General features: G+C 33.8%; 2 protein-coding genes and 1 long non-coding RNA gene across 5 annotated transcripts in view; 1 reads left to right on the forward strand and 2 right to left on the reverse strand.

The window, feature by feature from the left end:
* The window catches only part of LOC118482228, an 18,846-nt gene extending 13,615 nt beyond the window's left edge, over positions 1–5,231 (reverse strand). The window contains exon 1 of the long non-coding RNA XR_004867809.1: positions 5,163–5,231. This is a non-coding gene — a long non-coding RNA (uncharacterized LOC118482228). The remainder of the gene's footprint in view (positions 1–5,162) is intronic.
* Positions 5,232–39,775: 34,544 nt separating this feature from the next.
* LOC110879546 (heavy metal-associated isoprenylated plant protein 2-like) lies at positions 39,776–40,792 on the forward strand. The gene is made up of 2 exons (XM_022128017.2): positions 39,776–39,909; positions 40,336–40,792. The coding sequence occupies exons 1-2, from the start codon at positions 39,892–39,894 to the stop codon at positions 40,717–40,719; spliced, it is 402 nt and encodes a 133-aa protein (XP_021983709.1). The 5' UTR covers positions 39,776–39,891; the 3' UTR covers positions 40,720–40,792.
* A 5,187-nt stretch (positions 40,793–45,979) lies between these two features.
* Positions 45,980–53,916, reverse strand: LOC110879545 (phosphatidylinositol/phosphatidylcholine transfer protein SFH6). Of its 3 annotated transcripts, none has more exons than XM_035977863.1 (11): positions 53,698–53,916; positions 53,574–53,619; positions 47,773–48,004; positions 47,586–47,685; positions 47,211–47,477; positions 47,053–47,127; positions 46,857–46,958; positions 46,732–46,781; positions 46,548–46,647; positions 46,365–46,457; positions 45,980–46,252 (listed from the first exon to the last, which is right to left on the reverse strand). In XM_035977863.1, exons 1-11 carry the CDS (start codon positions 53,899–53,901, stop codon positions 46,166–46,168), a joined length of 1,356 nt encoding a protein of 451 aa, XP_035833756.1. In that variant the 5' UTR covers positions 53,902–53,916; the 3' UTR covers positions 45,980–46,165. The 3 variants fall into 3 exon arrangements, with proteins under 3 accessions (XP_035833756.1, XP_021983708.2, XP_035833755.1); XM_022128016.2 differs by having other exon boundaries at positions 47,773–48,010; XM_035977862.1 differs by having other exon boundaries at positions 47,773–48,019.
* Between the last annotated feature and the right edge of the window lie 13,762 nt (positions 53,917–67,678).

Consider the following 67,678-nt stretch of genomic DNA (forward strand, 5'->3'; position numbering starts at 1 on the left):
AATTTGAGTACCGCATTCCACCCGCAAACCGACGGGCAGACTGAAAGAACGATACGTACTATTGAAGACATGCTCCGTGCGTGTGTTATCGATTTTGGTGGTAGTTGGAGCAAACACCTACCGTTGGTCGAATTTTCGTACAATAATAGCTATCACTCCAGCATCGAAATGGCACCTTTCGAAGCCTTGTATGGTAGGAGATGTCGCTCGCCTATTGTATGGCACGAGGTCGGTCACTCACAATTGACTGGGCCCGAGATTCTGCAAGAAACGACTGACAAGATGCACCAGATAAGGGAAAACTTGGTAAAGGCCCGGGACAGACAAAAGATGTACGCCGATAAACGACGCAGGCCCCGCGAATTTGCAGTTGGCGACTACGTGCTCCTAAAGGTATCACCTTGGAAGGGAGTAGTCCGATTCGGCAAAAGAGGGAAACTTGCGCCTCGATTTGTTGGACCTTTTAAGATTCTGGAAAGGATCGGTAAAGTTGCCTACAAACTCGAATTACCGGAGGAACTCAGTAATGTCCACCCGACTTTCCATATTTCAAACCTTCGAAAATGCGTAGCCGACCACGACGCAATAATACCACTCGACGATCTTCAGGTCAATGAGACGCTACACTTCGTGGAAAAGCCTGTCGAAATCATGGACCGACAGACCAAGCAACTCAGACGCTCTCGCATTCCTATTGTAAAGGTACGATGGGAAGGCAAACGAGGCGCGGAGTTCACTTGGGAACTCGAAAGTGACATGAAGGCCAAGTACCCGCAGTTATTCAGATAGATCTGAAGCATCAAATTGGTAAAATCACACGGCGATGTACGGTTCTCGGCCTAATTTCGGGACGAAATTCTCTAAAGGAGGGGAGACTGTAACACCCCGTGTTTTCCAAAAGTCAAAGTCAAAGTCAAGTGTTGACTGTTATTGGAATTAAAGATTAATGAAGATTAATTTCATTTTAGTTTCATTTTGATTTTCGTATTATTTGGAGTAAGTGTTGTATAATCAAACTAATCGACCGATAATCGAACTGTGACTCAACGACCGACTGTGAATGATAGGAAGTAACAATGCAATAAAGCTAATCAATCAATAACCAAGGTGAATCGAATCAATCATCGAACTCAAGTGTGGGGATTTTAGTACTTTTATACGTGTGTGTGTGCCTTATGTGTTACTTGTGCATGTTTACTTTTATGTTAAGTGTGTGGTGAACCAATCAAATCAATCAAGACTCAAAGGTGAATCAAACTCAATGGAAATCGAACCCGAAATGGTTGTAAGGATGCTTGTATGTTAGATATAGTAGTTGGAACTAAAAGTAATTTGATTAGGAATTCTATCATTCTCAAATCATCGTTCATCGAACTCGAAATATCAAAAATCGTCGCAAAACACTCAAACCAGGCAAGCCGATCGAACAGGGCAACCTGATCGAACAGGCTAGCCGATCGAACAGGCTGTTCGATCGGACAGCTGCTCGATCAGGGATGCTGTTCGATCAGCTGACCCTTTCCTCTTTTGGAAGCCTATAAATAGGGCTGTCCTTGTCAAGCTTTCCACTTTTGGAAAAGCTCTGACCGACCAGCCCCTTCTTCTCACTAAATCCAAGATTTCTCTCAAACCGGTAAGTATTTCGCTCTAATCCTTGTACGTTTTTGTTCATTAATCGATTCTCCATCTTTCTATCTTTCAAAATCTGAATTTCATCCATGAAATCACCAAGATCTAGGTGTTCTTGAGTGATGTCATCATGGTGTTCTTGGTATTCATCAAGAACTTCATGTTCTTGACTTCATTCAACCATGAATAAGCTAGATCTAACCGATTTCCACATAAATAACCTAAGATCTTTGGAAGATCTTAACATTTCACGGTGGAAAAGGATTGGAAGATGGGTTTTCATCTATCTTTCAACTCTTTTACACTCAAAAAGGTGAAAACGGGACTTGAACCGATTTACAAATCAATCTAAACAAACACATGGTTCAAGATTCGGGTTTTACCAAGAGATTTACCGATCTCGGGTTAAACGTTAAACTTGGGTTCCAAACCGTCTCTGACCGAGTTTGGGTGATTCCTGCTCGAGTCAGTAGGCTAAGTAGGGACTTCAGCTTTGTAGTTCAATTCGTAGTCAAAATATCTCTAAAACATCAACAATTCACGGGAATAATCAAGTGTTAAGTGATAGGTTAACCGAATCGAGGAGCTGGCCGAACGGCTAGGCTGTTCGATCGAACAGCCCAACCGAACGACTATGCCAGCCGATCGACTAGGCTAACCGATCGACTAGCACTTAGACCCACCAACTCACAAAGTGTAGTATTGACGAGGTACTATTCGATCGACTACGCCACTCGATTGTAATCATTACTGCTCGAATCATGAGATACTATACTTCAAACACTTAGACTTTTCGAAACATTGGAATGTCACCCGATCGAACATGACAACCGATCGAGTGACATATTTGAAAACAATGATGTGCTAACCGATCGGTTGGGCTAACCGATCGAACAGCTGTTCGATCGGCCAACTTGAAAGGTAGTACAAACCATCATACACAAACACATCCTTCACATCAAAGGAAGAAACAATCCACTTGAAGGAACCAGCCGATCGAGCCAGCCGGCCGATCGAATGGATGTTCGAACGGACCTTCAAACCGATCGAACAGCCCACTCGATCGAACTGCTGTCCGATCGAATGGTCTATCCGATCCAGTTTCCTCTGTTTACTTTTCCGCGTTACTCATCGTTGTGTTATCAAACTATTCAGGCTAATCTATTCTCAGTGCTCCCTTCAATCCACAACCAACCACTGTGAGTATACTCGATCCCTTTTTGCTTTCAGCACTTTTGGGTGTTACATACGTAATCTATCAAATTCACAAACAACACAAACTATTTGAACGCTAACCTACTTGCATGTATTACTTGTCTAAATGATTGCTGTTTATTATGTTTACACGTGGAGTGCTATCTGCCTGCTTTAGCAACGTAGTACTATAGTTTGGACTCAGCACCCGTTCACACGGGGGTTGCTAAGGACAATTACTTGCATGGATTACGGTGGTAATCATGTATTGCGAACTGTCTCGGACAGTCAACCCGAAGTCGTTGGTATCGATGGTCCCATGTTGGTAATTTACATGCATCGTTTGCCCTTGTGTACGTGCTTGGTTATGCGTAAACTATTCGAACTCTATATGCTATATCAAACTTGTGTACTCACCTTTACATTATATGTATTGACTTTTATTTTAACGTATGTGACAGGTGTTTAAGCTACTAGCTTGCTAGGGAAGCGAAGCAATAATAAGCTTCTAGGAGCCCGTGACCTTAGGACAGTGTCCACGTATCTGCTCCAGGGCCATAATTATCTGTAGATCTTGTACTGGCACCTGTAGTCAGTAAGATTTACGGATATCCGTCTAGAAGTCTTAAAACAATATTTAAATTCGGTCTGTAATAATTAAGAATTTGAGTTGTCGGAACAGTTCCCATATTGTTTAGTTGATTTCTATGATAACTTGTTATTATTTGGGACACGGTATGGGACGTGTTATATAACTGAATTGTATGATAGTTGTTGTGGGAACTTCTGAACAATCTGTTTCGCTCAGTGCCGCGCCCCGATGATTCCGCCATCGGTTGGGGTGTGACACCTACGTCACAATGGGTTCGTTCAAACACTCCTTCAACATCGCTTATCCATCTTTGGCAAATTATCGGGTCGACCTCCCCGTTATAGATTGGCGGTTTACACGCCATGAATTCTTTGTATGAGCACCCTTTACGTTCTCCAGTTTTGTCTTTCATAAGGTTGACCGTATCCTCCAACCTTTTAACTCGTTCTTCTACGAGTGACAACACCGTACCTTGAATCTTGTCTATAAACCCAGATAGACTGCCTTCAATTGCCTTTCCTACTTCCTCGGCAATTATCTCTTTCATTTGTTCGGTGCTTGTCGGCACCGGTTCATTATTGCTTCCTTTCGACATCTTGAAACTGAAATGTTTACATCAAGTGTTAAACATTTCATTTATGACATTGCTTTGTTTGTTTCGGTTTAGCCAAGTTCCTAACTTGCTTTAACCGTTCACATTTTATGCACTTTCCGGGTTTGAGTGTGTTAACACACCCTTCCCATGCATATCAATTCGTTCCTCATTCCTTACATAAGACCTAATCTACTAACATAATAAGTTAATTCTTACCGGACGATCGATCAAGCTTGAACCGAACACTTTGTTGACAACCTTAAGCTCTGATTACCAACTTGTAACACCCTTAAATTTTTTACTTGATTTTAATAATAAAATACGCCAATTATATCAAAATATTATTTTAGTGATATAACATCCGTTAAGAACATCAACCTTAGTCGACTAACGTTTAAGTTAAAACATACCAAAAGTGGTTTAACAAGTAATTACAATTCATACATAATACTAGTAAAGAGTTTAAACATTGCGGAAGCTTTCAAAATGTAGCGTTCGGTTCTTCGTTATTCGCTTGACCGCCATCCGTAAGATCCATTACGTCACCTATGGTCAAAACCATTAAAACATTAGTTTTGACATCAACAAATAATATATAAACACGAGAACTAACTTCTGATTACAAAGAATAAATTTACAGATTTGCAGGTTCCACCGTAATTTACGGTGTCACCGTAAATTACGGTAGGTCCTGTAAATTTTTAGTCTGCCGTAAGACAGGGGCAAACCACCGTAAACAATTGACCTCTACCGTAAATTACGGTACCACCGTAATTTACGGTAGTCCCTGGGCATCCATATTTTTGTTTAAATTGTTCTTTATGCTCAACCCCAATTTCCGGGTTTCGCTTTTCTAGCACATATACATTCTAAATTCTTGTATTTTATGTATGTTATCAATCAACCAATATCAAAGATCAACCCACTATATTTCGAGACATTAACCATGCCTTAATTTGATTATTCGACCCGTTTGGCTCGTCTAAGGAATCCTCCCTTTTTAACGACTACCAACGAGTTCTAACGAACTTTGACCTATTATTCAATGTAGCGTCCTCTTTGCTTTAATTCAAACAACTATTATTCTAAAATTTCTATTACGCATTATATGATTACTAAAATCTACTTAATGTAACGGATCAAGTTACATACCTTCAAAGTAGCCCTTTTTGACGTGGTTCGCCACCCGCTTGCCCGCTTGACGCTCCTGCGCCCGTTCCTATTGAGTTCAATTATCATATGTTTAGAACTCTCTTTTCAAATCATAATTCGCATAATACACTAAACATTGGGATTATGCGTTTAAACTTGGAATTTCAGTTCCAAGCCTTCATAGAGGCATTTCAACGAACACCTCTTGAGCAGATTTTTACATAATTATATATCACATCTTTAGTTTATCAATTAGCCATGATTTCACATAAATTCACCATTTTACATGATTGTAAGCTCCTAATTGCTGAATTCATCTCAAAATTACCAAATTACACTAGATTAACAATCTATTTCCTAGTGTTCATTCCAATTCACATAACCCATTAATCACCTACAATGGTGATCATAGTTTCCATCAAATTCTTCATGATTTCAGCCTCTATTTGTCTAAGGTTTGTCTCTAAACACTATAGTTATGCCTAAATCATCATAAGACGAACATGCAACTAAAATCTCAGATTTTCCCCAATTCATGAGAATTCCAAGCTAAGAGTTTTCATTAAATTTCACATACCTTATAATCCTCTTGCGATGAGAATCACGATTCTAAGCTTGGATTTTCGTTTGGACCAGATTTACTCCTTCAATTGAGAGTTTAAGCAAGATTTAGGGTTTGAGGAGTGGGGATCGCCCCTTCTCTTGTTCCTGGTTGACCAACACCTCCAAATGGGGTGTTTGGTTTTTGTTTTACTAATTTAGTAACCAAAGTTTTAAACTTTGGCAACTTAAGTCCCTCTAATTTGAACAACATTTAATTTAGTGGCTTTTAATTTCTATTATAGATTATTCCTAAACTATTAACGAACTAGGTTAAAATTTCTAGTTGGTGAATTCTCATTTATTTATACTTTATATAATTCTAATATAAAGTTTTATATTTTCGGGGTGTTACATACTGTAGATTATAACAAATGTGTCGTTTTCAGTAAAATGAATGATTCACTCAGTATTTCCCCGCTGACAAAACCTTTTTCAAACATGTTTCAGGTGATCTGGTATGAGCAAAGAAAAGTGCCGTGGAGCACTCCCAGCTTAGAAAAGTGGCTCAATGTAAATAAATAAATGAACATGTTTTGAAAATAAAGATTTCCCTAAGAAATCACATTATTGTAAATTTCGGGAATTTATCCCTAAGTTATGAAACGGGCAGTTTGAATTATTAAAAGATCCTGTTTTAAAAAGACTTCCGCTGTCGCCTAAATTAAATAACATGAGATTCCTGTCCCGCGGCTCCTGAAACGGGTCAAAACGGGTCGAGGGCCGTGACACAGCTCCCTCTCCTTCCACCCCCCTCTTCTTCTTCTCAATTCCCGGACCACCTCCAATGTCCTCATCATCCACCACAGAAAATCATCATCATCATCAGACCGCCGCCGTCGGAGATAGACCGGCGCCGTCCGAGACGGCTCCGGAAACCTCGTCGGAAGAAATACAGACCGCCGCCGTCGGAGACGGCTCCGGCTCTGCCGGTTCTCTCTCTTTCTCTGGTCCTTACGCCGCCGTCGGAGACGGCTCCGGCTCTGCCGATTTCTCTCTCATCAGTCTCTCTCTCTCCTTGTTCTTCACGGTGTCGGAGTGTGGGAGGGTGTTCGTGAGAAGGAGAGTTGTGAGGGTGTGGCCGGCCGATTAACCGGCTCCGATCAGTCATCGAGAGGAAGAAGCAGGGGTTGAGTTGATGTGAGTTGGATCATGGATATGTTGGATGTTGAATGTGTAGACATTATCAGGTTATAAAACAAACACTCTTATATTTTCAGCTTGCAGATCTTCAAACCACATCTTCAGTTGTAGATATAAAAACAGATGAAATCAGCTTGCAGACAATTTATGTCTGCAAAAACAAACAACACCTTAATTTCACTCAATATATTCTAATATTTTAGCTTATGTAACTCATATTTCTTAGAAATCAATCAATGCTTTTTACCTACCTATTATTTATATTTCTTACTTTGCATATCATAATTCGAATAAATGGAACACGCAAACAACTTGACACACATTTCATTAGGGTGGCATATTGTGTCAACCAGAGGCGAACTTAGAGTGTTACTAGGGGTAGCCCACCAGAGGCGAACTTAGAGTGTTACTAGGGGTAAAACGGGCTACCCCTCAACCCCGTCTTCGTAGTGTAAAAATACCCCTTAACTCCATTTCCGTAGTGTAAAAATATCTCCCAACTCCGTTTCTGTTATATAAAGGATACCCCTGATCCTAAAAAAAAATGTTAGGATACCCCTAACTTTTTGGGTTAGTTCTGCCGCTGGTCAACCCAACCTGCTAAAATACAAACCTAAAACAGGTAAACACGAACACGACACGAAATCTTATCATGTCAGATTCTCCAAAAGCGAACACGAACACGAACCCGACACACAAGCCTGATAAAAAACAAGTTGCATGAAATGACCTGTTGAGACACGAAAAAATTACCAGCGTATCATACGACTTATTAAGACACGAACATGACATGTTATGACAAGAGCACAACCTGTTCTTAAATATATAAACTTTACTTCCAGGAATTATTTTATTTAAAAATTAGGAGCCCCACATATTTTTTTATTTAAAACCATGCGCATAATTAACGGGTCTTAATACATTAACATGTATTTAACTTGTTAAGACATGAAATTAAACATGTTGACTTGTTATAGACGCGAAATGTAACGCCTCGCTTTTGTAACTTTTCTTATTTAGAAAGTTCGTCTTGTATTTCTATTTCTAGAAACTTGTATTCTCTTGTAATCGTATTTCGTTTCAAATCGTTGTAATCCGAGGCTTTGATCGTAATAAAACCGATCACTTTATAAGAATTATACATTGATTATTCATACTTGTTTGTCATTCGATTTATATACATACTTGATACATGTTCATCATTCTCGTAAACACATACTTATTTTACGAACAAACTATCATAAGTACATGTTTTTATACACTTTATACATGCAAATACTTAATTATATATTCACAATACTAAATCTATACTTTTATACACATTTACTACTTAATTACATCTTAATAATGCAAACTACACCATAAAATACACTAAGAATCGAACTGAAGGGCCTATTCTTGACAAAAATGAAAGCGTTGGTCCGAGTTACACCTGCCGTGGCACGCGGCAGGAACTTCTTTCACCTCCGCGACGCGCAGAGCCCTTCGATCCGCATCAGATTCATTTCAGCATGCACATTGGTCCATTTCCTACCTTTAACTTCCACCTAACTTCTTTTAAAACCTCATTAACTATTAACCTAACTTCCCCACTATAAATACAACATCCCTAACCCTCATTTTCACTTTTCAAATACCATATTCACTCTCAAATCCTCTCAAGAACACTTAAAAATTCTGATTTTTTGGCAGAAAGTTTCAAGACTTTTAAGTGAGTTCTAGTTCACTTCTTTACTTATTTCTTCATTGTTTCTTCTATCATCTTACTTGGATAACCTCTAGGAAGGTTTTCACAAGTTTGCCATAGCAAACTAAGGTGAAACCTCACCATATTTGAGGTCCAAAGTAAGATTAAATTCTGTTTTGTTCAATGGTCTTATATCTTCTATTTCTTTACTAAACTTGGTGAAATCTTGTACCCACCAAGCTCACAATTTAATCCATAGTTGTGGGTTTGTATTGATGTTGATTTCCATCAAGTTATGAGTTCAAAACTCTTTTTACTTTAAGTTCATACATGTTATATTTCAAGTGTTGAAAACATTCACGATTCACCATCTTTCATATGGTTGAACTTGTGTCTTGTAAAAGTGCGAACCGTGGGAGCTTTAGCTTTCCAACCTAGTTCCACTACCTCACTTGTGAACCTTGTGTATGAAGACTCAAGTAGTTCTAGTCTCTAAAATTAACATAACCCCGTCTAGCCTCCAACACTTAGTTAACTCTTTCCATGTTGTGGTGGTTCACCATTTTAACTAAAATTCACAAGGTGGTTAGGTTAGTCATTCTAGATCGAAACCTTTACGCCTTATGAACCTTTATACTACTTTTCTTACCGAACTCTATCATGGTTGAATTCAAACCGCCTTATAACATAGAGATTAAACAACTAAGTTTGACTGACTCATGTTGGCATTCCGCCATTTACTCGGTAAGCACTATTCTTAGGCCACCATTTTAACTACTCTTTAATCTGAGTTCATGTTTTTATTAACACTAAGTTAACCTAGCTCTCGATTATCAAAGACACTTTATTCTTTCATTACACAAAATCTATGGGTTTTCATCTACAAGTGAAACCCGTTTCATCATGTTATTAGGCATTCCTCCGGATACCTAATCTAATCAAGTTCTACATACAACTGAGTAGACACGCGATTTCACTTAGGCATTTTAACAAACACCTTGTGGGCAATATTTTTATACAACTTTTGCCTAGTTCATGACTAACATTTTAACCAAGTTTCAATCATCAAAATCAAGCCCTTATGTCTAGCATTAAACAATATCAAGAATCATAACATCAGTTTTTCTCAATCTAACATTCAAATTCATGTGTTCATCACATTATTATAAAAACCCTCTTAACACATATATGGGTGTTCATCAAATTCCTAGTTTTCAACACTAATACATCAAGTTTTCAACTAGGGTTTGTTCCTAAACATGGATTCAACCCAATATCACTCATACATACAACATTCATCACATAAATATGATTTATGAGTGTTCATCATAGAATCATAACTTCACTATACATGAAAATTTAACATACCTTGTGATCCCCTAACTTTAGTGATCACTTAATTCAGCTTGCTTTCGATTTTTGTTCCATTCTTCTTCTTGGATTTTGCTAATTTTCGTGAGTTAGGGTTCTTGGAAGGGAACCCCTTTCTTTGGCTCTGCATATGTCGACCAACACACCTTGTGTGTGTGTGTGTGTGTGTTTTGGTTTTTAGAATTTTATTTTATTAAAACATCTTCCTAATTGCCCACTTTTAGTCCCTCAAGGTTTTAGAGGTTTATAATTGGGTCAATTACTACAAGTTTCTTCATTTTTTTATTGTTTTCAAACAATTAACTAACTAGGTTAATTATTCCTAGTTCACTTTGTGGGTTCGGGAAGTTATAATCCGTTTTACTTTAAGTCCCGTTAATTCGGGCCTTTTATAAACTTTGTTTTCCTCAAAGTATTTATTCTCATTTTTAATTAATATTAGGCTTATTTATTACAATCCTAATATTTACCGGGTTAATTTTTACCACTTTTGGTATTTTACCCATTCATTAATATTAATCGTGGTTTGATTACCAAACTCGTTTTTGAGGTGTTACATATAATCGAAAATAGTCTAAGTGGGAGACTATTAGATTTAGGTGTCCAATTATCGATTATTTAACGTTGCTATTAAGGTACGATCCAAAAAGTTACACTTTGGACAATAAACCAAAAATAATATCTAATTGTTGGATATTTATATTCACAAAAGCATATATTAATTGTAGAAAATGAGTATTTGATGAAATACTTAGGATGTTACTTGTTTATGAAACAATTAGTTTACTAGAAATAACTCGTGTCCTTTAAAGAATTAAATATAAAATAAAGTCAAAATGGTTTTGCTTAGTGGTTTAATATTAGCGAAGAATGATTGTTATTCGATGGAAACGATGAATGGTTGTTACTAGAGAGTAACTAAAAAGAGTCGTTTTATTATTATATAATAAAAAGTCACCGGGTTGACCGGTAATTAATAGTTAATCGATGATTAACTACTTGGAGAGTAAGTCAAGAGTTAATAGGTTAAAGTGTAATTAGTGGATTTATAAATAGATCCTTAATCGCAAACCTTAGACATACATTAGAGATTAGGATTAAAACTCTAGCTACAATATTCATCCCTCCCTCTCCCCAATCGCGAGCGGCCACCTCACCGCTGTCGTTGCCACCACTGCTCGCTGGCCACCACCCACATTGTCGCCGTCCATCGCCGCCGCCACACCGTCATCCACCGTCCCATGTTTTGGTGAATCGGATCAGATCAGATCAGATCCATCTCACGTTTGGATTCTCGTGGCGATATTGGACATTTGTGAATCGGCTTAACTTACTTGCGGAGCCGTTCATTTCATCCACTGTGCCAAACTTCGGTTTTCATCAAGGTATAACTCTAAACCCATTATGGCTGTGAATATATATAACTATATGAATAGACTGTAACTAGATCGCTGATGGGAGTTTTATATGTGTTTGTGTTTTACCACGCTTCCGCATCTGAATTAATAATAAATAATTGTTGTTGTTGTGGTTATTATTATTATTATTATAATATTGGATTTTCTAAATTAAAACGGATACCAAGAATCCCGAATAGGTTGGCACTAATGATCGTTACTATTGACAACAGGTTAGTGCTGAATACTTGGATTCCTAATGAAAGAACAAGTTGTTACTCACTTACTCATGGAAACTTGCTACTGTTGAAGATCTTTGGTACTAAAGAACACATTGTTGAAACAAAAATAACTTGTTGCCGATGCAATTATTGCTGAAGATGTAGCCAAATAGGCGAAGAGCAAGATGATGTCAATGCAAGTTGCTACTTATAAAAACTTGTTGAAGGCTTAGTTACTACTGATGGTAACTTAGTGTTGATGAAAACATAAGTTGGTGCAGATGCAACTTTCTACAGATTAAGTTAAGCTACTACCGAGCAACTTACTATTGATGAAGACATAAATTGTTGCCAAAGCCATTTATTACCAATGAAGATATTCTATTGTAAAACATCATGTGTAACCTGGCAGTAGAGTGTAAAACACCACATACAAATTAACACTCATATAATACATCATGTGTAAATTGGCGTCTAGTTGTATAATACCATGTATAAATCGGCGCCCAAAATGCAAAACACAATGTGTAAACTGAAGTATAACCATAAAATATCACGTGTAAAAATTAAAATAAAATCCATGTTCAAGTTGAAATCGTTTTATTGAAATGGATGCTAACCGGTAAAATTCAATGGCTAAACTAAAACACCATGAGACCTCGACATATAAAATACATGTACAAATTCTAAAACGCCATGTACATAACCTATAATACCATGTATAATTCACCTAATTAAGAGTTTTTTTTAATTTCTCTCTTTCTCCCTTTCTCTCTATCTATATTTATATATATACACACACAAACACACTTAAAATATATAAACTGAAAAAAATGCATACTAAAAACACCATGGATAGGACAAACAACACTATGTATAAATTTACCCATTTAAAACTAAACTTTTTTTGAAATTTTTATATAACAATACCATACTTATATTAAAAATAAAAAAACCTTGTTATTATGTTGTAAGTTTTTTTTAGAAAAATAAACATATAAAAACGTTACACACATTAAAAAAAATATTAAAATGCATATGACTTGTATGTGCTAGAAATTCGATAATGACTGCAATTTCCCTGTATACCTTTCATGGCTTTTTCATCCTTTTAAATTCCTCCCTTTGACGTGATACGTCTACAACCTTCCATTTTCAAGATCAATTTAATAAGATCTCTTTCTATCATTCCTATTATTTTTCTCGTTTTTATTCTTGCCCTAACCTTTTAAGATTTTTTTTTATATTACAATATGATTATGACCATTAGAAAACCAAAGAAAAAACTAAAAGAAAAAAATAAACAAAATCCATCAGTTTCTTATTAGAGAACTAAACTATATATAAAAATAAAAAGGTAAAGCATTTCTCCAATCTTAAACATGTACATTAATCAATATAAGTTCCATAAAACATAGATATCATGTATAAGATTACCAAACACATATTGGATAGAATATTAATTTGCACCCGATTTGCCAACACATTGGTTTGGTAGCTAGGGACTTGGTGGCATAAAATTACATGTCAGCCGTTTGCTCTTATCCAATTGTGTGCTAATTTTCCAACAAAAGAAATCCTTTATTAATTAATTAACTAATGTTTTACTTTTAAGAAAAAAAAATTATTCTCATTTTGGTTTTAGTACACTTTTTCCCTAACAAATTGCCAACTATTTCATTAATACTTTAAGTTTTCTATTTAATAAAAATGTATAAGACAACTCCTAACATGAATTGTAACATAAAAATAGTTTTTTAAATAAAGCACATACTAACGAAAAATAAACACCATAGTAGAAAATATATGAAATAGTTAACATGTATACATTTATTTTCATAATTGTTTAACTTGATTCATTTTATATGACGCGCTTAATATATAGTGAACCGAATGATATATATACATAGCACTAATTTGATAGATATAAGTATAGTTAAAAAAGAGCAAGATAAATGATTATATAACTGTCTGATATATTAAAATTAAGAAAATAATATAAATATTTATATGGTTCTTACAACTCTCTCGTTAAAATAACTTTCAAAGGGAAAAGGTTGCTCAAAGCTCTCGCCTTTTGAGTTTTGGGGATGCTTTTTATTTAGGAACCACACACTTTCTTGACTATATATATCCATTGTTAATTACTAATAATTGAAGTTTGGATATAATAGTAGGTTTGCACTAATCATAGGGATGTATATTGTTTATTTATACTATACATGGATAGGAATTTATTAATAACTAGTATTAATCACTCCACGTTACGTTGGGGGCGTAAAAGCATGACAAATAGCACCAAGGCCACAGCACCGCTAGCGACCATCAACATTGAAGTTGCGACGCGTTGATGCGGAGAAATTAGACCGAAACATACAACATAGAAAATAATAATTAAGTCGATTTAGGACCCGTGTGTCACGATGAACCTATCAAACAGGAAAAAATAGACGACCATAAAAACGTTGAACCACACACGCATGTTGCGTAATGTTAACTCACAAAATTTAGAACGAAGCGTAAAACAAAACGCAAAAACGTGAACCACACATGAACGTTACGTCGTGTTAACTCGCAAAATTTAGAACAAAACGTAAAACGAATTTTTGCGAAATATGAAAAGTATAGGGTACCAAAGTTGAAAGTAAAAAAGTTCTTAGGTTAAATTGACAAAGATAAAAAGCTTTGGGGTTTAAAGTAAAAAAACCAAAATAGTTTTAAGTTAAAAGTGTAATTACATCATTTTTTTTTTAAATCTCCCTAGACATAGAGTACAACTACTATGTGCACTAACATATTGATAATTTAAATGATTAAATACATATGCATACAACACACAATACTTATGGTGGAGGTAATGGTGTAAATGGGTGGCTCGAGCTTGAGTTTGAGCTTATTTAACTTATAAATGTTTGAGTTTGAGCTTGGCTCAGTTCGAGCTTTGTATCTAAAGTTCGAGCTCGGATCGTGCGTGGTTTTTCAGTCTACAGCTCGGCTCGTTAACTATTTGTTAATTAATTTATATTAATTTTGATTATTATTTCTTATATATTTATATATAACATAATATATATATATATATACATATATATTTTTATAAATAATATTTAATATTATTAAAATATAAATTAACAAAAATATATATAAATAATGAGCTCGTTTAAGCTCGTGAGCCGACTCGAGCCCGATAAGCGAAACTTAGGCTTGTTTACCAAACAAGTTTATTTTTAGAGTTGGGCTCGGATTCGTTTAAACTCAGCTCGTATCGAACTTTCTTTTGAGCTGATCTCAAGTAGCTTGGCTCGTTTACGCCCTTAGGTGGAGGGTATGGTTTTCCTTCATGCCTCCCATCCTTCAATAATTCTCTTCTCCGCATCAATTCCACTACTTAATTGCTCAGCTTGCCAAATGACCGGAAATAGATTTGCCTCTCTTACTTCTCTTGTCACTACCATTTTTTGTTTTTTGTTTTTTAAATTACTAACTAAAAAAATGATTGGTCTATGTTTAGGACCTACACCAATGTCCATATACACTTAGGCCATGTTTGGCTGAGCTTTTCAAAATAACTTATGACATTTTGGAAAAGTTGATAAGTCACAATGTAGTGACTTTTTGACTTTTCCCATCACATAATAATCTCATGCCAAACACCTTTTAACTTTTTAAAAAGTTAATAAGCTAATAAGTCACTAAAATAAGCAATTTCAAACACCCCCTTAGCAAGAGCAACGAACTCATGAACCCCTTTGCCCAATGAAATGAAGATATCTATGTTGTCACGCCATGCCACCACTTACCGCATGCTTTTGCCGAATCTATACCGTATGGCCTTAATAACCCCAAGAATACATTAACATTTTATGCTTTGGTAAAAGATTTACTAAATTAAATAAAAAGAATTATCCACTTAGACCAATCACATTGATCTTTCAATATTTTAATTTTTTTTTATGACAATCTGCAAAATACTAAAATGCATATCGTATAACATAGAAGCTTATTAAAGAAGTATAACTTACATGAAATTTTAAAAAGAAAAAACATAGATCTTGTCATTTTTGGTCCATAATAGACATCTATGAAGACTTTATGAAAGAGATGCTTCTATGATCATCGAAAAATGTCATGATTTACCTTTTTCGTGATTTATCAAAATTTATTTAAAAAATGGCAAGGTAGATCATGAAAACTGGTCTCGATCAGCCGATTATAGTCATAACTAAAAAAAAGTCAGCCTCACAACCTCAAGAAAATAAAATTTAAAGAAGGTCACACGATAACAAAAGAAAAGTGGCCTAGTAATGTAAAAAAATCTATCGCATCGTAAAATAAGTTAAATCGTAAATTATTTTTATGAATTACGTTTATGATTTTCATGACTATAAAGATATATATATATATATATATATATATATATATATATATATATATATATATATATATATATATATATATATATAATGTAAGTATCTATAGAAAACCCACTTTAATTTAGAAAACCCGGGAAACTCAAAGCTCCCGATGTTTTTTTTTCTTGAAAAAATTTACACATGTTATATACATGTTTTTAAGGTTTTTGGGCAAAAAAAAAAAAAAATCAAAAAAGCGCCGAGTAGTGATTTTTTAAAAAATAAACAAGTTTTGGTGTAACACATGTTACAAATATGTCAGATGAATGTAACATGTGTTACACCAAAACTTGTTTATTTTTTTTAAAAATATCTAATCGGCGCTTTTTTGATTTTTTTTGCCCAAAACCCTTAAAAACATGTATATAACATGTGTAAATTTTTTCAAGAAAAAAAAAAACATCGGGAGCTTTGAGTTTCCCGGGTTTTCTAAATTAAAGTGGGTTTTCTATACATCCTTCCCCTATATATATATATATATATATATATATATATAGGGTAAGGATAGTGTAAAAAGGGCCTAAAGTGTGAGAAGTGTGAGAAGTGTATTATAACACTATATATAATACTATATAACACCATATAAACACCGTATAACAATATGTAACACCATATAATACCATATAACACTATGTAACACTATATAACATTATATAACAAATATAACACTATACATCTATCATAGACATGCTATCAGACAAACTATAGTGTTATATTTGTTATATAATGATATATAGTGTTACATAGTGTTATATGGTATTATATGGTGTTACATATTGTTATACGATGTTTATATGGTGTTATATAGTATTATATGTAGTGTTATAATACACTTCTCACACTTCTTACACTTTGAACACTTTTTACAGGATCCTCTACCTATATATATATATATATATATATATATATATATATATATATATATATATATATATATATATGCGCTAATAATGTACATTTTCTCAAATGATTAATCATCACAAACCTTAACATCGAAGTTCTGGCATGCCATTGAATTTAAAAGTCTTTGAACCATGAGACTAAATATCTCTTAATTAATAACTATTTCCTTTTTCCTAACACAATAAAATATTAAAATAATAGCACTAGATTTTTTTTTAAAAAAAACTTCAAAGAATAAAAGGTCACCGTCAACTACTAGATTATGACTTTATTTCAATTAAATTTTGTGCCCCACTTCTTTTAAATAGTTTGTTATTTTTATTCTACACCTTATTGTATTTATATATGTGTTATTGGTGGAAAGAATACCAGAATTTGTTCCTTCGATCATTACAACAACCACGTATTCATTTTTTGAGAAATAATAATAAAATGAAGATATCTAACTGATAAAAAGTTGTGTTAAGAAAAGAATTATCCAATATAAATTTTTGATAAATAATAATAAAATGAAGATATCTAACTGATAAAAAGTTGTGTCAAGAAAAGAATTATCCAATATAAATTAAAACGGGTACAATGATTGCCCAATAAAGGCTTATGATCGACTAAATGTCTTTTGACCCATCTAGGTGCAATTTTATATATGTGATATACAAGTTGCTTGGACTAAGGCAGGTTAGATGATAGGTTGAATATTGAGTATATTAGGTTATCACTCGGGACTGTTTCCCGGGTAGTTTAATTTTATTAGTTAATAAACATGTTTTTTTATTAAAATGTAACATATTATTTCATTAAACTTTTACACAACATTGAATAATTGTTAATAGAATAACAAATTAAAAAAAGTCTTCATATATATTAACAATAACAACTTAAGTAAATATTGTCATTCATAAATGCATACACGGTCCACTGATTTTATAACATTCAAGGCCCAATTTTCATTACTAATAACATAAGAAACCACATGAATACAAGACATACTTACGAAATAGAAAATAAACGAACATCTCATAAACATACTATAACATCAATAGAACGAAACAAAGTTTGAAGTCAATGGAAACAGATAAAAAAATAAACATCATAAATTTCCAAAAATATCTTTGTAAACGACATTAGCAGTTTCATTGGTTGGTTTTCCTTCGTCAACGAATATTAAAATTTTGACACCATCTCTCGTCTTAACTCTTGATAACGCAACATGCAATTGACCGTGAGTGAAAACAGGGTCTTTAAGATATAGACCAACTCTAGATAATGATTGTCCTTGACTCTTGTTAACGGTCATTGCAAAACATACGGATAACGGAAATTGTATCCGTTGAAATTGAAAAAGTATTCTTTTATCTGAAGGTATCATATTAATCATATTAATCCTCGGAATAAAAACCCTTGTTCCAATATTTCCGCAGGACATTACCTCAGCTTCGATCACTCGTTTACCAAGAAAATTGCGGTAAATGTACCAACCAACATAATCTTCTTCTAATTAAACAAAAATTTAAAAAAATAAAAAATTATTAAAGAAACTTTTTAGAAATAAAATATTAAATATGATAACATAACATATATAGGAATGTATTCATACCTGCGTAATGATACTAAGATAGACGCTGAGCAGAAAATCAGTGTTATTCAAGAATTCATCCTCATCACTTGATATCAAACAGGATCCAATGTTGTCACTTGAAGATGGCGATGATAAAAACTTCTCAATAAAACTATCTTATTTTGAATACGTAAACGTATGAATTAGTTCGTAATTAGGTACGGAAAATTTGTAAGAAATAAATAAATTTAAAGTATGTAATAAATAATACTAATGTTATTTCAAAAGAAGTAAAATATTTATAATACCTCTGCTTAAAAGAAGTAATTTCATCAATGTCAGTGTTGATGAACATTCTACTAATGTCAAATGAGGTTGACAAACCACGTCTACCTAAATTAAAAAAAATGACAAAAAAAGTAATCCGCATATTATTAGTTTTCTATTGGTAAACAATGAAACGAAACGTATGACAATGTTGTATTAAAAAATAATATAACATAGATAATAAAAATGTACCTTTGTAAAGATTCACCATACCAAAATGAACAACCATGACGACATGCTTCTCTCGATTTTTGTCATTAATGTAGGCATGCATTCGAATGGCACCCACAATGTACCAATAAGTTGCTATCCCCTACATATAGAGCAAAAGATAGTATATATCATTTATAAAATAATCTATAGAAATAAGTAATTAAGCAAAGAACTCACTCACTATATGTAAACTACATATCATTTATCATTTATAAAAATACTAGGCTATCACCCGGGAATATCCCGGGTTAGGAAAATTTAGTTTTCAATAATAAAAAAATACATAAACATTTTCAAAGTCATTAGTATCTTCTTTCCCTCCCCACAATAATTTATTTTTCTGTTTCATCAATATCCTAACTTTGTCTCCATGTGTATTCATAGTTTTCGTGTAAAGCTAATAACCTTTTAATTGTGTCCTTGAATCAAATAAAAAGACATGTTTTCAAACGTCATATTGTTTTATTAGCTTAGTTATTTATGCTATAAAATAATAATAACCCATGAATTGAATCTTTTTACGTGCCAACTTCAACGTCCACTTCCCACATACACACGTATATATACTGCATTGGCACTCCAACATTTATGGATAAAAGTGTAAAGGTGAAGCTAATTTGACTCGATGTTTTGTACAATAAAAAGATTTTCTAGTCTATCTTTTGTAAAGGTAATTTAAATTTTAATAGGTATACATTGTGTGCGCGCACACATGGGTGGGGCAGGGGGTTTTAATGGCAAAGGCATTGGAGTTAAGAGTGACAGGACAAAGGTTCAAAGCTTGGTAACTTCGCATTTCAAAAAAAATCTAAACTGAATCTCGAATACAATTTTTCGTTTTTGAAATATTTCAATTAGATATCCGAATTTCATTTAAATATATATACATGTACCTTTAATAAATTTTTAGCGTATTTTTTTAAACCATAACTTAATCATTCGAATCAACCAAAATACGAACACACATTCAAAAAATACAAATAACCCAAGAAACCAATTTGATAAACATAGATCTCGATGATGCATACAACAACTTTTCAGCCCAGAAGCTGGCTATAGTACCATTGACATAAACTCTAAACTCTAATTTTAATTCTCGCAATCGCAAGTGACATAGGAGCCAAAAGTTCACTACAAAGATTTACTTATAGAGAACAAGTTTAACAACTTACAAACCCTCACCAAAATTCCTCACATTAAGCCAATCAACTCTAATAAACAAGCACCCAAAATTTCTAACTTGCTTTGTTCTTTACAACAATCCACCTGTACCAAGAACCACATCAACCAATACATCATTTCAAACGACACGTGTACCGAGCATTTTCGGTACCGGTCATTTTTTGCGATTTTTGAGATCGGTACTTTCCGGTGCGGTATTTACCCACTTTTTATCTTCAAATACCATGCCATACCAAACACTTTCGGTACCGGTACCCATTTTTTTATGTTTTTCAGGATCGGTACTTTCGATACTGATGCAGTACCGAGCTCATCCCTAGGTTGTGGTGATGACATATGGTGTGGTGGATGATATTGGCCCATTTGGTTCTATTCTAATTAGAAGAGTGACACTTTGAGTAAACCCAAATCAACCCATCAAGCTAACAAAAACTGCCCAAATCAGCCCATTCATTGAAAATGGGTCATAAATTGGGTGTAGTATTTTTCCAAAAGTCATTAATTACTTGAAATAATAGATCATATCATAAAGAATGCACATACATATGTAGCATAAGAGATCGATGTTTTATGCATGCATTTCAGTTGGATCGCGTACCTTTAACTTCCCGATAGACGAAGAAACGTTCACAATCGTTGGGGAATCAGATGATTCTAGAACAGGAATGAAACGCTCAACCATCCTTTTCGCCACATAGTAGTTTGTTTGTACACATTGTACAGCCAACTCGTAAGACTCGTTTAATATCTTTCCCCACTCGATTTGGCTTCCTGCAGCCACCTGTATTAAGAGAAAATTAGTTATAATAAAATGAAAATAAGATAAGTTGTGTAAAAACGATTACCTCTTTGGCACTATTACTTGCAGCCCTTAAAGCCACTTCATCTGCCACGACACCACCTATCCCAAAATTGTTCACCTGTACATTTTTTTTCGCAAAAGGGTGGTCAAAATACAAGATTGCTAGATTTGTAGAACATGGTTTTGAAACGTACCAAGATATCAAGCTTTACAGATTGTGTTTTCACAAACTGAGCTAAGGAAACAACACCAACATAAGCCTAGAGAGACAGTACTGTACCCACCCCATGACCAGATATATAAAGCTAGTTTAAATACCCTTGTGTTACACGGGTTACCCAATGTCAAATTTGCCCCCGCGCATTGCGGCAACTACAAAACACATATTTTTTTTATAATTTGACGCTAACTACAATTTTAGCTAATTCATTACAAACCGAATGCATGTTTACATAATGAAAAGCACCTGCAATATCAAAGGTTTGCCATCTCTCAGTCTCTAATTTAACCTATATATAAAAGACCATAAAAAATAAAAGATTCATACCTACAGATGAGTAGAGATGGATATTGTATCAAAGAAAAAAAAATAACATAAGTTTAGGAGTTTACGAAAAAATACTTCATATGGCCAAATGCAGTAATACCAACCTGTCAAGTTCAAACTTAAAGCCCACTACAGAAGAATGAAAATTTCTCCAACCTTTCCTTGTGATTATTTACAAGCTACACTATAAAACATATCTAGACAAAAAAAAAGAAGAATAAGAAAACCAGTTTAGTATTTGTGGAGAACTCCCTAACTTCAAACCTGAAGAATAGTGACCGTAAAAAATGAAGAATCTTTTTTTTTACCTGAAACCTAGATGTTGAATGCTTGATGAATGAGTGGTTGTAGCTTCATTTCGCAATCAACAAAAATATGACTCATAACCCCACGACAACAACCAATAAAGTATAACAAATTACTTGAATAAGTTCAGAACTTAACATATCTCCATGCTTTCAAATAAGCCAAACACTACCATTTCTACATTATTTTAGCATAAAATTTGAATACTTAGTAGCAATGATTACATTTACCACTACATACATTAGATATATAAAAGATCATATGAAAACCTTGAATTCATGAAAGTGTATCTCTAATTTTGGCATCAGATGCATTAAAAATGTTTGTACCAGATATATCTAGAAACCTTCCGATGATGCAAGAGCGACTTCGATGAAGTGTGGATGTTCAAGTTGTCGATTTTTACAGAGACGACAAACAACCGAAACCTTTTGGCTCTTATGCCACCGCTCCGGCTCCATCTCCTGCACCGGCTCTGGCTGCCAATGCTGATACTAAAAGACCTTTCACACAGGCATTTCAGCGAGCACCTTGTATGCAAAATTTTAAATACAATGGAACAATGCAAGTGTGATTCAATTCAGCCCATAATCATAAGTTTATATAACAAATCACTAAATCCCAATATTATACACCTTGTTTATAGATTTCTTTCAAAATGCAAAGCATATACATCGCAAAGATTGAATCCAAATAAAAATAAGAACAATTAAGGAATGATTCGGAAACCCTATTGTTCATAGATTGCTTAAAAAAAATCCAAACCACAGATATTGCAAATCATTAAAAACAAACCCAAAAACAACCAGATCTACACTACATATATCGTCATCAAATCAGTGAAAATGAACAAACATACTAAAACCTAGAAGGAACGAAGCTAACTCGAAACAATTCATCGAATCTAAAGTGTGTCTTTGTAAAACATGGTTGAGATGAATGGATGATCTTGAGATCCAATAATTAAAAAGTTTGCAGGTTCTTAGGGTTTTGCACAGAGATACCACAACTATTGCTTTCAAAATGCGAAGCATGTATATCCCAAATATTGAATTGAAAAAAAAATAACATCTACGGATTTATTCGGAAACCCTAATATACACATATTGCTTTCGAAAACCAAACCAATATCGCAAATCATAAAAAAAGAAACCCACAAAATCCTAAACTGTTCTAATAAAATATCATTTTTATAACTTTGATCACTGTATTTGCAATGAATGTAAAAAAGAAACCCACAAAATCCATCTCATTAAAGTATGCTATGGTTATTACAAAAGTTATTTATGTAACAAAATTGTGAAGAATGGGATGAAAGTGATAACCTTGTGAAGTGCGTGTCCAAGTTCATGTACGGATACAGATATGATAGAAGATACACACATATACCCAATATCAGCTACTGATATGCTATATTTGAAAACCTAAATCATATACGTAAGAGTCAGAAATGAAGGATGTAACTTTAATTTATATCATCTCATTATGTCAGCATTTTGAGATCAGTTCAAAGAACGGAAAGTTTGAGATGCCTACCGAAGAGTAGAATCCCAAGATAGATCCGTCTAGAATATTGTTAAGCCATGGATCCCATTGTATAGATTCAAAGCCTTAGCTGGTTCCAATAACATAATCTGATTAACATTAAATCAACAAAAAAGCATCATATTTCTGGTTGAAAAAGTAAATCTAGTGAGAAAGTGAGTTTCGTACCACTGTAACTCCGATCAAAGTGGTCAAAGCTCCAGACCCCACCAACGTCCCTATGAAAACTCCATTATATTAGTCACATGCCCACCCATCAACAACGCGCCAGAAAACTCCAACACCGCAGCCATTATCACCGCCTGCCGGAGCGTCAAAGCTCTGAACCCCACCAACGTCCCCATGACTTCTCAAATCAAAAGCCCTACAATTGAGATATCGAACGGATCAAACATCAATTAGCCATAAATGAAATAAAAAAGAAACAGTTCAGTTTTAAGAATGGTGACAGGAGAACAACGAAATAGCTCAATAAAGAGCACAATCAGCACTTGATTCATTATCAAATAACTTGATCTTATGTGTTCTTTGTTTGTTGAGTTTCATCCTCAAGGTTGCATAAAAAAAGCAGTAAGATCTTGATTTAGTTTCTTAAATTTCCTTATAAGAACATCTTCCCATTCAGATGGTTGGCTCGCGCGATGCGGCATGGATTTTATATGTACACATTTTTAGTCGGTGTCTTACCTTCAAAAAAACAATTTACAACCTTAAATGTTACCTACGGTATGCAATCTGACCCGCTACTAAAAAAATCACTTGTAACGTGGATGTGGCACTCTAGCTCATATATTGGTAGTTCATAGAGCATAGTACTTACTCATCTTTATTCTAAGCACAAAAAGTGATCCATATATTTGCCGCTGATCTTGCAAATTATATGTCGCCCGGTGCATAAGAACCGACCATTGTTCCGTAAATCAGCATGTATTATTATATTGAGACACTCACCCAAATATGTCCTGTAAATAATTAGCAACCGCATACATTACAAATAGAGGAAGACAACACAACATTTACAAACGATCAATGAGTCATTTTTACCTCAACAATGGAGGAACTCGCTATAGAAAGAAAAATGTTTTGCCTCACCAAGTCTTTATCGCTTGGCAGAATCTTGGATTGTTCATCTACAATAGCAAACAACATTGCAGAGTAAGTCAAACATTTAAGTGTTAGTTTTAAATATCTAAAATAGTAACTGAGCTACATATATTAAAATTAATTATTCTTCAAAACATATGCACCTGGATCAAGAGGTGACCAATTTTATGCAATGAAGTAATATTTGCAGCCTACCTAACAGAAATATCACAATTTTCAACTGGACACCTTCAATTTTTCAACCAAAAACATCAATTCATAAAAATTCATAACAAAAATCGTTAACACAATCAAACTGCATGCGTGTGTGCGTGTGTGTGAGAGAGAAAGAGATAGCTATACATACATATATATTCAGAAATCAAGTAACCATTTCACCACAAAGTAACGAATTTATCGAAAATCATACTGCAAAGTAAAATATATATATACACAGAAATCAAGTAATTCATTCACCTTAAAGTAACGAACTAATAGAAAATCATACAGCAAAGGAAAATTAAGAGAGGAAGAAGTGAAGAACACGAACCTGTAATAAGATTTCAAACATCATATGACTTTGAATCAAGAAAACCAATATCGTAACAATTAAAGAATCTCAAAAGAAACCTGGATGAGATGATTTTTGGGATTAAAGATCCGAAGACTTTCCTAGGGTTTTGTGGTGGTGAAACCCTAGCCGCCGCCCTGTGCCTTGAACCACAACCATCACAAGACCACCGTTGGACAAAACCCTAAATGAACCCATGTCGCCGTCATAGTTCCTCTTCAGGCCATCACCACCGCCACCAACTTCCTCTATCGAAGCACTGCCACCGGATGGGCAGTTGTGACTTCCGAGAACCTCTACCGTCTTCCACCAACAATCAAATATAACAAAACGAGTTGATAACACATTGAATCGATTGAACTTCATAGCCTTGAAGATGAAGAAGAAAGGGAAATCAGGAAGCGTGAAGGAAAAGAGTGATGGATTTAGGGTTCTGTACGTGTGAAATGTGGCGAATGAGTGATTTAGGTTATTTAGATAGTTTATATACCCCGGGTCAAAAGACCGGGTATGGATCAAACACACACAGGATCCGTAGAAAAATAACTCTTTTCTCTCATTTTCCCGCCAAAAACCTAAAATGGTTGCACCACAACATTGACATGTGTCCCACACTTTATTCATATATTATATATATAGAATATATATATAGAACAGATATAGATTATATGAGAAAGATAATTTTTGAAATTTACCAAAAATAAGTATTCGAATATGTTAAAGATTTTCATTTAATTTTAAAGAAATATGTAAATGTATGACATTAATAGAAAGATATAACTTTTGAAATTTGAATTTTGAATCTAATATAAGATAATTCGATTTACCAAAAATAAATGATAATTATAGGAGAAAGATAATTCTTAAATTTACCAAAAATAAGCATTCGAATATTTTAAAGATTTGAATTTAAATTTAAAATTTAAATTAATATTTTGTAAATGTATGACATTACTACAAAGATGTAACTTTTGACAATTGAATATTAAATCTAATATAAGATTATTCAATTGACAAAAAATAAATGATAATTATATGAGAAAGATAATTTAATAAATTTACCAAAAATAAGCATTCAAATATGTTAAAGATTTGAATTTAAATTCTAAAAAAATATTATGTAAATGTATGTTTGAAATTTGAAATTCAAAATTATTTAAAAAAAAACTCAAAATTATTTAAATCAGTATAGTTACTATTTAGCTTACAGTTATAATTATTATTTTATGGTACATATACAACACTTTTTTTGGTTAAATTTATGTAATAAACAAATAAGTTGGAATAATAATAGAAAACAAAAGTGCATTTCTCAGGTGGATTGATACCATTAGGCTTCAAGATTTTCTTTCGCCACTGATTAGCAATATACGTAAAGCCATTTCCATGCTTCTTAGCTCGAAATGAAATAACAGTATCCACACCTTCCAAATTCTACACGATCATCTTCATGGACATGACAATTCGAGAAACCACCGCAAGAGGAGCAGGAAGACGCTTAACAAAAACAAATATCACATAGTTAAAAACGAATCATGAATGTTTGTCAAAAGACTAAAAAATCATGACTACACATGACTTACAAAAGGTTGATCATATTCCCACTCAAACTTAAATGGGTAGTAGTTAGGCTCAGTTTTAAGATTGTCCAAACCTCCATCAGTAACGCTTTCTTCATCATCATTGATTGAGTCAACACTATCAGAACCATGATCTAAAGGCTCAACAATACCAGAAGTACCATCCATGTCATCAACTAAGTCTTTATCATTATCAGACAAATGAATTAAGATAGAATTTGCATTATGTGGTACATCAGACTGAAGTTGACCGACATCATCAGACAGTTGCAATGGGGGAGAAATACAATTCAACTCATCAGCACCCCTAGGTACAATGACACACTTTATAATCCGATGGCGAATAACGTGTAAATAAATGGAAATCAGTACAAAAGACGTAAGGACTCCAAAACGAAGAACATATAAATAAATGGAAATCAGTCAAAAATTTAAAACATTAATCAGACATACATACTCAGGGAAAATCCGATGATATCAAAATTAGTGGTGTAAATGAATTATGAAGAACATCGGAAAAAGGAAAACATTAAAACCAAAAAAAAAAAAAAGATTATCAACAATTACAATCTGTAAATCAGAAAGACAATCAAGAGAAAATAAGAAACCCTAATTTCAACAACGCAAAAACCTTAAGAATCAGAACAGAGGATCAATAACAAACATTAGTAATTGAAGATTTAGACTGTTACCTGTATTCTATCGGATCTTGACTTGTGTCACGGCCCCGACCCGGTTTGACCCGTTTCCGGAGCCGCGGGACAGAAATCCCGTGATATCTATTTAATTGATTTTAGCAGCGGAAGTTTATCATCAGGATCTTTTTAAAGCTAAAAACTTTTCCTGATTATTTTATTTCACAACTCGGGATATAAACCCGGTAATTTACAATAAACTTTATAAAATGATAACATTTTTTATTTTACTTTTTACATTATAAAAAATTGTAAAATTATAACATTTTTATGTTTACAATAGTTTCTTAAAATTTTATTTTTTTTAATCTCTTTATTTATTCAGTTTTTATGCTTAATTTTATGCATTTATAGAATGTTGTTTTTTTAAATTTATTTCATTTTATATCTATTTTGTTTTAAATCAAGTGATGGAAATGTGATAGTGTGATGAGTGGTGCAAAATATTTAATAACTAGAATTACGACCCGCCGCAATGCGGTGGGGATTCTTTAGTTATAACGAAGTCGATTTAGGACCCGCACGTTATGTTGAACCTGTGAAATGGGAAAAATAGACGATGTAAAAACGTTCACCCACACACACACACATTGCGTCGTGTTAACTCGCAAAATTTAGAACGAAACGTAAAAACGTTAAAACAAAGACGCATGTTGCGATGTGTTAAGTCATAAAATTTAGAACGAAGCATAAAGCGAAAAATTTGCGTAAAATGAAAACTATAAAGGACCAAAGTTGAAAGTAAAAAAAGTTGTGAGGATAGATTGTAAAAGATAAAAAAGTTTAGGGTTAAAAGTAAAAAAAAAACAAATAGTTTTGGGTTAAAGTAATTTATGAAATACTTTTGGGTGAAAAGAAAAAAGAATTAATTTTTTTTGAAAAACCCTCAAAGCCAAGGTTACAACAACCATATGCATAACCATTTTTCTTTGAAAAAACCCTGAAAGCCAAGATTACAACACTTCGCGAAAGATTAAAAGTATAAGGGACCAAAGTTGCAACAGATGAAAAGCTTTGAGTTAAAAGTTAAAAAAATCAAAGTGGGTAAATTGTAAAAGATGGAAACTTTTGAATTAGAAGTGAAAAATCAAATTAATCAAAGGGGTTAAATTAACAAAGATTAAAACTTTAAACTTAAATTGTCAAAGATTAAAACTTTAGGGTTAAAAAAGAAAATTCCATTTTTTTTGAAACACTCCCCAAAGCTAAAAGTACAACTAACTTATGCATACTTATGTTGCTTATTTATAGGTTTTTAATGGTGTGGTAGCATTTTATTTAGTTTGTATGTTCAATTTTATGTATTTAAAGAATGTCTTGTTATATATATATATATATATATATATATATATATATATATATATATATATATATATATAAAAACCTAATGATTATTAATTTTATTATTTTATTATTATTATTATTATTATTTTTTCTTAAAAAAACCTAATGAATAGTAATTTTATTATTTTCTTTAGGCAAATTAGATTTAAATAATCTCAACTCACTGTTATTGACCAATAATAATCCAAACTCATTTAATCACCAATAATAATCCGAACTATTCACTTTTGTTTGTAAAATACTCTCAGTTAAAAAAACACTAACTATGTTAAAAAATTGTTGATGTGGCATGCCACGTCACCTGCCACATCAGTTGCCACGTCATCAAAATGCCACGTAGACAGACACATCAGCTGCCACATCATCAAAAAAATGCCACATCAACTGCCACGTCAGCAAATTTGCTGATGTGGCATGCCACGTCACCTGCCACGTCAGCAATTTTTTAACCTAGTTAGTGTTTTTTTAGTTGGGAGTATTTACAAACAAAAGTGAATAGTTTGGATTATTATTGGTGATTAAATGAGTTGGGATTATTATTGGCCAATAACAGTGAATTGGGATTATTTAAATCCAATTTGCCTTTTCTTTATTGTTTTTCTTAACTTTAATGATTTTTTTTATTACGGGTTGGGAACAAATGCTACCCGATACCATTTGCTTATCCCTGATCATGGGTACCATACGAACAACGACGGTATTGTACAATTTTATTGTTAATTTTCTTCAACTTTTAGTGATTTCTTTTTTAGTTTCAGGGGTAGGGATGAGCTCGGTGCCAACCGATACCGAATCGGTACTGGTACTGAAAATACCGGTTACGATACTGGTATATGAAGGTAAAAACCGGTAGTGAACTGGTACCAGGAATGCCAAAAGTCAGTACCGAATTGGTACTTAAGATCTTTCGGTTCGGAAAATTCGGTACCGGTACCCAGTACCATTTGCTCATCTCTGACCATGGGTTTCATACGAACAACATCATTATCATACAACTTTTTTGCTTGATTTTCTTTCGGTTATTTTTTACGCCGCGTTAGATTCACTTAATTAGAGAAGAGAAAATAATTGGAAGGAAAAAATAGGGTAATGGTGTTCGAGAGTTTTTTTATGGGAAGAAAGGGAGAGAAGAGAAGAGATATGGGAGGTCTTTTTAGTGTTCAATTGTTTTCCTCTCAAATCGGGAAGATTGGGAGAGAAAAGAAGAATGAAAGCCACGTTCTTATTTAGGGTTGCAGTTTTACCCTCGTCAAAAAGATGGCGAGTATATCTCCCACAACCCGCCATATCTTCAACCCACCTTCCATCATCTCTCCCATAATCGCATACCTTCAATTATCATCATGATCTTTCCCAAAGCTTCAGATTCAACTTGATAAAGGTTGTTGTTCATCGTCATTGTTGCAACCTACTCTCCATCGGTGATCAGCAATCTATATTTGAGGTAACACACCTACATCCAGTTTATCGCATATTTTAATATTATTATTTTTTCTTAATAAACAAAGCTAATGAATAGTAATTTTCTTATTTTAATATTATTTTCTTTATTGTTTTTCTTAACTTTAATTATTTTTTTTATTACGGGTTGGGAACAAATGCTACCCGGTACCATTTGCTCATCCCTAATCACTGGTACCGTACGAACAACGACGGTATCGTACAAATTTTTTTGTTGATTTTCTTCAACTTTTAGTGATTTCTTTTTTTAGTTTCAGGGGTAGGAATGAGCTTGGTGCCAACCGATACCGAATCGGTACTGGTACTGAAAATACCGCTTAAATTACTGGTATATGAAGGTAAAAACCGGTAGTGAACTGGTTACAGAAACGTCAAAAGTGGGTACTGAATTGGTACTTAAGATCTTTCGGTACCTCTACCCAGTACCATTTGCTCATCTCTGACCATGGGTTTCATACGAACAGTATCGTTATCATACAACTTTTTTGGTTGATTTTCTTTCGGTTATTTTAGTTTTTTTGTCTAGATTTTCTTTTTATTCTTGTCAGTGGTTCCGTGCGCAACGCGTTCGTAGTGATTTCAAAACACATGTAAACACAGACTAAATAACAAAAGTAGTTCGCCGCAACACGACGACGATGATAAACCTAGTTTATTTCATTTAATATCTATTTTGTTTTATATCAAATGATGGAAATGTGATTGTGTGATGAATGATACAAATGATTTAGTAAAGGTGTGATAGAATTGTATTTAGTTTTTATGTTTAATTTTATGTATTTGAAGAATTTTGTTTTTTAATTTATTTCATTTTATATTTATTTTATTTTAAATCAAGTGACATCAGTTGAGTAATAAAGGGTTTAGATTAAATGAATTTAATTGAACAAAAACAACTAGGGGTGTGAGATTTTCTAATGGTATTCTAGTCCATCTAAGTCAATAGTTTATCACTACTCCAATTCCCTCTCGTTTTTAAAACGTTAATAACTTTTTCATAAGACATTATTTTTTTTATAAAAATTGCACCATAAAAACGAGCGTTTTTTATCTTAAAACGAACACACTATTGCTTTACTTTGGAAAAAAAATTTCGATAACCCAGATGCGTAAAACGCAATGGACAAAAAACACAAAAAAATGATTTTTTTTTCTAAAACGCAATGGAGTAAAAACACAAAAGAAAGTGTTTTTTTTTAAATGCAGTGGATAAAAAAACCCAAAACAAATTTTTCTTCCTAAAATGCAGTGGACTAAAACACAAAAGAAATTGTTATTTCTAAAACGCAATGGATTTAAAACATACAAAAAATGTCGTTTCCAATACGCCATGGACTAAAAACACAAAGAAAGTGTTCTTTCTAAAACGTAATAGACTAGAATATAAAAGAAAGTGTTCTTTCTAAAACGCAACAGACTAAAAACACAAAAGAAAGTGTATATTCAAAAATGCAATAGACTAAAAACACAAAAGAATGTGTTTATTCTAAAACGCAATAGACTAAAAACATAGAAGAAAGTGTTTTTTTTTAACGCAATGGACAAAAAACACACACCAAATGTGTTTTTTTTATAAAACGCAATAGGTTAAAAACATAAAAATGTGTTTTTTATTGTGTTATAAAACACAATGGATCAAATAAAAAAAATTATGTATGTTATATCGAATTTTTTTATAGGTAATAAGAAATGATGGATAAAAATCATAAAATATGTATTTTATATCTAGGATATCATATATCTCTAAACGCAATGGATCAAATATAAGATACTAGATTATAATCCCGTGTATTACACGGGTTAAGTAAATAAAAAATCAAATAGTTAATAACGAAGATTTAACAATTATAAAACGATATTTTTAAGACGCTTTTCTGACATCCAAACAAAATTTTGTGTCATGTATGATCAAAACTTGTGATGTTTGTCAAGTTTATAAATATGAAAGCATTTGAACCATCGATTAGAAGACAGGCTGTATCATCGACTTTCTCACGAGTTTTAACAGTCATGTGAACATGCATTTCCCAAGTTTTATTTAAATAATAGTGGTCTTAATTTATTAGTTCTAAAAAAATGTTGAAATGTCCAGATAAGGCATATAGCAATTATCCAATTAGATAAATATATTTTTACGACGCTTTTCTGACATCCAAACAAAATTTTGTGTCATGTATGATCAAAACTTGTGATGTTTGTCAAGTTTACAAATATGAAAGCATTTGAACCGTTGATTAAAAGACATATTGTATCATCGATTTTCTCACGAGTTTTAACAGTCATGTGAACATGCATTTAATAACCCAAGTTTTATTTAAATAATAGTGGTCTTAATTTATTGTTCTAAAAAATGTTGAAATGTCCAGATAAGGCATATAGCAATTATCCAATTAGATAAACATATTTTAAATTTAAGAGTAAAATGCACGGATAGTCCATGTGGTTTTGTAAAATAACACATATAGTCCCCAACTTTTGCAAAATGCACGAAGAAGGCGTGTGTCGATGAGGGAGTTACAAGTGGTGAGGGTGAGGGTGGGGTGGGGATACTTGAGTTAACTTTATCTTTTAATATTTTTTAATATAATAAAGGCATTAAGGTCATTTCATACCCACTTAACTAAGAAAACTAACCCCCATCCACTTCAGGGACTATCCGAGTATCGATGAGGGAGTTGCAAGTGGTGAGGGTGAGGGTGGGGTGGGGATACTTGAGTTAACTTTATCTTTTAATATTTATTAATATAATAAGGGCATTAAGGTCATTTCATACCCACTTAACTGAGAAAAATAACCCCCATCCACTTCAGGGACTATCCGAGTAACAAACTGTCAAACCACAAGGAGCACCGGTGTAATATCCAAAAGTTGGGAACTATATGTGTTATTTTACAAAACCGCAGGGACTATTCGTACATTTTACTATAAATTTAATAATTTAAATTAAATAATAATTATCTACGGTTAAGGAATTAAGATATAATTTCTAACCTAGTAATTAATATAAATAAATAATAAGATGTTTTATGGAACTTTATCCGTAATTTATTAAATGTTTGAAACATATTAATTTAATAATTTAAATTAAATAATTATTATATATAATTAATGATGGTTTAGAATAATGACAAGTGTCCATTTATTAGTTTCTTTTATTATATAGTATAGATAGATATAGATATAGATATAGATTATGGATAAAAACAGAATGCAGAAAATAATTCAACAATAATATAAAAAAGGCAAATGGATAAATAATGGGTCATTATCATAAAACGCAATGTCTTGCTCTTGAGTTTGTTGACTTTATTCCAAACAGATTTAAGCCCACTGTTGAAATTATAAAATAATGGATCAATATAAAAAGGAAATGGATAAATAATGAATCAATACTATAAAATGTAATGGACTTGCCTTGAGATTGTGGACTTTGTTCCAAGCATATTCAAGGCCACTGACCAAACAATTATGTCCTAATAATAACTCTACCTCTTCCATAAAACACAATTCATTCAACCTCTTCCGTAAAACGCAATCCATTTAATCTCGAATCAAAAAAGCATCCAATTGATACCACAAAATAATAAGATATTGTAGTGGGCAGAGTTTGACGAACCGTCATAAAAATGGCTTCGATTTTGCAACCAAATACTGCTTACGGTGGCGTGTTCGTGGGTTGTGGTGGTTGGACGGAGGTCAGCTATGGTGAGTTATGGTGGAAGGAGATAATTCTCGCCTAGCTTTCGCCATTCCCGCCATCTTCGTCATCTGACTCTTGCTCACCCTCGTTTGGAATATAACGAACTGACCACACGTGTTCGACCAAATCAAGCGCTAACTCATAATGTGCCTCTTGAGACCGCAATTCATGTGCATTATTCACTTCTTCTTTCATTGTTTCTTGTGGATATTCCTGAACGTCTTCCTGTACATAGTTCTGGCATATTGCTTTTCCTTCATCTTCTAAAATCATATTATGCATTATTTTACAAGCATACATCGGATCTCTCATTTTTTCTTTGCTCCATGCACGACAAGGATTTCTTAAATAATATCACCGTTGTTGAAGAACCCCAAAGCATCTCTCAATATCCTTTCGTGAAGATTCTTGAACCTTTTTACAGTGAGCTATTTTTTCATTGTACGGGTCCCTGAACGTCTTCACGACAATTGAATACTTCGGATAAATTCCATCGCGTAAATAGTATTCATGCGAGTAGTAGTTCCCGTTTGCATAAAAAGATGCTTTGGCAGCTCGACCAAATATGTAGTCTTCTACCAATGGAGACTGCTCGAAAACGTTTAAATCATTGCATGACCCTGCAACATCAAAGTAAGTCGAACATACCCAAAGGTCCTGTGAGGCAACCGCTTGAAGAATAAAAGTTGGTCCGTCCTGATCACCTCGTGTGTGTTGACCTGCCATGCGGTCGGACAATTATACCACTGCCAATGTCGACAATCCAAGCTTCCGATCATGCCCGGTAAACCATGGAGCTCAGCATGGACCTCGTAAATTTTTTGAAGGTCGGACCAAGTGGGCATTCTCAGATAACGGGGACCATGAAACTCTATAACACCTTTCAAAAACTATAACGTTAACCCAAGTTAAAAAATATGAATGCATGTAAATAATAAAAAAATAAAAAAATATGAATGCATGTAAATAAATAATAAAATAGTAATGTTCTTTAACAAAAATGCTCCAAGGTATTTCGCGTTGTTTTCTCGACCATTTTTAAATATTCGCCGTTGATGTCAGTTGTGTTTCCGTACCCAAGGACCCGTAGAGCTGAAGTACACTTTTGAATACCGGTGAATCCAAGTACCTTTTTTCGCATCAGCCTTTTGTTTAAAATAATCATACGTGTTTTCCAAGTCTTCAACGATGCGTAGAAATAAACGTTTACTCATCCGAAAACGACGCCTAAAAAATTCGGGGTTTGGGTAAGTAGGCGCTTCAGCAAAGTAATCTTTTATGAACCGGTCGTTTGCCGCTTGTTGGTCTCGTTGAATATATTCTCTTGGTAAACTCTCACGGTGAGGCTCGCTACAATGTTTAGAATAACGAGCCGCTAGTTCACACGCACTCGTAACCGCCTCTTGCTCGAGCTCCTCATCGGTCGAGTCATCCTCATCCGCTAAGAAATTTTTGTAGTAATAATTTGCAATGAACGAAGAGGAAGTGGGGGAATCCATTTTTTTATAAAATGAGTGAAGGTTGAATAAAATTTTGTGGGTGAAAGAGTTATTTGGTTATGGTATGTATAAAATGAATAAGGGATGAGGGTATTTATATAAAAAATGGATGAATAAAAAAAATAAATGAACTAGCCGTTTTTTTTACCGTTGCAACGTTTCAATTGGTCAAGATCTTCCCCCTTCCGGCGTGGAATATTGGACGCCCTTTGACTTTTTTCTATCAAAAACGCCCACCGGGGCCGTTCAGCGCGTGTGTAGGGAGTGTTTGGCTTTGAAAATCACAACGACTACAGGTCTTATAATCAAAGCAGTTCCCACAAACCCACTTGACAAAGCAACTTCGATAATATGCATTAACCGAAAGTTTTAATATTTAAAATAAGTACCAAAATATTTTTTATATTCTGAAATCCAATACAAAGGTGTAGATGAACCATTTAAATCAATATGATGAAAAGGATTAGTAATTTATATAACTAAAAAAATATACAAGTATCTTTAATTTCACCCCATAAGGTATTACAGATAAATGATTTTAACACATTTAGTTTTTATTTAATTTGATTTTCACCTAATACTTGTGTTGTTAGCCTTTAAAAAAAGGCTACATACAATTGTTTTATTTTTTTACTCGACCCGATATAAATTTTGTTGAAAAAGAAGTTGGCTATACAAGGGCTGATAAAGCAACGAACCAAACGGATTCCAACCGAACAATATCGGTAACGGTACCAGTATTAGGTTTTATGGTTTCCATCAATGTAAAAATATATGGTGATATCATTTTGGGCAAATAACAACTTTATTTTTTGGGTTTTCTCTTTTTGATGTAATAATGAGTGTCGGTACCATAACGAACCAAACCGCGGTATTGACCTAATTCCTGTCGCGTAGGACGGGGGAATCCCACTATAATATTTTAATTCTTAGTACCTTTTTTAATATGTTAGTTGGAGGTACTGTTGCGTTTGTGTTTCTATTTAAATTTTGTTAAAATCGGGAATTGATAAGCTAACAGAAAACGAGGACACGTTGTAAACTGTCCCCACCGCTGCATCGCATGACTTTCCTACTAGTGTAAATATACAGAAATGATAAATATTGGGGAAACATATAGAGCCCACTTAGACATGTCAATGGATCATAGCTAGTATAATCTAATCCAAGACTAACTAAATGGATCTAGGGCTGTTTAAAAAGCCCGTGGCTCGATGCTTGTTCGAAGTTCGTTTGAAGAAAGTTCGAAAAAAGCTCGGCTCAAAGTCAGCTTGGTTTTAAATGAGCTGGCTCGGTTTGTAAATGAGCTGGCTCGGTTTGTAAATGAGCCGAACCCGAGCCAAAGTAGGTTAGGTTCGTGGCTCGCTCATTAGTAGGCCCGTTGGCTCGCTCGTTTAGCACGTTTAAATTAAACCCCAAATTATGTGTGTGAGTGTGTGTTTATATACATATATTCTTATATATCTAAGCAACGTTGTTTAATTAGTAATATGGTTACTTTTTTATCGAAAGAAATAGATTATTAAGCTATAGTTTTAATTATTAATATTGATTTAAAAGATATGGATTAAGGTCAGTATCCATTATGGACCGTATACATACGTTGGATTTTATCAACCTGTTTGGTTCCTTGGTGCATATGCTTTGTAGAAAATTTTGAGAACCCATACGTGACAGTGGTGCTTGAACCGTTAAAAGTTTGCTAATTTCTTATCTAAACTATACCTTTGATAATTTGTTGATTCATTATTGTGAAAAATTAGGAATACATCAGCTTTGGTTGGCTTTCTATTTCATACATTACAGTTATTGAGCTTGTACACAGAAACATCACTAATGTTGCGTCATCTTAATTTTTTTTGGTACTCATAACTTACAGTTAATTTCTTTCTTTTGTTTTGTATTTTAGAAAAGATTGGGAGCTTGCTGCCTTCACTTTTTTTTGGCTTTGAATTAGATTTAGACTTTATTCTTGGATCTTGCCTGAAGGTGTTTTTTTTTTTTTTTTATGTATTTTTATGTTTTGAATATTTTGCACACTAATATCATCTATCGCGCCTATATGCAGGCGCAATACTGGTGACATGTGCGTTAAGCGAGCAGGAACATTTAGACAACATCATTACTGTCCAATCATGCTACAATATATACATCGTCAACGAATACATGCCACTGCCTCAAAAACATACGTAGATCAGCCTAGGCGTAGGCCAGCAACAACAAAACCAAACACTGGTGTGAAATACTAGAAGAAAAATACTAAGACCCGCAGCGTAACGCGGGCTAAACAACTAGTTGATGTATAATTTGAATGTACGTGTTGAAATTGAATAATTAAAACATGCTGAATGAAATGTGCATGCATAAGCTAGAAATTAGGGATGATTACTAATCAAACTTTTAACCAGCTTTATACCACTATTTTGTAAAATACATTTTTAATTTGCGAATTTCAATCCTCAATATTATATTTTAGGAGTGTGTGTCACACCCAGGTGAAGAAAGTTTTTTTCGACATGCCATTATTATTTTCTTCAATTTCAATCCCCATTATTTAAACATTTTCACTTCAGTCACACCTAAACCCCCTTGAGATATAGGAAGTATACTCGCACCCCATTCCAAACAAGAAGCAGTAGTCTCTATCGAGTAGAAAACTTATCCTGACATGGTCACCAACATAGAAGAAGAGTGGTTTTAATTTCTACATAACCGATGTAATAACAGGATCGGCTCGATCCATGAATATTCGTGTTCTATGCAATAGGTAACAAAAATGTTTTGCGAATTCTATATATATGCTACCATCACCATGGAATTAAGAAATGTCATTATGGCACATCCCGATCATTCAACAACCCATATTGATGGGTGTTTGGACCGGAAAAAGCTCAATTGGATATTGATTTGACCTCATATTAAACAAAAATGAATTTTACCAAATTAGATTGATCTAAGTTGCATTGTGATCCGGAAAAAGCTCAATTGGATATTGATTTGACCTCATATCATGCTAAGTTGCATGAGTTCCGCCTTGGTTTCTACATTGTGATCAATCAAAGACGAATCTTATAATAAATTCTAGCAGAGCCGTCCCGAGAATTTTCAAAAAAAATTAGGCTTTGGGTGACCAAAAAAAATTGGGCCCAAAATTGTGTTTATTAAATGAATTGAAAAAATAAAACCTTCGTAATGGAGCCAAGACTTGAACTTGAGACATTTACATTATCTTGAGATGGTTTTTCCACTCCACCACAAACACTCTTTGGCATAATAACTGGATGCATATATTAAATATATCATTTAATATATATTTAAAAGCTTAAAGAAACCTTTTGGGCCCTTTAAAAATTTGGGACTTGAGCGACGGCATGGGTTGGCCGGCCAAGAGCCGCCCCTGAATTCTAGTTATAATAAGGAAAATTACAATGGATCTTATCTATATAATAAACTAGTGGGTTACCCCCGCGCTCTACGGCGGGGGCGACTCAATTTTAACAAAATTTAAATGGAAATGTAGTGTGTTGAAACGTAAAGTACCTCAAATTTATATCGTTTAATGAAAACGTATTATATTTGACCCGACTGGTTTTCAGAAAAATTTATATCAAAATGTAGACCGACTATAAACGTACATAAAAAGAAGCATAAACACGTATCATATTTGACCCGACACATTTCCGAAGAAAATTTACGTCGAAGCGTAAACCAACTTGAATTATACCGACACGTGCATAAATATAAGTACGCAAGAAAATAGTGTTTTCTTTAAGTTAAAGAATGACACAACACGTTGTAGCAGTGTCGAAACGTAAAATGACTCGAATTTATATCGTCTAATGAAAACGTATTATATTTGACCCGACTCGTTTCCGAACAAAATTTACGTCAAAACGTAAACCAATTGAAAACGTACATAAAAATAAGCACGAAAACGTATTATATTTGACACAACTCATTTCCAGAAAAAAAAATTTACGTTGAAACGTAAATCAAGTTCAATTTATACCGACACGTATATAAAAATATTTAGAAAGTTAAGGGATTATAAGTGTAAATGCTATAAGTTGAGGGGTAAAAGCATAAAAAATACAAAAACACAAAAATAACATAAAAAAGGAAAAGTCAAAGTCCCAATCAGAAAGTTGATAATTGTCAATTGTGATGTTGTTAATTCTAACTAAGATAATTCATGTGACCCTAACATATATATTCTATTCAAGAACTATGGCTTGTTTGCCTATGATCATCCCCATATGACTTCTTAGGTTGGTAAACCATCTGAACGCGAGTTCTGAAATAATTTAGTATTTATAGAGATTTTGGCGGTATTAACTGGCTGTGGATGTGACAATATGCAATATATCATAGTAAATGTTAACCAACCAATACATAATTAAATGTGTACCGGACTTAATAGGTGAACCATTTAATACTCACTAACTGGCATAACTATATCCATACATTCGTTCCTCTCTCTATTGCATATACATGTAGGAAGACAATTTGTTCATATCATTATTGGAATCAAATCCAAGAGTATATAGCAATAATATACATATATATTTTGCAGTTATTAACCATGTCTGTTACGGCAAAGGTTCATTCATCTTCTCAATTTCAACACAATTTGCCTCAGCCTGTGTATTGTGTTTTACATACTAGCGTATTTTACTCACCACTTTATGTCATCACTCATCGGAGTTTACTATGTTTAGGTGGTTTGGAGTAAGTTTGAAATATGTTTGGCTTCTAGGTGATTCGCTAGTTGAATTACCGAATGTGAATACTCTTAATACATGTTTGCCAACTCATCATAGACTCTGTCAAAACGTACTAGATCCTCCTAAACACTATTTGCATCCGTTAGTACCAATCACTTAGAAGCCAAACACATTTCGAGACTTCACGAAAAAAAATCGCCATTATACATTTTTTTGCTTTCAAGTCTTGTTTATTACTATGGTGGGTCATTGAACATGGTGTCAGTGAGAAGATGAGTTAAGTTAACCATTTGTGTTTGCAGAAAACAGTTTTGTCAGTGGATCTACTTTGTTTAAAGTGCAGGAAGAAAGTAATGATGTTGATATCATCCATTAAGGGAATAGACTCGATAGTTCTTGATGTTTCAAAAAACACAGCAACCGTAATTGGTGAAGCTGATCCTGTATCCATCATCAGAAAGGTGAGAAAGTGTAGAAAATCTGCACACATAGTAAGCGTTGGACCTGCTAAAGAAGAAAAGAAAAAAGATGACAAAAAAGATGAGAAGAAAGACGAAAAGAAAGATGAAAAGAAAGATGAGAAGAAAGTTGATGTTGTTGTTCCTTCAACTCCAAGAACATGCCACAGATGCGATGTTTGGTATGTCGTTGATCAAGATTACATTAATCCTTGTAACATTTTATAAGTACATCGTTCACAATAATCATAGGTTGTTCTTTGATGTTCATAATATTGTATATAACAATGGCATTTACGGATCGACAGTCCAATGTGCAACTCTTGATAAATAGTTTTTTTTTTTTGCCCATTATTAGACCTAAACGACCTTCTAACTATGACCATTTAGAAATAATTGGCTTTCTACAGAAGCTAATTAGAAACTTGACATGTGTTGAAAAAAATCACCTTTTAAAAGGACTTTGAAGTAAAATAACGATTTAATGACACTTCATTGTGAAATTTATGCTGCACGATTGATTGAACCAACAAAAATGTCACATATCCATGGAATTTGATTTACGGCGCTCATCGAGCTTTTTTATTACATTTTGAGTGTTGTAAGGTTTTGCTTATTCCCACACCCACTCCAAGTGGTGTGAGTTCTTATACCGTACTAGACATTGATGTAATTGTCTAGAAGTAGATTTAGCGGGTGTTTAAGTTTGCCGTTTAATAATAATAATAATAATAATAATAATAATAATAATAATAATAATAATAATAATAATAATAATAATAAAAATAATATAATTATGTTGATGTGACCCGATGTTTTGACAATCGCATTTACTACTCAACATTAACAAGACATTTCCTTAAAATAGATGTCTACGACAATTTAATGAGTCGTTCTCATATTAGGTCATGGGATGTACTCTAATAGTTAAATTTTAAGGTGTTAATAATGACATGACATATTAACTGATATTGCAAACCATTTCCTCCTGATATTAAAAGGTATTAAAGGGGTTATATGTTAATATGTTAACCGAATGTTAAGAGATTGGATAAATTATTCTTTTCTTTTTTCCAACCAAAAACCACTAAAAGGTTCGGTTAGATAAAGTTAATGGCGTAAAACCATTTTTTTTTGAAGTGAGGCAGAGTGAAATGGGGAAGAAATGTTGATTGACACTTAGGTGAAGTTAAGATAGGTTAAAGTACACCCACTTGATAAATGCACTTGCCTTTTAGAGAGGAGGTCTCAGGTTCAAACCTGACAACATGAATAATTTAGAATAATTGGTGTAATAGAGTAGTAATTGTCATTTGCCGTTCAAAAAAAAATTAGTGGTGTGACTCGACCTAACCTGATCTAATAAAAGAATTTGAGTACATCCGGATCAGTACATCTTATGTACCTGTTTTGCATATAAATTACTTAATAAATATGTTAATATAACTACGAAATATATAATCACGATAGGTTTTGTATTTTGTAGGTTATAGAGAGAATAAACTAAAAACAAAACAACTAAAAAATGAATTGAGACAAATAGATGATAATTTATCAAACTTCAAACTGTTTTAGTTTCACCTCCTAAAGTACAGGCTACAACATACGTATGTGATGAAAACTGCTTATCGGACTTGGGCTATACTAGCTTTAATAACTGGACTTCAATATTGGGCCTAATAACTAATCTATAGGCTTATATAAAAGGATAGTTTGGGCTGGTGGGGGATTAGCCCTTGGACGTTGTGGAACAGGAACCGAGGAGAGATCAACATATATTATTTTAGTTCTTGTATGTACAAAACCTTAAACACGAAATTCAGTCTTTTACAATGTTTGTATCTTTTGTATTTCATGGGGGTGTAGGATGATTCTCGTCATCATAAGGGGAGGCGGGGTGGTCCGTTATGGACCATCATAACGCGTTGAACCATCACGAAACACCGCCGCCGGACTTAATATAACGCGTTAAAAACAAAACGCGTTATTTGTATAACGCGTTGAAAGAGAAAGGAAGGCATCTGCATGTTGCATGTGGGCATGACACGTGTGTTTCATGAAAGAGAAAGGAAGGCATCTGCATATGCTCTGGACACGTGGACACTTGTTGTTTGTGATTTGAGAGTAAATATTTTTAAATTTGGGAGTGGTAGAATTCCATCACTAGTGATATCACCCCCCTACATTTCAATCACTAGTGATAGAAATTTGGTTGATGACATGGCACGATTTTATTGGACAGTGTGAGTGATAGAAAGTGTCACTAGTGAACCACCCCTCCCCCTAAGCAAGACAGGTTTTGTTTTGTTTTGTTCCTTTTTTTTTTCGCTTAAGTTCGACATATGAATTTATTTTGATTTTTGACTCTCTTGACTGTAATTATTTCTAACGCCCCAAATTGACTATTTAAAATGTTGTTTTGGATTAATGTCCTAAATCACAATCTGTGGATGAGAAAGATGAGAAAGTGTGCATAGTGTTGAAGGTCATTTTTTATAAGGACACACGGGGTGGTCCGTTATACCACCCCGGTCACGTGTGGAACGAACACGGAACACCGCCGCCGGTATGTTTATAACGCGTTATTTTTGTAACGCGTGGAGTGTATAACGCGTTGAAAAGTTTGAAAATTTCGAATGTTTGGCTTCTTTATTGCTTGACGAACCTTTCACATTTGACGAACCTTTCACATTTGACGAACCTTCATGTTGGGCTTTTGGGTTCGTTTAAATTTGGGCTTTTGGGTTTAATTGAAATTTATAATTTTGGCTTGGTCATGAAAATTAAAATTAAAAAAATTAAAAAATCTGGGATGAAAAATTTGGGTTTAATTGAAATTAATTGTTAATTTCTAATTTTAAAATGAAAATTTAAAAAATTTGGGAGTGATAGAATTCCATCATTAGTGATACCACCCCCTACATTTATATCACTAGTGATAGAATATTGGGTGATGACATGGCATGATTTGATTGGATAGTGGGAGTGAAGAAACTATCACTAGTGAACCACCCCTCCTCCCCTAATCAAGGTTTGAAGTTTATAAAGCAAGGGTGTGGAACTTACCTGGCACACAATTATTGATGCTAAAGTTAAAACAAAAAATATGAAAGATGTACTCGTAGTGCATGACTTTCCAGAGCGAGAACTTACTTGTAGAGTTTCAAATTTATTTGTTGCTTGGGGCGACTCATCCTGTCGCTAAAGCACTTTTTGCATTTGTCTCCATAGGGAATGAAAGAGTTGATGACCCAATAACAAGACCTTCTCGATAAGATTTCACAGGCCGAGTATTTCGCCTTGGGGAGCTCTTGTGATGTTCGTCAAGAAGAAAGATGATAGTGTGAAGATGTGTGTAGGTTAGCGAGAGTTGAATACGTTCAGTGTAAAGAACAAGTACACGTTGCTCAATCTACTTGTATATCTCGTACATCAAGATGTTCATTTTAATTAAATATCATACTTTTGTCATGGCTTAAGTTCAAGTATCCCACTATGCCCAAGGTTGTATCCATGTGACCATAGATATATTAGCTTATCTACTAGCATTTGTACAAACAATGTCTCATGAATGGTACCAGTAGCGTGGCTAAAAGTATCCACCGAGAGGGTTATCTGGATCATCACAGTAGTGATCAAGATGGACCAGCACACTTTGTCTACTCCATCCTTGATCAGATTTGTCAAACGTAACAAAGAAACTCGTTGATAAGGGGTAGAGATTGGGGTCTCAGGACCAACCCCGAAGCTTAAGCAAGTATAGGGTTCACTCTAATCACTATGAAAATTAATACACACATACACACACATATATATATATATATATATGAGAGTGTTGAGAATAATCAAGGTGAGAGATGATGTTGAGAATAATAAAGAGTGTCTCCTCCTCGTAAGATTCATTAGTCAGGGATCTTCTCTTGTGTATTGAGTCCCCTTTATTTAAGAGATGGGCTAAACTTGTGGATCCATATGTGCCGGGCCCAAATCCATGAGGATGGCACTACTCAGGGGTTTTTTCAACAAATATTATTATCCGCTATTAACTTTAGTCTTACCAATGGGGTGGTGGTCCATTGGCAAAGGCAAAGCCTTTAAAACACCAAGGTTGAGAAGGGGGAGGTCTTGGGTTCAAGTCCCACAGACGACAGGCTAATTAAAGAAATTAGCCGTTCAAAAAAAAAAAAAAACACTTTAGTCTTAATCTTGTTTTGAAGTTCACAACTCATTATCTCCAAAGCAAACGTTGGTTTGCAATAAGAAACTAGGGGTGTTTAACAAGTGCTGAAACCGACCGAACTGGTCAAACCACATCAAGTCGTCGAGTTTGGCTGGTTTAAGGTCAAAACGATTTGGTCCGAGGTTCTGTTTTTGCCGTTTAACAGTTTAAATGTTTTGTTTTAAAACTTGGAACACGACCGTGTAAACTGCATTGACCCTCTATTATTTATATATGTTTTTTTTTTCATTTTTGGAATATGTAGTTATGTATATGTATTACAATTCCGATCTGTATCATCATTTTAAGTTTTTTTATTCAAATTTACGATATTGAAAAAAAAAAGATAAAACAGGCTCAAATCATCAAACCGTCAAAGCCGAACTTTTAAAGCGTCAAACTGGTTGGTCTGACTGACCAACACAATCTGGCGTGGTTGGTTTCGTTTCCCGGAAGCGTAGTTAGTAGTTTGATGCAAAATTTTTATAAAAACTGGTCGAACCAAACTATGAACATCCATAACAGAAACCATGTTTCGCTGGTGGGTCCAAAATGAATTTCAGTATAAGGATAAAGTAGGTCGAAAATGAATTTCATTATAAGGATAAATACTCTTGATGGGATGTATTATTTCAATATTTCATTAATAACTTTGTATTTTGTCATCAAACTTTGTCATTTATCATCAAACTTTGTCATTTATCATCAAACTTTTATCTACATTCGCTAACTTTATCTAGCTTTATGGTTACTTATCAAGAACGTGTGTAACACTAAACCCAACTCAACAAATGTTTCACCAAGCACATATAATTATCAATACATAACAGTGATACTTTGATTATTTTCACAGCAACTTTTCTACTTCAAATTTATTTCAAATAATTTCAACTTTCTGAAATCCCATTTTTTATATGTAGCCCGTTTCATACACTATTTACTCAACTCAAATTAAGCAAGCTACAACATCTTCGGTTCAACTTTGTGTACTATATGTATATACTTTATGGCTGGGCCTGGGTTGATCTTGACTTAAAACCGAACCTTAACCAAGAAGTTCGTTATTTGAATGTGTAAACCAAGCAACTTCCTTAACTTGGTTTGTTTTGTAATTTCTTTCGGCTATGAGTTGGCTAACCGTTTTCTATTGTTATAAACTTGGGCCAAATTGGCCCAACAGAGAACAAAATTAACAAAACTGGCCCAACAACATGCAAAAATTCTTAAATATATAAAATGTGGCCTACTTGCAAAACAAAAACAGAAGCATTGGTTTTCTAATAAAGAAAGTAGTAATGAGATATCTTGAATTCTTGATTTCCAGTTATAGAACCAAATACAGAGAATACATACATAGCTGGACGAAATATATACTTTTAATGACATACAATGGTTAAGTGGTAATTTTAACCATCAAAAGCTTATTAATACCCAGATTGTATATATTTACAATTTCTAATACTTACATTCAACCGGACCAAGGTGATCGCTTACCAAAGTAGTCGATTTGGATAAATGATTTCTGTGTACAAATGCACCATCCTGTAGTGTATGAAGATCAGCAAAAATATATAACTGTTTATTTCGACTATTTAATCATTCTTTTTATAACTTCGTTTTAATTTTAATGTAAAATAAGGGCATAAGATGGTACCGATGAGGAACATCGTCCAGTCTCATGTATCATTCCTTCCCTGTTTAACTCTAGTCTTGAAATGCAGTCTTTTGTTTTGCCACTTGAAATAACCTGAATTCAAGACGATATCATATGAGGTTTGCAAACATAAACAAGATCATGAATTTACTTTTAAATAAAATGAATCTTTATTCCGTTTACCTTCACAATACGAGGGTCGTTCCAAGGTCCTTTATTAGATCGCATACAACCTCCTTTTTCTGCACACTTGCAACAACCACCTAGAAATTCTGGCAACTCGCTATGACATTAAAAAGACGTATCAGCATCAAGTTTAATGCATAACCTTTAACCACTCAATCTTGCATATCTTACAAAGGTTTACCTGGCATCAATTACTTCAAGCAATGTGCTTTTATATTTGGTTCCGAGGACCTAATAAGGATGTAAATTATCAGAGGAAAAAACCACAGTGACATGAACATGCAAAAAAACATATTGTCAACTTACATGAATCTTGGATTTTGCTTTGGGTTCAAGAAATGATTGAATCATGTTCCATAGCATCTTAAACCCCTGACCAGCATTTATGATGAACATCTGGCAAAGTGTCTGCATAGTTCATGTCCCAAATTATAGTATGTATGTAAACAACATACTTTACGTTGAAAAAGCGATAAACTTCGTCATTATGTAAACAACATACATCGGGATAGTTGGTGTTAATTTGTTGCAGCCTCCTAATGAGTTCAATCACTGGTTTTGTTAAGTTCCATACGCCCTAAAGATAAACATATTACAGTTACAAAAACAGTTTTAGCTCCAAAGATTAAACTTACATCACTCAACTAATTCATGTCATACCACGCCTTGAACATCTATAATTGTCGTATTGGAATCAACACGTCTTCCTGTAGCAATTGAACAAGCTGGAAACCGTATAGATAAAGTTCTCTCATACTCCTGGACATAGTATTTCTCATACCGTTCAATAGTTGTTACTCTCAGAAGCTTCTTTGGGTCCACTTGTCCCAATATTTCTATGTAAACAGGTCTTCCTTCTTTGTCAATACCATGAAAACCTTGGGGAACATACCGTAGGACTTCATTCAACTCATGGAATTTGTAATCCTGCCAAAAGCAAAGTTTTATTTTTTTTTTATTTTTTATTTTTTTATTTTTTTTACAAGATTTAAGTAAGAGGAATTTGCAAATAGGTGAAGTTTGTTAGTGAATTACCTCCAAAATGGTGTCGGCTCCAAAGTCTTTCCTCCACTCAAGCATGTTGATCCACATGTTCTTGGTGTCTTCAATGTTAAAGTTCATGGCTTTCAAGTATCTACAAGAATGCGACGCGAAACTTATCAACAAGGCTATAAAGAATAACATTCCATTGTAACAATGTGGTTGAGATAATAATAATTACTTTAAGATCATATGATAGTCATCTAGTATTGATGGTAACAAGTTTTCGGTAATTAGTGTTTGTCGAAGAGCATTGACTACTTCAGTCTCTTCAGGGTCTTGAGCTTCCCTTAATGTGCAAGAATTCGGATAAATGGTTGTCTTTCTGATTTTCTTATCTCGAGAATATTGGCTGATTTTGGAAGAGGTATTTCCTACGTTCTTTTTACATGTTCCGCGTGTGCGTTCTTCATCTGAGACTACAAGATCTTTAACCCATATAGAGGTGAAAAGAATAACAAGGTTTATATATTAGAAGAGTTTTTAACCTGAATATTATACCATCTTAAAAAAGTTCTCATGATTGTAAAGCATGTATACAAAAATGTCCAACTGTCATAGTGCCAAGTTATTTGGATACAAGAGACAAAGATTGATAACCATAACCTTATGTTTGTTTATTCACAAATTTTATTTTGTGGGTCCCACTACCCACAACATGATGCAATTTTCTTGTTTTTCACCATGTTTTTGTACCCTTTCTATTTTATGTTTTTTGGTTCTCATTTCTTATCACATCAGTTCAAATAATTGAGGACCAATAATGTCATCTGTATTTCGTTTAAACCATATAATAAGACCATATAATGGGGGGGTGGGGCGCGTTGGGTGACATGACGGACTTTGGTTGACTGGTTGAATGTAGCCTTTGGGGGTAGCCATTGGGGGTAGCGGGTATGGTAAATCAAATTTAAAAAAAAATACATTTTTTTACCTATAAATTGTTGGTATCATCGTCATCGGAAACCCAGGACCAATCGGAACGAATGGTATTGTGACCACATACACAATCCGTTTTGAACAACCCATAACATTCACAAGTGTTCATGATGAATTGAAACGAAAAACAGATTTGCAAAACAAACTAACCGAATTGAACTTTGAATGATACTAGAACTTGAATATGATAACCGAATGTAAACACACGTTCTTGATTACAAAACTAACTGACTAACCGAACAAGGATGATGGCAGCGGTTTTATAGGAATGAAAGGGTATGTCTCCAAAAGTCACGTTGTTTCAAATTGAAAAGAGATGACGTTTCAGGAATAACCGCCCATTCGGTTATTTCTTGGAGACACACCGGTTCGCTAACCTTGGCCCAACTTCCTTGTTCATAACCGCTAACTAATGGACTGGACATAAGATTTCTGTTCGACCCATACATGTGGCCTGCGGCCCAAATAATAAACATAACATAACATTGTTTGACCCATAACTAATTAAACTAAAAAACAAATAAACATAAACCGGCCGAGAGGCCCATTGGTAGTAACTCGGATGATCTTGGTTAACATGACGTTCTTCATTCTCCCCCTTAAGCAAGAACATCCGAGTCCTTCGATCACGATCACTCCTTGCGATTGTTGGTGACCTCGATCTTGACCACCACGTCATCGTCACTTGAATCATCGATCCATCCGTAATTGCTTGAGCTTTCGGCCATGCCAACTTTCTCTCTTGCACGCTCCTTCTTGATGTAATCGAAATACCATTCGACCAACTCTAGATAATAAATGTAGGCGACCTTCATCCCGTAAGCGTCATCCGCGTCGTAGCCGTACTTCACTGAAATATCGCCCCAACTGTCTTTCTCCATTATCTCTTTGAACCCACCGTTATGCTTCACGATGCGATGTAGTAGTATGAGACTGAGATCACGTCCATCAATTAACTCCGGCGGCATCGCCTTCTCACAAACAATCCCTAGAAAATCCGTGATGAACCAAACTAAAACTTCCTCGAACGGTGCGTCGAAGAACCTTGGGTGTTTCTTGATTTCTTCGTGTAGTGTGATAAGATCCCCTGGTTCAACGCAACTTTCCATGATTAACCCTCTTTCAACAACGTCCTCCTCGAGTTGAGAGAGAGTTATTGCCCGTTCCCGAAGCATTTGCCTTGATTGGCGTGGATTATCCTTCTCGCCTTCAATGTAGATCAATAAAGCCTTCTTTGCTTTCTTGGAGTACACAACCTTCCTAGCGTTTGGACGTTCATCGTACACTTTCTTTTTATTTTTCGACTTCTCGAATTCCCGTTCATAATAATCCCCCAGACACTCTTGAAATTCTTCTTTCTCTTTCTTGTAGCCATTATCAACCCCAAGATTATCGTAGAAATCATTAAGATAATCTTGTTCCAAGTCGGTTTCCGACTTGTCTTCGTATATGTCAAACCCCTTTGATCGACAACCAAACATTTTCTTCAATACACACTTCTCACCCATAGTAACCGTCTCAATCCCTTGAAACAAGAGTTGTTCTAAACTTAGAACATTCCTGTCAAGTTTTGGTGCGTAACTTACGCACGGGATTGTCTTATCCTTGCCGTCCACCGGCACTCTCACTTCACCAATTCCATGTACAAACGAAACGTCTTTCTTACTTTCGTTCGTTACAACCCCAAAGTGTCTCTTGAAACACTTAAACAAATTACGGTTTCCCGTCATATGCGTTTTAAACGTGGGATCCACAACCCAGATTGAATCCCATTTACCCCCGCAAGTATCCTTCACAATATAATCACACTCGACTGGCAATGGTGATAATATAATGTACTTACTAGGCCAAATTGACGCGATGTGGCCGAACTTCTTGCACTTGAAACACCGAACCCCCGGTTTTCTTGGCCTACCCACTGGTGCATTAGGTTTCTTCCCGTACTTCTTCACGAAACCCTTTTGGAATACTTTCTTTGGAAACTTTTTCATTTGTGATACCCCGGTCCGCATGGTTGGCCTCCCCTGCGCGTACTCATCCACTTCCGCCGCCCGGCCGCACTCTCCACTACGAACAAAAACATCATCACCATAATCGGTAACCACCGATTTCCCTTTGTTTCCACGAACCCGGTTTTCTTCTTGATCACAATCCCTTCCGCTTCCTGTTAAACCTTTGGCTCTGATACCAATGTTGGTATCATCGTCATCGGAAACCCAGGACCAATCGGAACGAATGGTATTGTGACCACATACACAATCCGTTTTGAACAACCCACAACATTCACAAGTGTTCATGATGAATTGAAACGAAAAACAGATTTGCAAAACAAACTAACCGAATTGAACTTTGAATGATACTAGAACTTGAATATGATAACCGAATGTAAACACACGTTCTTGATTACAAAACTAACTGACTAACCGAACAAGGATGATGGCAGCGGTTTTATAGGAATGAAAGGGTATGTCTCCAAAAGTCACGTTGTTTCAAATTGAAAAGAGATGACGTTTCATGAATAACCGCCCATTCGGTTATTTCTTGGAGACACACCGGTTCGCTAACCTTGGCCCAACTTCCTTGTTCATAACCGCTAACTAATGGACTGGACATAAGACTTCTGTTCGACCCATACATGTGGCCTGCGGCCCAAATAATAAACATAACATAACATTGTTTGACCCATAACTAATTATTTCATATATAAATAACTAACTTTTTTGTGCATTAGCATTTGTAACTTGTGTTTGGGGGATTTTTCAAAAAAAAAAACTTGATTTTTTAGTTTTAACCCAAAAGTTTTTACCTTTTACAATTTTAACCCTACAAAATTTGTTTTTTTTTAACTTTAACTCAAAACTTTTCATTATTTGCAATTTAACTTCACAACTTTTGTTAATTATACTTTTCGTCTTTGGTTTAACGTTTTTACGTTTCGTTACGTATAGTTCTAAATTTTTCGAGTTAATACGATGCAACGTACGAGTGTGGTTCAACTTTTTTATGTTTTGTTTCAAATTTTGCAAGTTAACAGGGCGCAACGTGCATGTGTGGTTCAACGTTTTTATCTCTATTTTTTCATGTTTGACAGGTTCGTCGCAACACACAGATCCTAGGTCGAGTCAGTGTTGGTGGTCGATCACGGTTGTGTGACATTAGTACCATTTGACACTGTTTTACGCCCCGCCGCAACGCGGGGTGTGCTTTGGGGGTTCTCCAAAGAAAAAATGGTTATGCATATGGTTGTTGTAACCTTGTCTTTAGGGGTTTTCCAAAAAAATTGATTTTTTTATTTTTCACCCAAAAGTATTTCATAAATTACTTTTAAATCAAAACTATTTGTTTTTTTTCTTACTTTTAACCCAAAACTTTTTATCTTTTGCAATCTATCCTCACAACTTTTTTTACTTTCAACTTTGATCCTTTATAGTTTTCATTTTCCGCAAATTTTCCGCTTTATGTTTGGTTCTAAATTTTGTGACTTAACACATCGCAATGTGTGTCTTTGGTTTAACGTTTTTTCGTTTCGTTCTAAATTTTGCGAGTTAACACGACGAAACGTGCGTGTATGGGTGAACGTTTTTTACATCGTCTATTTTTTTCCGTTTGACAGGTTTAACATAACGTGCGGGTTCTAAGTCGACTTAGTTATAACTAAAGAATCCCCGCCGCAAATGCGGCGGGTCTCAATTCTAGTTAAACTAAAAAACAAATAAACATAAACCGGCTGAGAGGCCCATTGGTAGTAACTCGGATGATCTTGGTTAACATGACGTTCTTCATAAATACCCAACCCAAATTACTTATTTTCCTATTCTTCTTCAACCAAACCTACATACAAAAAAAAAAAAAAGAAAAGAAAAGAAAAAACCCGAACATGGTGCATTGGACCTAAGAGGAGGAAATAGCACTAGTGACATCGATTGTTGACGCACAACGTACTATTCAACGCGGTCAAACCGCGTATTGGGGTTGTTTTAACGATACCAACAACACGTTGGCAACACGCGCCACAACTTAAACGCGTGTCAACGCATATGGCGAGCTCATCAGTTTAAAGTTTGCTTCGACTGTGTCCCTGCGGGGACTTGACCCACGACGATCGAGTCGAAATCGCGAAGATCGGGTACAGGAACGATAAGAATACGGATTTTAAGTGGGTTCCCCACTTTAATATTTATCATAGTTCGTAATTTTTTTTGGATTTAATAAGTAAGTTTTTATTTTTTATTTTTTAGGTTTTAATAAATAGGTTTTTTTTTTATTTTTTAGGATTTAATAAGTAGCATTTTAATTTTTAGGATTGTCTTTTATGTACTTTTTTTAAATTAATATAAATTGTGTTTTTTATATAATTGTCAACTTAAAAAAAAAAACCACATGGCACCCCACGCTGGCTTGGCCACACCGCTTCCACACCCCACTTTTTTGGGTGTGGAATAGTGGAGCTCACATCTGTCACATGTCAAACAATACCCCTAACCCAAACCCCTCCACATCTCATAATCTAAAGTCACATAAGAGAAACATTATAACAACCGTTACACATTTTTTATTAGATTAGAGGGCCATCATGTGCCACTTATATTTACAAGTTATATCACATAAGCAAGTACAGGCAACTTTGGAGAATGTTAACTGGCAATTATCACATAGATATGAACCCAGAATGCAAAATTTTCTTGTTTTTTCAAGAATAAAATAACCTTTCCAAACAAATCAAAATACAAAACAACACAAATATGCAAATTGCATACATAAATTTGCCCAATATTATATCATAGCCCTCAAAGTGAATGGCAAGTATGCCTTATTTTTGTTAAACAATAACCAAATCTGTTCATTTTAATTATTAGACCCTGATAGAAATCTAAAATCCAGTTTATCGTAACCATGAACACAATAGACAAACGAACGAAAAAACCTGAACACATTTTTGTAAACTCTTCATTCTGATTAATCTACTAATAAAAATTACAAAGTAATAAACATCCAATCTAGTAACAACATTTAATAAAACAAAAACTACGCGGATGAGCTTACCAGGCTGCGAAGTGCGTTGAATCGCTCCAAACATGCCGATATTGGTCTGTTAAAGGTCAGTTTTAATCAAAACTAAAAAAAGTTTACAAATAAAGAACGTATTAGAATTGGAATCAAGTGTTACCAGCAGTGATTGATTGATTGGATGCAGAGAAAGATACGGTACGGTGAAGAAAGCGGGAAGAGTTCCGTTATGGTATGGTACTGCAGGTTTGTGTGTTTTGTTTGGCAACGTCTTTATTTTACGTCTTGTGGGAGAATATGCCGATTTACAAGAATAACATCTTCCATTACTCAAATGTTCAATTACAATACTACCCTTCAACATATGTTGTGTGTATAAATATTTGAGGCTCCAAATTCAGCACCTGTTATTGTCTGTCCATTGGTTTATAATTTATAATAATAAATACATTTATTTAACAATTTTATTATGATAACTAGTGATATTCCCCCGCGCGTTCCGACGGGAATTCGGTCAGTATCGATTCAGTTCTTTAAGGTATCAGTATGGTATCGAATCGGTTGATCGTGGGACCATACAGTACCTGTATTTGTATAGTTTACGAACAAAATTAATAAAAAATTATACTGTCAAGAAAAAAAAATTAAGCAAAATTGCGTATTTAGATTTTTTACAAAGTTAAGAAACGCACGTTATTAGAAAAAAAATCAAATTATATAAAAATTACATGGGTTAAAAGTGTATATAACGGATACCAGTATCAGTTCTAACAATACCAATAACAGTACCGATATTCGGTCGGAATTGGTTTAGTTAGTCACGCCACTGGTATTGTACCGACACTCGCAATAGCTTACGTTAAAAAAAACCCAACAATTATTTATTTTTATTTCACTGAAATGTATCTAATTACAAAAAATATGTGTATTTTAATTCATTATATCAAACAATTAACCAATTTGATGTAGTAGAAAAAGCAAAAATAATAATTTGATGAATACTCGTATGAAAAACAAAAATCAGAGGCCAACCGGTTTAAACTGTCAATAATATGCCAACTACGGGATTTCTACTCGTGACTTAGGTGATCAAAGGCCAAAGGCCTAACCGGGTGATCTAGCCGTCCAAAAAAAGAAAAAAAACATATATAATCAATCAGTAAGTTATGATTAATTTGATAAAGCTCGTGTAAAAGTATTATGTTATCTCGAAGTGGTTCTCGCTAGGACATTTCTTTGAAAGAATTGTGTAGTTCAAATTGCTTTATGATGTAAAAGGCAGTTTAACTGACTTGTCACTACCTCAAAGTTACGTGAGGATGGAAAGGAAAATATTATAAAGATAAAGATGAAGAGAAAACTTTGTAAAAATTGGTGTAAAAAAATAAGTTGTGTGGTTCTATCTTGTCATTGTCAAAGGAAGAAAAAATAGACGTAATAGTCATTTTCTAGTTGCTAAGTGGTTAAATAGTAATCACATATTAATTAAGAAAAAAATAAAGAAAATATGCGGTTGGGGAAAGCAAGGGAAAAAATGTTTTAAAAACTGGGTTTCTAATAACGGGCCAACCTTTAGAATGAATGCTAGCCATATGGCCCATATTGATTATTGTTTGGATTTGGAACTGGGTTTAGTTTTCAATCGACTTTTGGTTTGGTTTGGACAGTTGGACCAGATGTTGTTAACCTGGTTATGGTTCAAACAAAAAAGATGACGTGTTAAAATAATAAGTTATTGTATTTAAATTCGGAGTAAACGTCAGTTTACAACTCTGTGGTTAGACCCCCAAAATCGTTGTTGGCCACGTTAAGAAACCTTTAGACATCTACATCCACGTCGTTACCAAATTCTACACTTCACAATATTCCGTCAGTTGATCAGACATTGACCGGTAGTTCTTTAAAAGGCTAAAGAGCATTATGGTCATTTACCCAACCCAAACCCTAGCTTATTAAACAAGACCCCCTGATTTACCCTCCGGCTCAAACAACACCACCACCATTTCCCCAAAACCCAATCCTGGTCGTCTTCATCTTCTCCGACGGCCACATCCTGGGAACAATGGCGATGCTTATTCAAGCTTTATTTCAACACGAAACGGTAGTAGGTTTGTTTAAACACTTCGATTACACATCACGATGATCAGGTCACTGTACAAGACCACCACGGCTTCACTGTCTCACACGGTCACACGCCCGATTAACTGATTCAATGTCACACGCACCATGTATGTGATATATATCTTATGTTTTACGTGCTCGGTATATGGTGGTATACATATGTGTATATGTGTAAGTATATGTGTGATGATGTTCGTGATGACAAACAGTTTTGATAAATATAAAATAATATAAGATATATTATTTTCAGACTATTTATCGTGTTTTGAAAAGTATATATTTAGTTTAAAAATAAAAATACTTTGTCGTGTTCGGTTTATGGGGATCGTGGAATGTTATTTGACGGAATATATATATATATATATAGGGAGAAGATCATGCGAGAACCACCTCTTATTGTGAGAACCGCGAGAACCAATGTGAACACACAAAAAATGCCTAAAAATAGCTAAAAATCACACAAATTTTTTTTTAAATATTTTTTATATAAAAATCGCTACTTTTCGAAGCCAAAAAAAAAAAAAAAAATTTTGCCACTAAAGGTAGCGATTTGAGCATAAAAAATATTAAAAATTTTTTTTTAGATTTTTTAGGTTTTTTGGGGGTTTAGTTTTTAGCATTTTAGCTTGGGGGTGGGGGGGGGGTTTAGGTTTTTTTTAGGTTTTTTTTGGGGTTTTAGTTTTTAGCATTTAGCTTTGGGGGGGGGGGGGTTAGGTTTTTTTTTTTTTGGGGTGGGGGGGGGGTGGGGGTTTAGGTTTTTTGGAGAGGGGGGGGGGGTGGGGGTTAGGTTTTTTTTTTAGGTTTTTTTAGCTATTTTAGGTTGTGTTCACATTGGTTCTCAAGGTTCTCACAATAAGGGTGGTTCTCGCATGAGCCCCTCCCTATATATATATATATATAGAGTGGGGATCCTACGGAAAGTGTGTTTTTCCTAAAAAGTGTAAAAAGTCATAAAACACAATAATTTCAGGCATAAAACACACCTAAAACTCACAAATAATAGAATGAATATTACTAAAACACCATATTCAAACTCTAATAGTCCATAAAACTTCAAACACACCATCGTAGAACTATGAATATAAAACACACAATGCTAAACAACATAAAACACAATAATATTTGTCATTTCACAATCAGAGCCTTAACATCTAAAACACAACACAAAACCCACATACATGATGTTTTAGTAATCTTCATCATATTATTTGTGGGTTTTTGGTGTGTTTTATGGTTGACATTATGGTGTTTTATGACTTTTTACACTTTTTAGGAAATTTGGACTTTCTGGCCAACTCCTATCCTATATATATATATATATATATATAGAGAGAGAGAGAGAGAGAGAGAGGAAGGTTAACGTACACTACGGCTTAACGTACATCACGTACGACAGGTAATTACGCACATTCATTTTAAAATCACGCACGTTATAACTCAAAAATCCAACATCACGCATGTTGAAACACAATAATCACGCATATTGAAAACATTAATCACGCATGTTATATAACAATTCACGCACGTTGTTGTACGTGAAGTACGTTAAGCCGTAATGTACGATATACTTTTTCTACATACATATATATAAAGGGTGGGGTTACTCTACAAAGTGTGTTTTTCTTACAAAGTGTAGGAAACGTTTTGGACCATTGGATGGGTGTTTTTAATAGTTGAGATCATATTGGTGGCATTTTAGTAATATTATTGTTGTAAATAAGGATTGATTTAATTGATTGTGGGCAAAAAAGTCATTTGGCATATTTTAAAAAAGGCAAGTAAGTGTCATTCCATAAAATCACTCTTTAAATTTTGGAAACTTCCCCTCTCTCTCTCTCTATATATATATAAAAAGGCATAAAGTGTGAGAAGGGTAAGAAAGAATCTCAACCATTAGATCTTTTAATCTAATGGTTGAGATCAATAGGGACCAAATTGTAAAATATTTTCATTAATTTGGACTGATTTGAAATATTTAGGGGCAATATAGTCTTTTAAACCCACTAGAAATTAGGTAATGCACATGTAACTTCCCCCCGTCTTTTTTAAACGTCAATAACTTTTTATACGTAACTTTTTTTTAAAAAAAATTACACCATAATAACGAGCGTTTTTTTTTTTTATCTTTCATATGAGTATCATATTGTTATACTTATATAGAGAAAAAAATATGTTTCGATCAGATGTTTAGTCAATGAATGGTGTTATATACTTGCTGAATGGTGTTATATACTTGCTGAATGGTGTTATATACTTGCTGAATGGTGTTATATACTTACTGAATGGTGTTATATAGTTGTTGAATGTTGAATGGTGTTATATACTTGATGAATGGTGTTATATACTTACTGAATGGTGATATATACTTGCTGAATGGTGTTATATACTTTCTATAATTAAGGTGGCGGTTATGGGAAGTTTTTAATTAATTGAATTAATGATAAAATTACTTGTTTACCCTTTTCAATTAATTTAGATCTAATGACTGAGATTCTTTCTTACCTTTCTCACACTTTTGGTCTTTTTTACAATAACCTTACCCTATATATATATATATATATATATATATATATATAGGGTAATGCTAGACAAAAAACCCTCAAAACTTTAGGAAACTCAAATCTCCCCCCATTTTTACCCAACCTCCCGACATTTTTTTTTTGAAAAAAATAACACATGTAATATACATGTTTTAAAGTGTTTTGGGCAAAAAAAAAAAAAAACAAAAAAGCGCCGAATGGATGTTTTTAAAAAAAAATAAACAAATTTCAGCAATGTCCGGTTGCCTAACATGTGTTAGACACAAAAGACAGAAACTTGCTGATTTTTTTATTTTTTTTTTAAATCATTCCTTCGGCGCTTTTTTGATTTTTTTGGCCCAAAACTCTTAAAAACATGTATATTACATGTGTTATTTTTTTCAAAAAAAAATGTCGGGAGGTTGGGTTTTCTACGGTTTTCTATATATATAGGGTTTTCTATATAGCCCTACCATATATATATATATATATATATATATATATATATATATTCTATACTAAAAAACAAGATTCATGATTCATTTCTTCATTCAAGTTGTTCATCGTGAAATCAGACCATGATGTGTTTTATATTATGTATTTCAGACATTGGTGTGTTTTATGTGTGAGGAGTGTGTTTAATTGTGAAAAATAATAAAACACAATGTGAAGAAATCAGAAACTATTAAAACACAACGTTAAGAAATAATGAATGTGTTTAATGTTACAAAATATGTGACAGCGTATGTTTAATTGTAAAAAATATATAACACAATATGAAGAAACCATAAACTAATAAAACACAACGTCAAGAAATGTTTAGTTTGTTTTACATTTCGAACTTCAGATGATAGATTTTATGTTGTATTATGAAAGCTGATATAACACATTGTGAAGAACAAGAAACTGATAAAACACAACATCAAGAAATAATTATTGTGTTTTACGTTTCGAACTTTGGATGAAACAATTGTGGATATGAAGGATATGACTACCGATTTTGAATAGTTAATAGATATATAGTTTCTATAAAAATAGCATTTATTGTTAAATAGATATATCTTCCAAAAATAAAATTAATTATTGAATTACCTTTATGCCCTTTATTGCAAAAACCCTAGATGCCACATGTCACTCTTAGAACACTTCCTACACTTTTTAGAAAAAATAGACTTTGTAGCCAACTCTCACCCACATATATGAGGAGGAGTTGGGTAGAAAGTGGATTTTTCCTAAAAAGTCTAGGAAGCAATCAGAATGCGACACGTGGCATTGAAGGATTTTAACTAGAAGGGCAATTATGTACTTTCACATTCTATTTTTATTTTAGGAAATTATCTTCAATAACTAACTATCCATAATGAAACCGATTTGCTCCATAAATTTCGGAATTTTTTGTTTTCGATTTCTAATCTCACTTAATATTAATCATTCCTTTGTTTTCTTGCTCACAAGATTCATCGCTGATCATATTTTTATACGGAAGGAAAAATCATGGCATCTGGAATCTATCAGCATGTTCTTGGTACTGTGTTTCAACAGTTTGTTCTTGGTGATGTGTTTTAACAGCAAGCAGATTCATATAGCTGTGTTTTATTATTCAGATTCATACAGTTGTGTTTTAGCATTCAGATTCATACAGTTGTGTTTTAACAGTAAGCAGATTCATACAGTTGTGTTTTAACATTCAGATTCATACAATTGTGTTTTAACAGCAAGCAGATTCATACAGTTGTGTTTTAACAGCAAGCAGATTCATACAGTTGTGTTTTAGCATTCAGATTCATACAGTTGTGTTTTAACAGCAAGCAGATTCATACAGTTGTGTTTAAACAGCAAGCAGATTCATACAGTTGTGTTTTAGCATTCAGATTCATACGGTTGTTTTTTAATAGCAAACAGATTCATACAATTGTGTTTTAGCATTCAGATTCATACAGTTGTGTTTTAACAGCAAGCAGATTCATACACTGTTTTTTACCATCCATGCTGGTAATGCTGGAGGATTTCTTGACGCTGTGTTTTAACGGCAAGCAGATTAATACGATGCGTTTTCTTGATGTGTTTCTTCATGAAGGATAGAAGGAAGAGAGAGAGAGAGAGAGAATGCAAGAAATGTGGGGTGGTTATGGAATGACAATTATTTCCATATTTAAAACAAGCTAAATGACATATCTACCCCTGATTAATTAAATAATCCTATTTTTAAGAAACACATATTACCAAAATGCCACCAAGATGATCTCAACCATTAAACACACCCACTGGATGGCCCAGATCGCTTCCTAGACTTTCTAGGAAAAACACACTTTTCGTAGGATCCTCACTCATATATATATATATATATATATATATATATATACACACACACACCATTTTGTAATAGTATCGAGATGGTGACCTTTTTACAAGATTAACAAATCATATAGTTTAGCTTATAAGGTAAATTAAAACGGGTCACATTTGAAAACTCCTTTAAATTTGACTGTGAGAGAAACATGGACAAGGTTCCCTGAAATCACTTAACTATTGACTTGTAATCTTAAAAGAGGGTAAGAGGATGTTACTTATGTCATGATTCAATACTTGATGAGCTTAGCTCATCATGATTTTTATGAACAGAATAGAATTTAAAATTATCTTACTTGAAATCACAAAGAGAGATTACTTGAGCAACGGAGAGTCTTCAATGCTTGAAGATTTTGTTTGTTTGTTTATTTATTTATTTATTATTTTACAAGTACAGAAATGAGAAAAGAGAGAGATGCCCAAGATTGGTGTGTCCCTCCTATTACACAAATTACCTATTTATACTAAAAGAAAAGATAATTGATAAGATGCCCGGGTACACATTAGGCCCCATAGACAGCTATCTTCAATGAAGTTTTCTTTTCTTTTGATACACACCACGCATTTTTTAAAGCAGAATAAGATACTCTATTGGTGGGTATAGCCCACCATTAGCTCTTGTCTACTGCTTTCATTATTGTTATAGTAATTATTTGATGCTATATAATGGCTCCCATGGACTAGGAAGTTGTCTTTGTTGTTTCTTTGCGATTTGTAGCTTATAATGTTCGATCTTGGTATTAATCAAATTTACAGTTTCTTGTGCTTCTATAAGCTTGGTGGATTCCTTTGTTTGAATCATCTTGTTCCAGAACTTTGTTTAACAAGTTCTTTTAAGACATGGAAAATTATCTCTTAGGGTATAACCTGTAGTTGGCTTCCATTTCCAGATCCATGGAATAGAGAATTCTATAAAAAAGTACATTGAAGCTATACCTTCAAACCAAGTGTTGTTATAATTTGCTTCTATAAGATCTGGTGATACACGGACCCATTCTGTATATAAACTTTTGAATGGTTCAGGCAAAATTTGAACTGTTGGTCCATATAATAGGAACCATTTTTGAAACTAACGGGGTATTCCTTGCTGAAACACATTATCACTGACTTTTATAAACCATGAATGTTTCTTCTTTGACTTTTTGTAAAACAGATGTTTTTCAAAACTCTGGATGTAATCCCAGTAATTGTACTTATAAGTTTGTCTATTATTTGTTTCTGGATATATAAATTCCCTTTCTTTTAGGGTACTCAGCCCCCATTTTTGTGGAGATATGATACCCTTTATAAAAATTTTGCTGAAATTATACATATGTTTTTCCCTATCACTAGGATAAAAATGTCTAACTTCAGCTGTTTCCGTAAATTGGAAAATATCTTCATAATACTGACGGGTTTTATAAGAAGTTGCATCATAGGATGTGGGATCCAAATATTTTTGCATGAGGACCCATGGGTCATCAAGAAGTTTTATGTCTTCTTGGTTTAGAATGATTATTTTCTTTTGCCTCTCGGTTATGAACCAAGAGTCATCTTCATCATTGTCTTGTGCCGTCGTAGCATAGGTAGGAGGTTTTGTGATCTCTTTCTCCTTTTGAGCCTTTATAAGGTCCATGATCTTTTCATATAAGGGATCATTTTGATTAATTTGGATATCTCCTGTATCTGTGCTGCTTATGACCTCATTTGAGCTAGACGCAATATTTGAAGCTATGAGTCTTCTGTTTCCTATTTGGGCTAAAACCATATCCTGCCTGTTATTATTAGCAGAGGTGTAACCTCTCCCCCTATAAGAAGGAGACTGGCCTCTTCCATAAGAGGAGGATTTTCCTCTTCTCCTAGGAATCATAGCTGAGAAAACAAAACCACAAAAGTTATCCGCAAGAAAGTATAATTTCCTTATCATACAAGGCTTTTATTTTACCCTGTGCTTCATAAATTGTCTTATAATAAGACCTGATACTCATTTCTTTATGAAGAGGATGTTGAGTAAAATCATGTATGATATTATTGATTCTGATTATTTGATCTCTTATAATTAGATCCTAAATATTCATGTCATCCCATATTTTATGAATTGAGATTTTCAGAGGGCCTTTAATTTTCATCTAGATATTCCCTGCAAAGAAAATCAGGAAGACTATTATCACTCCCCTTTTTATATGATATCTCGAAATCAAATGGGGCTAATTGGGATTGCCGTCTAGCAAACATTTGCTTAGATACATCATGTTTGAAGTCCTTATTGAACATAAACTTAGCTGCTTGGCAATTTGTTTTTATTAGAAATTTTTGATTGTATAAATCATCTTGAAATTTTAAGACGCATTTTAAAATAGCTAGTATTTCTTTTACTATAGTAGCGTAGTTCTTTTGGCTTTCTATCCATTTTCCTGAATGAAATCTTACAAGATATTCTTGTTTATTATGAGGAGAAATTTGTTTTAATATGCCTCCATATCCTATTTCTGAGGCATCTGTTTCAACTATCTTTTCCCAATTAGGATTTGCAATAGATAAACAGGGACGATTAGAAACTTTTTTGTGTTATTTTAATAACTGCCTTGGTATGATTTTCATTCCAAGGTTTGGGACTCTTTTTTAATCTATCATATAATATAGACGAATCTCTAGCCAAGTTTTCTTTTTTAATTCTTGTTTTATTTTTTGTTTTCGATTTCTGATCTCACTTAATATTAATCATTCCATCGTTTTCTTGCTCACAAGATTCATCGCTGATCATATTTTTATATGGAAGGAAAAATCATGGCATCTGGAATCTATCAGCATGTTCTTGGTACTGTGTTTTAACAGTTTGTTCTTGGTGATGTGTTTTAACAGCAAGCAGATTCATATAGCTGTGTTTTATTATTCAGATTCATACAGTTGTGTTTTAGCATTCAGATTCATACAGTTGTGTTTTAACAGTAAGCAGATTCATACAGTTGTGTTTTAACATTCAGATTCATACAGTTGTGTTTTAACAGCAAGCAGATTCATACAATTGTGTTTTAGCATTCAGATTCATACAGTTGTGTTTTAACAGCAAGCAGATTCATACAGTTGTGTTTAAACAGCAAGCAGATTCATACAGTTGTGGTTTAGCATTCAGATTCATACGGTTGTGTTTTAATAGCAAGCAGATTCATACAATTGTGTTTTAGCATTCAGATTCATACAGTTGTGTTTTAACAGCAAGCAGATTCATACACTGTTTTTTACCATCCATGCTGGTAATGCTGGAGGATTTCTTGACGCTGTGTTTTAACGGCAAGCAGATTAATATGATGCGTTTTCTTGATGTGTTTCTTCATGAAGGAGAGAGAGAGAGAGAGAGAGAGAGAGAGAGAGAGAGAGAGAATGCAAGAAATGTGGGGTGGTTATGGAATGACAATTATTTCCATATTTAAAACAAGCTAAATGACATATCTACCCCTGATTAATTAAATAATCCTATTTTTAAGAAACACATATTACCAAAATGCCACCAAGATGATCTCAACCATTAAACACACCCATTGGATGGCCCAGATCGCTTCCTAGACATTCTAGGAAAAACACACTTTTCGTAGGATCCTCACTCATATATATATATATATATATATATATATATATATATATATATATATATATATATATATATATATATATACACACACACACACACACACCATTTGTAATAGTATCGAGATGGTGACCTTTTTACAAGATTAACAAATCATATAGTTTAGCTTATAAGGTAAATTAAAACCGGTCACATTTGAAAACTCCTTTAAATTTGACTGTGAGAGAAACATGGACAAGGTTCCCTTAAAACACTTAACTATTGACTTGTAATCTTAAAGGAGGGTAAGAGGATGTTACTTATGTCATGATTCAATACTTGATGAGCTTAGCTCATCATGATTTTTATGAACAGAATAGAATTTAAAATTATCTTACTTGAAATCACAAAGAGAGATTACTTGAGCAACGGAGAGTCTTCAATGCTTGAAGATTTTGTTTATTTATTTATTTATTTATTTATTATTTACAAGTACAGAAAAGAGAAAAGAGAGAGATGCCCAAGATTGGTGTGTGCCTCCTATTACACAAATTACCTATTTATACTAAAAGAAAAGATAATTTATAAGATGCCCGGGTACACATTGGGCCCCATAGACAGCTATCTTCAATGAAGTTTTCTTTTCTTTTGATACACACCACACATTTTTGAAAGCAGAATAAGATACTCTGTTGGTGGGTATAGCCCACCATTAGCTCTTGTCTACTGCTTTCATTATTGTTATAGTAATTATTTGATGCTATATAATGGCACCTATGACCCTAATCAGGTCTAAAATGCAGTCAGTCTTGTTTTGAGAAGACTGTTCTTGTGGGTCTTCTTGTAATTCCCCAAACTCTTCTTTCATTTTTCCCAAATATTCATTTATTTGGGTATCAAGATTCTTGTCGTCAATTTCTTCAGTTTCTTGCCCTTCTCCTGCTAGACATGAGAATTGATTATAATCTTCTTGGCTGTTTGATGATATGGACAGGGCTTTAGACGAAATTTCTGTTGGGAAATGTTTTCCCTTTTCATTTCTTCCATATAAGACTTTATAATTTCATCTTTTGACATATCCTGCTTTTCCGTGATGAGTCTTCTAGAAATTTGCTTCCATGGACTAGGAAGTTGTCTTTGTTGTTTCTTTGCGATTTGTAGCTTATAATGTTCGATCTTGGTATTAATCAAATTTACAGTTTCTTGTGCTTCTATAAGCTTGGTGGATTCCTTTGTTTGAATCATCTTGTTCCAGAACTTTGTTTAACAAGTTCTTTTGAGACATGGAAAATTATCTCTTAGGGTATAACCTGTAGTTGGCTTCCATTTCCAGATCCATGGAATAGAGAATTCTATAAAAAAGTACATTGAAGCTATACCTTCAAACCAAGTGTTGTTATAATTTGCTTCTATGGACCCATTCTGTATATAAACTTTTGAATGGTTCAGGCAAAATTTGAACTGTTGATCCATATAATAGGAACCATTTTTGAAACCAACAGGGTATTCCTTGCTTAAACACATTATCACTGACTTTTATAAACCATGAATGTTTCTTATTTGAGTTTTCGTAAAACAGACATTTTTCAAAACTCTGGATGTAATCCCAGTAATTGTACTTATAAGTTTGTCTATTATTTGTTTCTGGATATATAAATTCCCTTTCTTTTAGCGTACTCAGCCCCCATTTTTGTGGAGATATGATACCCTTTATAAAAATTTTGCTGAAATTATACATATGCTTTTCCCTATCACTAGGATAAAAATGTTTAACTTCAGCTGTTTCCGTTAATTGGAGAATATTTTCATAATACTGACGGGCTTTATAAGAAGTTGCAACATAGGATGTGGGATCCAAATATTTTTGCATGAGGACCCATGGGTCATCAAGAAGTTTTATGTCTTCTTGGTTTAGAATGATTATTTTCTTTTACCTCTCGGTTATGAACCAAGAGTCATCTTCATCATTGTCTTGTGCCGTTGTAGCATAGGTAGGAGGTTTTGTGATCTCTTTCTCCTTTTGAGCCTTTATAAGGTCCATGATCTTTTCATATAAGGGATCATTTTGGTTAATTTGGATATCTCCTGTATCTGGGCTGCTTATGACCTCATTTGAGCTAGAAGCAATATTTGAAGCTATGAGTCTTCTGTTTCCTATCTGGGCTAAAACCATATCCTGCCTGTTATTATTAGCAGAGTTGTAACCTCTCCCCCCATAAGAAGGAGACTGGCCTCTTCCATAAGAGGAGGATTTTCCTCTTCCCCTAGGAATCATAACTGAGAAAACAAAACCATAAAAGTTATCCGCAAGAAAGTATAATTTCCTTATCATACAAGGCTTTTATTTTACCCTGTGCTTCATAAATTGTCTTATAATAAGACCTGATACTCATTTCTTTATGAAGAGGATGTTGAGTAAAATCATGTATGATATTATTGATTCTGATTATTTGATCTCTTATAATTAGATCCTAAATATTCATGTCATCCCATATTTTATGAATTGAGATTTTCAGAGGGCCTTTAATTTTCATCTAGATATTCCCTGGAAAGAAAATCACTACAAGAAATTGGGGTGTTTACCCACACATAATTTACCTACACATGTAAATGTGTGGGTATTTACCTACACATGTTTGTATATGTGTGGGTAATAGTTGATGATATATTTTCACAATGATTAACACTTAATATGTGTTGGTAATACATTTTTGCCACACTTGGTGTTGGTGGGAAAATTTCCCCTCCAAAATTGCCTACACATGTAGCAAATTTTCGTCATGTGTAGCTAAATTATCTACACATATTTAAAAAAACTAATACATATGCAGGTAAATGATTATGTTTACTAACACATAAGAATTTAAAAAAAAATATGTAGATAAACTAAGTTACTATATACTTTTTTTTTTGAAAATGACATGGCAAATTAAATACCTACACATGATTAAAAATATACAATATGTGTAGATGTTACATGCCTATAAAGTAAGTAAATATATATTTTTAGATGATGTGACAAAACAAATATCTACACATATTTAAAAATGTACAATATGTGTAGATATTGAATACATATAAAATAAATAATTAAATCTTTTTTAAGATGACGTGGCAAAAAATACCTACACATATTTAGAAATGTACAATATGTGTAGATATTGAACACATAAAAAATAGGGTCATTTACATATATCCCCTTATTAAAGTCACTTATTACATATTTACCCAATCCTTAAAATCAATTACACACACATATATATATATATATATTACATATTTCCCCTCCTTAATCTATATATATTACATATTTATCCATTTCAGTAAAATTACTATTATTAAATTACTATTATACTCTTAATAAAACTCATTCTAAGTTCTAATATTAATTATTAATATCTATTAATAGAAGGATGAAAATGTACAGTCTTTTGATCCTGGTCATCCATGTGTATTAACTTGGGTTAATCTGGGTTATTGGCCCATCTTGTGTCATCTCAGTCTTCTTACGCGTGTAAAAAAAAAGGCCACGCTCACCTTTTTCCCCACCAGCACACAAAACTCAGTGAATTACCAACCATAAAAGGGTTATTGGATTTTATCACCCT

Source organism: Helianthus annuus, chromosome 9 (assembly GCF_002127325.2).
Source record: "Helianthus annuus cultivar XRQ/B chromosome 9, HanXRQr2.0-SUNRISE, whole genome shotgun sequence".
NCBI lineage: Eukaryota > Viridiplantae > Streptophyta > Magnoliopsida > Asterales > Asteraceae > Helianthus > Helianthus annuus.

What these genes read in the sequence shown, in the direction of transcription:
- LOC110879545 (XM_035977862.1), bottom strand. Translation starts at nt 53,901, where the DNA reads ATGTTGAAGGGTAGTATTGTAATTGAACATTTGAGTAATGGAAGATGT. An exon ending in GACTATCATATGATCTTAAA is followed by an intron (nt 47,686 to 47,772) that starts GTAATTATTATT and finishes GCATTCTTGTAG; the next exon opens with ATACTTGAAAGCCATGAACT. An exon ending in TTATAGATGTTCAAGGCGTG is followed by an intron (nt 47,128 to 47,210) that starts GTATGACATGAA and finishes GTTTATCTTTAG; the next exon opens with GGCGTATGGAACTTAACAAA.